This window comes from Mangifera indica, chromosome 11, assembly GCF_011075055.1.
Source record: "Mangifera indica cultivar Alphonso chromosome 11, CATAS_Mindica_2.1, whole genome shotgun sequence".
Classification (NCBI taxonomy): Eukaryota; Viridiplantae; Streptophyta; class Magnoliopsida; order Sapindales; family Anacardiaceae; genus Mangifera; species Mangifera indica.
In genome coordinates this window covers 12,994,614-13,066,702 of record NC_058147.1, presented here as the reverse complement: position 1 = coordinate 13,066,702, position 72,089 = coordinate 12,994,614, and the positions used below count along the sequence as shown (strand labels likewise).

At 31.7% G+C, this 72,089-nt stretch overlaps 1 protein-coding gene and 1 pseudogene across 1 annotated transcript; one reads left to right on the top strand and one right to left on the bottom strand.

The window, feature by feature from the left end:
• The first annotated feature begins 2,604 nt into the window (after positions 1–2,604).
• On the top strand, positions 2,605–6,569 carry LOC123230005 (putative 12-oxophytodienoate reductase 11). The gene is made up of 5 exons (XM_044656094.1): positions 2,605–2,798; positions 4,354–4,494; positions 4,586–4,716; positions 5,510–5,686; positions 5,820–6,569. Exons 1-5 carry the CDS (start codon positions 2,620–2,622, stop codon positions 6,410–6,412), a joined length of 1,221 nt encoding a protein of 406 aa, XP_044512029.1. The 5' UTR covers positions 2,605–2,619; the 3' UTR covers positions 6,413–6,569.
• Positions 6,570–43,277: 36,708 nt separating this feature from the next.
• On the bottom strand, positions 43,278–47,557 carry LOC123228757 (annotated as a pseudogene).
• Positions 47,558–72,089: the final 24,532 nt, after the last annotated feature.

Below are 72,089 nucleotides of genomic sequence, written 5' to 3'. Positions count from 1 at the left end.
ATGCTTAAGGCGGGGATACTCTTTTCTCAGATTTGGCATGCGGGAAGAGTTTCAAACAGATGTGTGTTCTAAGTCTTTTACTTTATTATATTGTAACTATTGAATCATTCTGGGTTAATACTATTGACTCTTTATGTTTTCCATTACATACATTCTTTGTGTTATATTGATCTACAAATTAGTTTGTTGTAAGTGGACGATATTATGGGTATACAGTCAGCTTGCAATAAGGTTACACAATTGAATTGTTGTAAGTTGTGTTATGTGAAACACAAGGCTTACAAGGGAGTTGAAATGACTATGTTCTTACCTTCTCATTTCAGTTCATAATGTTTTATTCCATATTTACACTCTTGATCTCGTAAAAAAGTAATACAGTTTTCATAACCTAACTACTTATCTATTAGAATATTTGGGTGTGTTATCTTTCTTTATCTTGAACCCTATCATTGGCATAAGTTCGCTTTTCACACAAAAAGTGTATGTTTGTTGACTATAATCTTTATCATAAAAGATTTATTCGGACCCAAGTTTTAGTTTATCAACAATGTTATATTTGTTAATTTTGAAAAATCTAAATACCTACCCAATAATTATTACTGTTAAAAAAATATAATAATTATAAAGGTATAAATGTTATTTAACAAAAAAAATTTATCTAATTTTTCCTAACTTACATTTAAGAATATATAATTTCTCTCAATTGAGTTATGAAAACTTATCTTTCCCTCCTACTAGGGGTTTATGTTTTTACTCATTACGACCACCTCTTTATCTTTCAAAAAATTACAATTACACCCTTGCTCAAACCCACGTGAGTTGCCTATGTAAGAGCAATCAAAACAGTGGATGGAGGCTTGTTTGGAGATTAAAAAGTGGAATCCATCTTCTTCCTCAACTTTGTCAACCCATTTGAAATGGGGGTGCCCACAAGCCCAGAAGCAAACAAAACCCTTTTGAACACAAACGTGCCAAATCTGTCCATCAACACATAATGACCAGGCTCAAACATGTGACCAGTTGGACAGCTCGCAAAGATCCTAGGCAAAGTATTAACGGTTGAACATTGTTGGAGCCGACATATACATAAAACTAAAATTCACAATGGACCCAACCACAATAGTTGAAAACACAAAATCTAAAAGTTATAATAGTAACTAATTAATTAAAAAACATGTTAAGTCCTTTTAATTATTTTTACCTTTATAACTTTTAATTAGAGACAAATAAGTAAACAATAAAAATGATATACATAAATTAACAAATATAATTTTGTATATAAATAATGATTTATTATTATATAATTAAATAATTTTAAATTAATTAAAAATATAATAATAATATAAAATTATTTATATATAAAATTGTGTTTACTATTTATATATTTAATGTTGCTAATAAGTAAAATCATGATTTTTTAAAATTAATTATAGTGAAAATGTTAACGCACGAATATTTCTATTTGATCGGATATGACATTTTAATTTCCGTTGTCAACCCCTTGCCTATTTCAATTTATATACAACCCACGAATTGCATCGAGAACATTCCAGAAAATTGAAAATTCAATAACGTTTCCAGGATTAATGATAGTTTGAATATTGGAGTTGAATTTTCATAAAGCTCCATCTTCTTCGTTTTCTGCTGGAAACATAAATCGTAACAGCTGACGTCAGACACTGCACAAAATTTCCTGCGTAGCCCCTGTACTTTAACTTTCCCCGATTTCTAGCCTGATTCATGATTCCGACCCCACATTATTATTTATGAAAACAACTCTTTATTACATAAATTTTATATTTATCACCACACTTTACTTTCGTGTGTCATTTTGGATTTACCAATTGTTACACAGCAACCAAAAAATTAATAAATTATAATAGTCTCTTTTGTATATACCATAAGCATGGCAATTTGTGACATCAAATTATATTTATATAATATTAATTTAGATTTTCTGTTAAGGAGTTTTAATTTTAATTTCAATTTGAATTAAAAGTGTATCTAAATTTTTAAATCTTAATCCATTTTTTAAATATTTGAATTGATTCAATTTGATCCAAAATTATTTATTATTTTTACTTTTTAAAATATTTTCATTATTTTAATTTTTTATCAAAATTTTTCAATCATTATTAATAAAACACACAATATAACATTTTAACTTAGTTACAAATAGTCTAAAAATTAATAATAAAACATCTACATTAATAATTTGACTAACCGAATCATATTCTGAAATCATATACAATCAGTAAAAATTTTAATTATTATTGACTTCTCTAAAATATTCAATTTGATTCAGATTATGTCAAGTTACATAAATTCTAATACTTTTTATATAAAATTGACTCAAAATAAATTTTATAAAAAAAAAATCTTTAACCCCATTTTTTATAGCGTACCATATTATCAGCTTAAATTGTACAGTAATTATAAAAATAATGTAAACTGATTAATCTATTTATATACCATCATTATTCATATAAATTTGAATAAGATTGTAGGCATTTTATTTTTTGAAATAATTTCGCCGTACTGAAGAAGTGCGTAATTCATTATGTCATCTTAATTCTGCAAAGCCCACCAGTTTCCGAAGCAAATTTCTCTTCTTATTTGATGGCTTTTCTTCGTGTCCCATCACTCTATAAATACTCTCCTCCGCATCACTTCTTTCCGCAAATTCAACAATTCCGAACTTGTTTTTGTGAAAAGCGAAGCTCAAACATGTCTGAAGAAACTCCACGAATTCCTCTTCTCACCCCCTACAACATGGGTCCTTTCGATCTTTCTCACAGGTAGGCATTTTCTGAGTTTGAAATCTTAGAGATTAGACCTTTTTTTATAGAGGTGTGTATAATTTAATTTAAACCATAAAATTGAATCAAACTGCTTAAAAACTATAATTTGATTTGATTTAATTTATAAAATGGTTTGATTTGGATTGAAATTTTTCAAACCGTTCTTTTAGTTTGGGTTACGGTTTAAACAATTTTCAAAACAAACCAAACCATAAGTTGTATTTTAAAATATATATATATATATATATATATATATATATATATATATATATAAAACTATGTTTAACAAAATTTTCTAACAAACAATTAGGTGTATAATTTGTTTTGTTATATTTATTTTGTTATTTTCTGTACATGTGTATTGTATATATTTTTATATTTATTTTACACACACATATATATAAATGATTTTAAAATATTCAAACTATAATAATCAAATTGTGTATCATATAATATATCAAAAACTCAGTTCATCATATTGTGTATCTATCATATTATATGATACACTTTTTAAAAATTAAAATAATAAATTACTAATAAAATATTATAATTGACATCATTACTTTGAAAAACATCATACATCTTCAATATTTTAACATTTTTCATTGACACTCCTAACACATTCATTTTTTCTAAAAAAGTATATTAATTTGAATAAAAAATATGTATTGTATTATAAGATAATATTGTATTATATGACAATGTTATTGTATCATATTAATTCGATATATCTTATGATACGTATCGTTTTTTATTTGTATCGTATCATATCATAGGATACAATATATATTGTATATCGTATAATAGTGATAATAATTGTTCAAACTGTAAACTAAACCGGACCAAACCGTATTTTTTTAGTTTAATTTGATTTGGTTTGAAAATTTTTCAAATTACTTTTTTCAATTTAGTTTGAAAAATCTCTCAAACTGTACCAAACCGGGCCGTGGATACCCCTACCTTTTTATTTGATTTCTGATGGTATTTCTTGATGGGTTGGAAGTAACTTGATCTTCTGAGAAATGGATAGGCTTCTATTTTTGTTTGGTATGGTGAAGAATTCTGATTTTGGAAAATCCCTGTTTTGTCTCTTCAATTAATTTGTATTTTAGGAGTGTTTGGTTGTTGAGGAGAAAGGCACGAAACTGAGAAAATATGATTAGGACTTTTGATTGCTTTGAAATATTTTTTTAAATAAATTATTTTACAAGTAAAATTCGTTTGTTTTCATTTAAGAAAAAAAAAAGTTCTTTTCGAAGTCTCAGTCCGCATGTGAACAGAAACTTTTGTTTATTATATAATTATATCCATTTCTACGGTCGCACAGGCTGATTCATCAGCTGAGGTGCCACTTTTCTATATGTATATATACATCTCCTGAAGAAATGATCTTTTATGAATGTTATATTTGGTTAGTTGTTTGCTAGATTGGTAAGGGAAGTGGTGTATTTGAGAGCTGTTAAGCAAATTTATGAATTTGTTTGGGTGAGAAACTGCAGTTTGTTTATTGTTCTAGTTGAAGTTTGTGGTTGATTTTGCATGTATATTCCAGAGTTGTTTTGGCCCCACTGACCAGACAGAGGTCTCACGGCAATGTTCCTCAGCCTCATGCCATCTTGTATTACTCCCAGAGAACAACCAAAGGTGGTCTTCTCATCGCTGAAGCCACTGGTGTTTCCGACACCGCTCAAGGGTAGTTTTGTCTTATACATGAATTACATTGAAAGGGTAACAGCATTTGAGGATGGAATTTGATAAGATCTATTGTTTCTTTGATTGTTTAGGTATCCAAATACACCTGGTATATGGACAAAGGAGCAAGTTGAAGCATGGAAACCGATTGTAGATGCTGTTCATGCTAAAGGCGGGATCTTCTTTTGTCAGATTTGGCACGTGGGGAGGGTTTCGAATAGAGGTGTGTTCTATGTCTTTGACTTTTTTATATTGTAACGATTGAATCGTTATGGGTTATTACTGCTGACTCTTCATTGTTTTCCGTTGCATACATTCATATTGGATGAATCAAGTTTTGCTAGAACCTTCTCTACAATCATGCATCCTGGTGTTGACTGTCTTTTGCAATGTATATGTATTGAACATTATGTACATTATGTTCAACTCCCTGAAGCATTTCATTCCTTGTAACTATAACACCCTGCCCTGTCACTTTTGCTTTTAAGCCTTTCCTTGTTAAGGCAGGGTTTATTTCAGTACTTACTCATGTAGTCGCTTTAGTCAGAAACTTGGGTATTACATAACCCCTTCTCTCTTATTATTTTTGTGAGCAGGACTAAAAGAACCTGTAATTAAGTGGCGAATTGTGATAAATAAATATAGGATTGTGCTTAAGCTTGATTTTTTTTTCATGTTTGATCACAGAAATCTTATATTTGAGTTACTGAAAATATGTGGAAGAGTGGAAGAAAAGATTAATGTTCTTTTTTGTGTTATATTAATCTACAATTTAGTTTGTTGTTAAGTCGAAGATGTTTGTGTGTATACAATCAGCTTGCAGTGAGGTTACATAATTGAGTTGCTGTAAGTTATGTGATGCAAAACACAAGGCCAGCAAGGGAGTTGGAAAGACGAAGTTCTTAGCATTTCAGTTTTTAATGTCTTGTTCCATGTTTACGCTCTTGATCTCATAGAAAAGTAATACTGGTTTTCATATGATCTTTATTAGTTCTCCCTTTCTCATGTCTATACAGGTTTTCAGCCAAATGGTCAAGCTCCAATCTCCAGTACAGACAGGCCTTTGTTGCCTCAAATTGGAGCATTCGGTGTTGATGTTCCACAGTTCACACCTCCAAGGCGGCTAAGGACAGATGAAATCCCACAAATTGTGAATGATTTCAGGGTTGCTGCAAGGAATGCTGTTGAAGCTGGTAAATACTTTGTCTAAAGTCAAAACTTAAATTGTGGGGGAGTGATTTTAATTTTTAGATTACTGCTTGTCTGCAACCAAATAAACAGAAATTCTATGAATCAGGTTGCTAATGTTGCGTATATGTTGTATAGGTTTTGATGGAGTTGAGATTCATGGTGCTCATGGTTACCTGATTGACCAGTTTTTGAAGGATCAAGTGAATGATCGGACAGACCACTATGGTGGATCCCTTGAGAACCGTTGTCGGTTTGCTCTAGAAATAGTTGAAGCTGTTGCTAATGAGATTGGACCAGAGAGAGTTGGTATTAGGCTATCTCCCTTTGCGGACTATGCCCAAGCAGGGGACTCAGATCCAGAAGCATTAGGTCTCTATATGGCAGAGTCCTTGAATAGGTATAATATTCTTTACTGTCACATGGTTGAACCCAGAATGAAGACAGTTGGAGAAAAACACGAAAGTCATCACAGCTTATTGCCCATGAGAAAGGCTTTCAACGGTACTTTCCTCGTTGCAGGTGGTTATGAAAGGGAAGATGGAATCAAGGCTATAGCAGAAGGTCGAGCAGATCTTGTTGTTTATGGTCGTTGGTTCTTATCAAATCCTGATTTACCAAAGAGATTTGAACTCAATGCCCCTCTAAACCCATACAATAGAGATACATTTTATATAGATGATCCTGTTATCGGTTACACAGATTATCCATTTCTAAAAACCACTCCTTAGACCTTCAAGTTAAAACTTGTTTTTACAATTTGTGTGGTTTCTATTTTATTTCTGTTGTATTTTCTTTTACTGGAATGATTTTTTCCCACTCTATGGTCTGTCTCTGCAGAAAACTACCCTCTTCTGGTAATATATAATAGTAATAATTCTGCTTTGATATCATAGAGTTATATAGAATTCAATTCAAAATTTTCGATTCTATCTTCAATCCAATTAAAATTTTCAGGCACTGGCATATTGAATTTCCTAGTAACGGGATCTCGCATTACCCTTTCGGCCCTGACTGGAGATGATTTATGTAGCTGAAAATGGGTAAACCGAGCTAGGTATTCAGAATGTCGTAAGACACTTGCAAAAAGCATCACTTTCTTTTTTCTCCTTTTACTCGGTAACACACACGTTCATCTCATTGTCACAACTTAAACAAAAGCAAAAACTTGTATTTTCTAAACTAGACACCAACTCAACCAGCTAAAAAAAAGTGTGGAGATCTTCTAACCACGTCCACAATGCGCAGTTTCAATTTATATCATCAGTACATATTCTAACTTTAATGTTTTGCATTTTACACCCTCTTTAGATTTCACTTAGTTTCCGATAGATTTGAATTTGCACGGTGTTCTGAGTAACTAAACTTTTGCTTGGTTTAGTGAAGAATGGTGTTTCAGAGAAGTCCTTGCTTCATCTTCCACTATTTTGTATCTTACGAGTGTTTGGTTGGTAAGAGAGTAAACTGAGTTTAAAATTAAAAAAAGAGACAAAGAGAGGGAATCTGAGATTGGTGGTATATATAATAAATATATATATATATATATAAATAGGTATATAGATAATGTATTACAATATGATTGAATAATTTTGAATTAAAAATATTATAATACTCAATTTTATAATAATAATATGTATACCTCGGGTAAAATAAAAAAAAAAAAGAAAAATGTTAGATATCGCCCTATGAAGTTCACACTAAGTATAAACCTTGGATAAAATCAAATTTACCCAATCCATTTACACAAAAAGGGCAAGACAGTACCTCCTTGACTATAACAAACAAGAGACAATGGATTACCTTGTCTTAGACTCCTATAACTCTCAAAGAAACCCGCTAGTTTTCCATTTATTCCATCAAATACTTAAGGATAGTCACTGCCACATAAACTTTAATCCAGTTCACCAAAGTATTATGGTACCCCTTCGTATCATAAATGTAAGACAGAGAATTCACTTACAGTATTTGACTCTACTAAACAAACGACATTGTATTCTTGAATTAGGCATTCTGTTTATCAGAAACTTTAATAATTTAATTGGACTAAATTATCTGATTGAAGTATATCAATTTAGTGGCAACTACACATGTACTCTCCTAGAACACCAATTATAGGGACTTTGTCCACTTTTGATATGCCCTTTAGATTACATCTTTTCCTTGCATCTAGTTTTGAATCTAATGAATAATAACTTTCAATGAATACTTCATTAAACATTTGAGCAAGTCTCTTATAAAAACCAAAAGGTGGTGTTGCTTAAACTTTATTGAAATTCCATGTTTATGAAATAGTATTCTTATATCCACGAAACTGCAGTTCACAAAGATATACTAACGACTCAAGATTAAGGTACATATGTCAATATTGATGTTTAGTAAAGATTATATTTTTGTTATCATAGTTACACAAAATCATAAATTTCACTTAATGCACAAATGTTTCAACCTTAATATCCTTTTTCTAGTGAATTAAAACTCAAGATACCCAATTTTATATTCCCATTCTTGTTAGGGATATCAATTCTCATCCCTGACTTGTCCATGATACAAAGATGATAAAGATTTTTTGTCCTCTCCTCGTCCCCTGCTCACGGGAAAATCCCTTCTCATTCTTGTACTTATAAGGAAAAATCTCTTCCTCGTACTCTCTAAATACAACATAAACATATTAAACAACAAAATTAATTAAAATTAAAACTAATTCGCTATTTCAAATATCACAAATAATATACGTTAATCACCTTAATATACATAACAAAAACATAAATAAATTTGAAAAATACAAATAATCTAAAATTATAAGGATATGTTAGTATTTTAAATAATAATGTTAACATAAAAGAGTAGGGACCGAGACAAGGGTGGGGAGGGGAGGGGACACGTGTATCCTTGTCCCTGATTACAGAGATATTTTTCATCTCCATATTCGTCCCCTTTGTATTGAGGTATCCCCTCCCTATTAAGTTTGGAGAGGGTCAGAGACCCTAACTTCAAGCAAAAATTGTCATCTTTAATTAAGACTCATCTTCCCACTAGGATAGAAAACATAACAATAATATCAAAATGGAGTACCGAACTCCTATTTCTTGGTTGTGAATATAATTTTGAGTTACCATAAAATTTCTTGTATCTCATATGATTATTGCTTATAAATGTGATTTTTTTTCATGTGTGTGTATATATATATATATATTTAAAAGCATTAACGGGTTTTATCTCAAAGTTATCAGCATTAACGATTGGTCTAACAACATTTGAGGTGGTATCCTTCGTGGATGGGATCGTATTGTCTTGAAGTGCTTGTGGTTATTTCATCATCTCCATCATGTTAGTATTAGGATTAATCTCTGGTTCCTTCAGCTTGATTTCTTGTTCTTGCTTGCTTTTTCTCATATTACAAATGGTTTTCTCAATCTTGAGATCAAAATCTAGTTTTTTTTGTCATCCTCGATTTGGTCATAAACTAGGTAAAGCCTACAAAAGAGAATAAGAGTGATCAACTCTCGAAGACAATAATATGCGAGTGAAAAGAAAGAAATTCCTTAAACTAGTAAGATCATGAATTATGTTAGTATCAATTTTAACACCAATCCCTAGCAACATTACCAAAAACTTGTTGCATCTTGCTCACAAGTGTGCAAGTCAACAAGTAGTATAATAGATATTGATCCTACAGGAATTAGGAAACTGACTGCTAATTCGTTCTAGATTTTTGTTAGCTAAAGAGACTGAGTAATGTAAAATTGTAATAAGAAAATATGACTACGACTACTTCTAATAACTAGACTACATAAAATACGACTAATTAATGCAACTATCACAACTATATCATTGTTATTGAACTTATATAATGAGAGCTCATAAGAAATAAGACTTCATTGACTACCTTCATAAACTCATAAATGATATGAAATTCCTATAGTGATGATGGCATATTGATGGTTGGATATCCTAAGTTATTTAAGTTCCCCTTGTAAGGTTGACCAAACGTGTAAGCATCAAACGAGCACCTACTTACATCATACTCAAATAACATACGTTTTATGACTTCAATGACTCTATAAGGATTTGACCTATTTCTAGTATCATGGTTCCAAGTTTAATGAATGCATGCACTAATTTTGTACCTACCTTTCGATAGTCTACATAAGCTTACTGGTATGTGTAAAATTGGACCCTAAATTGGACACAAGCATTAAGGTTCCATTCATTAAATCAAACATCAAGGTATTATTAAATATAAAAATAAAAGTACTATAAGTTCATGAGGACTATCAAATCTATCTTAGTCCTATAATAAAGAGAATTAGCCACTTATGTTTGAAATAGAAACACAAAACCAAATATATGAAAACCTTGTAAACTCAAGTTGAATATAAAAAATGTGTATTGATTATATGATTGTATGAATAATATGCCCTTAAGATGCTAGAACGGTGACAAAAGAATTAGATGACTGATTGTAGGAATTCTATGCACACATTAAGTGGCTATTCTAGAAATGTCCATAATCCCAACATTACCATAACTAAAGGCATTTGTAATGATGATGAGATTATCATAGGTTGAACAACTCTACTAAAAGGTGGCAATAGTTTTTATGTTTCAAAGCTGTTTGTCAATAGCTTAGTGTAACATATGAATACACGGTGTAGATGTGTTCTTCAAACTAACTTGACCAGAGAATATTCATATGGATAATTGTTCTAGTCTTTATGGAATAAATCTTTTGAATAGCACGAGTGCATTTAATCTTTTGACTTGAGGTCAACAAATCATCTCGTATAAGGATTGGTATAGTTTGATGCTATCTAACATGTTGTCGTGACTGGGGTAACAATAAAGGTAGTGATTAGGCACATCATGAGATGCACAAAGGCTATAGTTGACCAATAAAAGATTCGTCACTTTAGAGCATGGGAGAAGCTATCTCACATGAGAATACTAAAAACATCTATGACCACTTGAATTTGTGGCCACAGTGGGATTGCTTCACAGTTTTATTCGTGTTGGTCATTGATTTGTATCATTTCATATTGAGGAGCTATTGAGATAGACATACTTCTATGTCTTAACTTCAAGAGATATTGGTTGATAAAAAGATTGAATATCATATAATCAAGATGTTGTAAAGGCTTAAGAAATGTCTACTGACATTCTATTGACTGGGTGGGCACGATGCCTTACTAGAGGCCAAATTTGGTCTATACTTAGATTTGATATGAATCTAAATACTACTAGCTCAATAGAGAGCTTATGGGTCATATACAAATAGAAGTTTATTTGAATTCAAAGACAGAGGGTTATTTGATGATAATCTTGGTGTTTGGTAATGAAAGTGAGATTGTGAATGAACTAGACTTGTCAAATAAGATTAAAACAGTTTAGTTTGACTTTTTCCTTAACCAAGCATAATGTGCATAGTGATTTTGTACCACCACAAGAAAAGGAATGGTTGTTTTATTATAACACCCTCTCTAGAAGTACTACCCTCTAGAGGAAGAGGTCACTAAATAGACTATTTAAACATGTTTAACTTTTCAAAACATCTAAAACTAATAAATAAACTTTTATAAAGGCTTTGAATAAACATCATTTATTAATTTATGGAAAATGACCAAAATGCTCTTAATTGAAAACATAGTCGAAAGTGTGTAAAAGATGTCATAACCCAAAGCATAACTAAAAAGTAACAATATGTAGTCAACTACATAATTAAACTCATAATAATAATAAAACTCATGTAAGCAAGAATGACGAAAATGTCCTCACAACTTTCGCTAACCTTCGTTTGTCCTGAAACCATCACGATCATCTATACCTACATACATAAAAGTAGAAGAGTGAGTGATAAAACATTTAGTAAGTAGAAGACTCTATTGCCAACTTTTACTTACTCCTTAAAATGCGCTTGGTCTGGACCTTTATTATCTTTATTACCCAAAGCCAACACTAAACTCCTTTGTGGATGATGATGGTTTCTAAGCATCATTTATATGCTTATAATGTACTTTAAGGATTGTCCAGGCTAAATGTCATAATTGTTAGGTCAAATTGTGTCTCACTTGACCATTAAGGAACTACTCTCCATATTCCTATCTGTCGTGACCATACTAAACGCAATGGAAGTATCTGAATCTAGAAGTTATAACTAAAACTGTATACAAGACCAATCGATTTAAACCAAATACAAGGTTTTGGCACTTTGGTTGTACAAGTTATTTCTCTGTTCCATACACCAAAACTATATCTCAATTAAACTCTACTATGAGTAAGTACCCTATTATGGATATGCCCTACTAATGGCAATGTAGGGATTGTGTACTCACAGTGCCCATTTGTAATGATCCTATCATGTCTAGCATGTATGCATCTTTACCCTTAACTCAACTTGGCTTGCTCTCACTTCCACCTAAAAAAAAACATCTTATGTCATTCTATGACTTAACTCTTTGGCACGTAAGGTAGTACTATGTACTTGGGATCTCTTTTTTAGCTTTTGAGATGACTCATGTATCCTTAACCTACTTCCCTATCTTTTTATCTATAATTTACACTACACATATAAGGGTGTATATTTATAGACACATAGAGGTGTGTCTCTTTACTTCCATGCACATGGCTAACTCTTTGTGGCATCTCTCTATGTGTTAATTTTTCTATATACACAAGCATGTGCTTTTACTAACACTGCTGTATACACCTTTAGATATTTATTCCCCTTTCCTTTCTAAACTTATCTCAACTGTGCCACTTTGTAAAAGTATTTCGATCATTTCACCCTGTAAATGTGTAGTCTATATGGCCTCGTTGACTACTTATTGGTTAATGATGTCCAACAATTATTAGGCTATCAGAAAATGTAAGTGAATGCTAGATTATATACATACAGTTATGTGTCTGTTTTCACCCAGTTATGCGTCGAGTCTAGAATGTAGAAAATGTCAAGAATTGAACCCTAATTTGATCCTTACTTCATTTTTGCATGTTTATCCACTGTTTAGGCAATCTTTGCACAAAATAATGATCAACACAATATTCTAATCCAATTCTAGTTTATGTCTAAATACAAGTAAACACATGTTCATTCATCCATTACAAAATATATGACCATAATTCAATAGATCCTCAAAACCTATTCAATACAACATAATCCTCTCATATGTTCAACCCATCTCAAAGTGACTATCATTTTTGAATAGGTTTAAAAACAAATTAAACCCATATAACTCAAATGACTAAGCAATTAAACATCTATTCTTATCACACACATAGACACAAAAGCATACCATCTATTTTAAGATTCATTCAATATCATATACTTTATCATGTACATAATCATCACTTTATATGTATAATATATATACAATACAAATACTCGCAACAAGATCAACACATGAACAAAGATTCTCATCACAAATCAGTGGGGAATTATTCTTTAGAAAGTAAAACTCAGTATAAAAAAGTCTCACTTACCTTTTGCGAAGATTATCGTAACAAGGTTAACTATAAGGTCCTTTTCTCTCTTCTTTTCACTTCACCATAACATTGGAATTCGCTTATCAAAATTATCACCATGAAGCTAGATGATCAAAACTTGCAGTCTCTCTCTCTCACACTTTGAAAGTCTTGCACGTTTGATTAAAGATAAAAATCCTAAAACACAACAAATGCACCTTTTAAAAAACTAAAGCCATGTTCAACACACATAGGTGTATGTCATAGGCACGTGACTATATGTCACTTAAATTTAAAATTTACATGAAACCATCTTATTTAGCTAATATGACAATGACATACAGGCATGACCTTATTGTGCATGACCGTGTATCACTAAAAACTCATGCACAAAGACTAGTTTGCCTTTGAGACATACCTATAGGTGTTACATCCATGTTAAAGGGATGACCATTCTAGGTGCCTAAATTATATGCATAGATGCACATTCATGAGAAAAATAATAAAAGAATTTTTGCAAAACCCTAGCCACCTACTCTCTCTCTCAAACACACATATTCAATCATAGAGCCCTAATAACCTTTCGTGATTGAATAAACCTTTCATCAAGTTTGTTTTTTGTGTTGATATTAAGGTATCACCTATTAAAGGTTGGATAATGTCTTCTCTTGCCATATAAAGAGTTAAGGAGTCATCTAATACAGTTATAAATTCGATTAAACCCTATGAATGTTAATAGCATGTTCATGAATCATATGTTCAAAATGGGTATCCTGGTTAGGTTTGTAAGATTGTTTGTTTTTATAAGTTTTAAATTTCATTGTATTGTTAGTTACTGGTGCCCCGAGAACCGAATGTGGTGTTAGAGACGCCGCCATTGACATATTTTTCATTAAAATATATCTATTGCATGTTTTGATTAATTTTTGTATGTTGATTACATATAAAATTGGTTTAATAAAACTAGTTTTTTTTAATTTGTTAATTAGGATTTGCATTTGTGTTATTGAATGATTGTTGTGTCTCATGTGCAAAGTAAGTTGTGTCAATTTGTTGAGTTTTGGGTTCTTGGATTTTTGCTTGTGTTTATTAAATTTGTAGGTTTTTGTAATTCAGTTGATAAGTCATTGATTTTATGTAATTGCATGAAATCGCCTTCAAATTGTGTTATTGCTACTGATGTGAGGATGACTTACATGTCATATTGCCTCACGTTGGTAAAAGGCATGAATGGCTAGCACCATGACTTGCATGCTTAGATGAGCTCGGAATTTCGGTTTTGGCCTATTTTGATAAATAAGGACTAAATTACAAATTTTTAAACTTTTTATGTAATTAAATTATGCAAAAGTTCAAGGGACTAAAATGTAATTTGACACTTGGTGAATAATTATTAAATTTAATTAATTTTAATTTTAAATTGTACATCTATGGATGTATGTATTAATGATGCTTAGTACAGAACCAAAGGAACTATATGTTTGAATGTTTTATTTAGGGGGTTGTAATCTAATAAAATAGGGTATGCATGCCTTACCTTATCTTTTATTCATCTTTTAGATTAGGTTTAATTTTTGTTTTGTAGAATATTATAACTAGGAAATAAAGTTATGTAATATTGAAGATTGAAGATGAAAGATAAACGTAATAGGTTGACTAGTCAAACACCTCTTAGCTTGAGGGGCTTGACATTAGTTATGATTGTGTACTAGCATGCTTTATTTACATTGTAGAATATATGTGTAGATTTTATTTTGCATAAATATTACCTAACATGTGGATTAAAATTAATGAGACTGATTAATTAAAACCTTTAAAATGAATTTTAAGTTTATGATCACAGTTGGTACCTTTTACTATGACACCCTAATTAAGCCCCTATTCGTTCGAACCTCATTCGCCAAAGTGAAGATACACTTCTATCAAGTGAAAAATTAGGAGTTGATCATATTAGGTCCAACTTAAGCAATATGCTTTGTTTGTTTGCTAAAGTAAAGGTAAAGTAAATTAGAGGCATAAGTAGGGAATACATTTGTCAATGTAAGATTATATGTATATCTATCTTATTGATACCGAGAGTCATAATTGAGATCGCATGATTTGTTGGTGTAACACCTAACTTGAGATTATGGGCTTTTGTGATTAATTTGAAATTTACCTATTTGATTAATTCAAACTTGATTGCCAAAGCTAAAGAAAGAATTAATGTAATATGATCTCGATCCATTAGAAAATTCATCGAAACTTCTTAAGCACAATAGTGAGGGTTATTAGCTTCCTTAAAGGGTCACCACCCCTTGACCTTGGTCTCAATGCCACCCAAGTGTAACACCTCACTCCAAAAGTATTGCCTTTTAGAAGAAATAGTCATCAATTTGTCTGTTTTAGGCAATTAAATGATACCAAACAAGTAATAAATTCAAAAACACTTGAATAAAACTGTATTTATTAAACTTGTAAAATGATTGAAATACCTTCGATAAAAAATGTCTTGGGAGCATAACAAAAGATGGCAAATATAAAAGCACAAACTAAAATCATAATGTGAGTAGTCTAACATAGTCATAAAACGAAAAAATGAGAAATTTGGAAATAAATTAAAATGATAGAAATGCCTTTAGAGCTCTATGCTCCCTGACCAACACTCATCCTATAGCCATCACAATCATTTGTATCTACATACAAGAAAGTAAAAGAATGAGTGATAAGAACACTTAGTTAGTAGGAGACTCTACTAATAACTTTTGTCAGAATCCCCAAAATGCCATTGGTCTTAACCCTTGCTATCTTTGTCATCCAAAGTTGGCATCAAAATCCCTTATGGATGATGATAGGTCCTATATATTGTCTTTATGTTTATACTATACTCTAGAGATTGTCTATACTATATATGAAGACTCTTAGATCAAACTACTCCTACTCGATCACTAAGAAACCACTATTCTAGATTTTTATCTAATGTGACCCTATCTAACTTAATGGAAATATCTAAATTTGAAAATTATAACTGAAGTTGTATACTAGGTTAATCAATTTAGATCAAATACAAAGATATGACACCTTAGCCATATAAGCTATCTCTCTGTTTTACTATACCAAATTGTATCTTTCTTGGGTTTTACAACAAGCAAGTACCCTACTACAGATCTATTGTCTTACTACAGACATGCCCTACTATAGGCAGTGTAGCAAATGTGTACTCACAATGCCCTTTTGTAACAATCCTATGGTGTCTAACATGTATGCATCTCAGGCTATAACTCAACTTAGGTTGTTCTCACTTCCACCTAAAAATATATCTTGTGCCACTTTATGACTTAACTCTTAGGCACGTAAGGTACTATTGTATACCAGAGATCTTTGTACTATTGTTTAGGACGACCCTTAAATTTCTGGCCTAGTTACCCTACACTTTTTTTTCCTTTTGCTTTAAATACATAGACGTGTATACCTTGGCACAAAAGAGTGTGTCTATTTACTTCACTCATACATGACTACTTCCTCGTGACTTCTACCTATGTTTCACTATTTGTCCTAAACAAGATCATTAATTACGGGGCTAATGGTCATGCTTGAATATAATTAGACTATGTACCATCTCTTTTCCTATTAAGAGAGTATGACTGATTGTATATATATAGTCCTAACATGCACCATTAAATCATCAAATGATCATATCATATACTTAATATGATGACTTTTAATCAACAAACTAAAATGAATTAGAAACATGTGTTTTGAAACATCGATATGTGTTTTCAAAAGCACGAATAATGTATTACAACATCATAGGACCCATAGAACACATTCCATGCATAGATTCAAGCATCAAGGTTGTTATGCACCAAAAATAGGTTTCATGCAATCAAACATGTTAGAAACAATGTCTCACATGTTGTCTTGCACCAAAACATGGTCCTATGCACCTTCACACATCGAGTGGACATCGTACAAATCAAAGCAGTGCATGCATATGCATTCACATGCCAGGAGTGAGCTACACATGCTAGGAGAAGTCTTTCAAGTGCCTTCGCATGCTTACACACATCAAACAATTGCTATTGACCTTCGATCAATCTTAACCTATCGCTATCGATCGGTTAATAATGACAAGTCAAGCTTTGATTATTGACTGGTTAACTAACTCGAGTAGGCATTAACTGGTTTGAGTTCAATTCGATTGACCAAAAGTTGACCTATTGACCAAATGGGTTAGACAATCTGGTTTTCCCAACTCGATTACAACCTTTCTTAACAAAGAATCCTAGACTCTTAACCACTCAATTGGCCATTTTCCGATAATGATACCATCAGGCTTTTGAAGCTCATTTGACAATGAGTCTTCTCGTACCAACTTCTATCGCTATCATTGTCAAAATTCTACAAAATGGTGGCATGAAAGTCACATCATGGGTCTCAATCTTTAGCTCTAAATCTATTGATTTAGACATCATTTTCAGGTAATTTTTAATTCAATGCATGTAAAGGACATCTAGGCTTCATCCTAACATGTTTCTAACATTTTGTTGCATGCAATTTGGTTAAATTCAATTCGTACTCAAAATTCAAATTTAAACAAAATTTTGATCACAAACAAAAAACTTAGATCATATTATTCACATAATACATAATTTTATTCACAGATAACATGGCATATACATAATCTGGGCTCTGATACCAATGTAATTTATATGAATATTGTAAACATAAATTGGCATACCCTATTTGAATATGGTGTTAGGTGTTGATGTGAGTCATTTCCACGACCCCAATTCTTTTCGGAGACATGATCTCTATATTTTTTGTGCTATTTTGTTCTGGGAGAGGAAGAAGATTTTCTTCTTCTAGAAAATATAAATTATGTTCCTCTTATGTCGGGTGTAGTTTTGGACATATACATAATAGTCCAACTACCACTCAACCACCATATAACTGCCCTTTGACAGTTTTAATGAAACTGGGTTAGGTTAACTCGTCATTGGTGGACCCGAATCTAATATAAATTATAAGGTTAGTATTAAGTTATTTAATTATTTGTTTTAACGTTCATTGTTTTGTTTTTCATTTTTATTAGGATTTTCATTTTTTCATGACGAATATCACTTTTTTGAGTTTAATTTGAGTTTAAAATTAGTTATTTGTTAGACTAGGGTATAAATTTAGAGTAAAACTATACGTACTTATTTTTGGTATACAAATATGTACATAATTATATGTGTCATTACAAGATTAGATGTTATTTTATATTTAATTTAAGACCACCTAATCATATGATGACACATATAACTATGTACATATTTGTGTACTCAAAATGGGTATATATAGTTTTATTGATAAATTTAATCTTGAAATAGCAAATTTTATCAAAAAAATGGTAGATTTTCCATTAATAAAAAACAGGGGTGTGCATAATTTGATTCAAATAGTAACACTGAACTAAATTGTTTAAAAATTATAATTTGATTTAGTTTAGTTTGTAAAATGAATTAGTTTGGGCTAATAAATTTTAAAAAAACGGTTTTTAGTTTGAGTTATAGTTTGAACGATTTTTAAACCAAAACAGATTATAAATCATATTTTTTTAAAATATATATAACCATATTGACATAATTTTTGAAAAAGAAATTAGCTGTACAAGTTGTCTTTTTCATGTTTATTTTGTTATTTTCTTTACATGTATATTGCATATACATTTTGTATTTATTTTATATGTTTATATTATATTCTATAAAACTATGATTCAATTAATTTTATTAAATAATATATATTTAGAATTGAATTATTTTAATTGATTCAAATTGTAATCCAAATCAAACCAAGTTGTATTTATTCAGTTTGATTTGAAAAATTTTCAAACCGTTTTTTTCAGATTGGTTTGAAAAAACTCTCAAATCATACAAATTGGACAATGAACACCCCTACTAAAAAGTTTAAGGAGTACAATTAAATTTTTGAATTTTGCTTAAAAATGTAACATATTTTAAGTTAAAATTGGTTGTTAGCTAATGGGAAAATGTTTATGGTTATTTTATGATTCAATTTATGAAGTGAAATGATGAATTTAACCAAAAAATAAATTATATTCCCATCAACAATGTTGCACCTTCACAGACAAATGGATATTTGTCTAAGGACACCTATTAGGGGGTAAAATAGTATTTTCACTTAGGTGGTAAAATGACTTTTACATTTTTTTAAATTTTTGTAAGCTTTTGTATAAAGTATGGTTGTTAAATTGTATAACTTTTTATTTATAGTAAAATTTTCTAATATTTTATGAGGGTCATTATGAAGCGGCACATATAAAATTCTTTCTACACACACCGGCAAAAGGGCATAACAATTCACATAAGAACACAGTACCTACACTAGAGCTTATACAAGATATTGTGGTCTAATAGTGTGTACGGATAAAAGACTACATATAATATGTAACTCACATAGTCAAGGTGTCAAATCTTTGTTTCGACCTAGGCTAATTGACATAGAGGTACTAATAATGTTTTAAGCATTTTCACCTATGTTTCCGAATATTTTGAGAGTCATTCAAATTTAGGATCTCAAGCATAGCCTAGATGGCTGAGAGAAAGTCGTCAAAGTTACAGGACCTTAGAGTTTCTAGAGATGGCTAGAAGGGACCATAACTATTCTTGAGATAAGTTATGTGAAGTAACTTCCACGTCATCAAAGTAAGTATTCTAAGAGAGGTGCTTTCGATGACCTAGCTAGGGTGGATCCAAGTTAAGGAAAATATGAGATGAAGTTAAGTTGAATTTCCCTCCTTACTAAGTAACTTATCACTCACTCTCTCACTTTTCATGTTTTTGCAAGTAGCAAGTGAGCATGACATTGTAATGTGAAAGAGTCTAAAGTTGGACATAAGGGCACTTCAATCATTTTATTTATGTTATTCGATTTTATGTTATTTGAGTTTAGATATTTATATTGATATATGAGGATTTTTGATATATTATAGACATCCTTTGACGTTTCTACAATTATATTTAATTAAGGGTATTTTTGAAAATTTTCTTTTTGTCTTGAATAGGTGAAATTTTCAAGTTATATCATGCTTAAGTAATAAGGAATCACAACATTTCACTCCAGAGGGTAATACTTTGTATTTATAAAATATCAATCTTTTAACATGTTTGCAATATGGAGATTTTTTTTTTGGCTTATAATTACAGTCAACTATGATAAAAAAATTTTAAAATTTGTCCAAGTGCTCATTAACCAACTTGTCTATAATGGAGCATTATTTGATCTCAATAAAAAGTGTAGTTATTATCTAAGTGGCATGGTTGGAAATAGTAACAACCCTCAATCTTTATTACTTGTTCCCACCATCGACATTGCTCACACAAATATTCAATTTTCCACTAAGACTTGATTGACTCCATAACTTTGTGTTAAAACCCAATTCCAATGCATTTCTTCAAAACGCATCTTGTAGTGGATCCTTGTTGTTAGGTATATCATGTACTTTAAAACCATCTTACCTCATGTAGAACCATCACCAATACCCGTATAAGGAAGATCTAGATAAGGTGGAATCCAATGTATTAAGACAAGAACAATGTCATGCATGTTTATTGGAGTTGCACCATGACAAACTAGACTTTTAAGTCATCCATTAAACTTAACTTCCCTAGTCTGATCCATACATTAAGTGATAGCATGATGTTTTATTTCTAATATTTTGAGACACCAAATTTTGTGATTATTTTGAGTCTCGTCAAATAATTTGTTGATTAAATTTTCAAAATTCTTTATAATGTGGATATACTCTCACCTTAAATTGATTTTCAAATGAGATTTGAAATTTTCAACTAATTTTTTGTATATAATTTTTTATTCAATTATCAATATTCTCTAATTCTCAATTAATATCTCGTCGTAAGTCATATGCAAATATCTATTACCCTCTTTCTCCAACCTTAAATACTACTTTAGGTATTTTCAAAAAAAAAAATTTATATGATGAACAAAACAAATTAATAATAGCAATTGTTAGAATACATGCATATAGAGCGATATTCGACAAATAATAATGCATTCTACAAAGTTCTGCATGTTAAATATGTATTAGAACATAATTTATATAATATAAAAAGAGCAATACTACGTGTACCCACTTTGGATACACAAATGTATACACACTCATATGTGTCATCATATGATTGATTATTGTTTTATTTTTAATTCAAAATCATCCAATCACATGATGATATATATAAATATGTATATATTTGTGTACCCAAAATAGGTACACATAGTTTTATTGATATAAAAATGCTTATGTCTTCATAGCTTAAAAGTCACCCTAAAGGTTTAGAAAACTTGTAACTTAGCCCAATAGGCGTAACTGCCCCTACCACACCTACTTTACCAAGATTACTTCTATCCTCTAATTTTTCTAGTTCTGTAAAAATTTACACTCAAAATCATATCAATTTTTCTTATAAAAGTAGAAATAAAGTAAATAAATAGTTAAGAACCATACTTATAACTAAAATTCACTACAAAAATGTATAATTGACAAACAAAATTGGAATAATTACTTCTACCATACTCCCACTCAAGATTTCTTCAGATTTTGCACAAATGTTAAAACGAAATTATGTAAACAAGATTAACAATCATATTTATACCTCATATTCCTAATAACAATTGTGAAAGCGAAAAATAAGGTAGGCATTATCACTCTTACCATTGCTTATACCCACGATTTTTGAACAAATTTCGAGCAAAATTGAATAAATTAGACATGATATTATACTCTTGTCTCAGTTCACATATATGATGAAGAATTGATGAAAGGATATGATTAAAATTAATGTTATTCAAATTATAAGCAAATCATATCTACCCAAAATATAATCAATTTTTAAAAATACGTGAAACAACGTAATCAAATGCTTACTTACTTGAACTATGATTAATTTATTACTAGATTTTGTTGAATTTTAATTTTAATTTAATTTATTTTATTCCTGGGCTTTACATAAGGTTAGAATTGTGGGTAAAACGAGTATTATTTTATTCCTTTTGTTATTTTTGTAAAATCTTGTATAAATCCTTTTAAAAAATATAATTTTAATATAAAATAATAATATGTACACCTAATTTTAGGTAGTTAATTAGATATTCAGATGATATATTAATAAAATTGAGTTATATTTGATTAAGAATTACACAATTGCATGATGTCACACAATTAGATTCTCAATTTGGTTTAAAAATTGAATATAGATAATTTTAGAGCAATGATATGCATATACACTTTTAATACATAAATGATGTATTATTATATGACTGAATGTTATTTTATTTTTAATTCAAAATCATCAAATCTATATACTCAAATTATACATAGAATTTGTTGAAACCAAAACATAGAATTTTACACTGTTATCATCCGAGTAAGCAAAACAACTTCTAATAACAGCAATCATAACATAAAACTTCTAATAACTGATAAAAAAGGCTTTCTACCAGTAATCCAGAAAACAACTAAATTAACACGTATGCGCAGTTTCCTGAAATCAAAACATAAAAGTCCACAGTTTTTGTTTTAAAAAAAAAAATTATCACTCATTTTATTAAAAAAAAAAAGCACAGATTAATATAATAAAAAAGGTTAAAGCAATCAAGAATGAGTTTATACACACACATAACAACAAAAGCTATTAAAATACTCATATCAATATTCTAAAAGCAACTAAACTCACCAATAAAATTTAGGCACATTTACTTGAAAGTTGAAACCAAAATATAAACTTTTAAAGTCGTAATAAGCAAATATGCGTCAATTAAGAAAAAAATATTACTTATAAAAAGTTCGTATACATGAATTAAATCGAATCAAAAGGTTATACCAAATAAAAAATAATCAATTAAAAATCCAAGAGCAACTAAACTCGGCAACTGAAATCAACACACATGCAATTTTTCTTGAAACAGAAGCATATAATTTTAATATATAAAAAAAATACGGTTTATTGTTTAGTTTGATTTGAAAATCGCTCAAACCGCAACCCAAACTTAATAAAGCGGTTTGAAAAATTTCTTACCCAAACCAACCAATTTATGAACCAAATCAAACCAAACTATACTTTTTAATCTATTCGATTCAATCTTATGATTTCAACCCAATTATGCACACCCTTATCAAATTTTCACCCACAAAATTTTATAATCTCAAATACCTATCTGTTTGTTAAATTTTGTTGTTAATATCAAGGGTTAAAATGTCATTTAATAATTTCATTTAAAGAAAGTAAAATATATCATTTTTCCTACTTTAGTTTTAAAAATTAATAATTTCTCTCTGGTATAGTTTTAAAAAATTACCTTTTTACTCCATTATTTAGGGTTTTCATATTTTAGATTAATGATCATCCCTTCAAAGTTCATAACATTACATTTACACCTCAAAAAAATATATTTTCTCCTTTGGATGATTATTCTTTCTCACAATTTACTTTGATGCATTATTGACCCTATCACCTACCTTTATTTTAAAACTTAAAACTTGCCTTTAGAGTAGTTTAGGGCTATTTTTATTATTTCAAAAACAAGGATATTTTATTATTCAATCACATACCTCTTTGAAAAATGTTATTAACCTTGCTTCTGTTATAAACTTTATATAATCTGAAAAAGAATTGAAAGAAAGATAAAGGAAAGATGAAAGGCTTAAAAGTGAATCAATCTATGTATATCTTTTTTTTTTTTAAATGAAGAGAGGGAGTGTATTTATACAAATTATTGCCGCCCCTCTATTCAAGAAAATGGCCACTTTCTAAAGTTAATTTCCCAGGCATTTAATGTATTCACATTAACTTTTTGGCCAAAGTCTCTCACATGGTGAAAGAATTCACCATAAATAACACTCCTCTTTGAATTTCCACCTCTTACAAATAATTATATTAATCTTGCAAAAAAAAACTCAGTGAAATAAAAACCAAAACAAAAGAACATAATTATTTAATATCCTGTAAAGTGGAATTAGACGTAATTAAACTGTCTCATTAAAAACTTTACTAAACCTAGTGAAGGGAAAAAGAGTGCAATGCACATTTTGTTTAATATGTGATTAACTTCAAAAATTTGATCCCTTTGATAAATGCTCTCCCTGATGAATGCTCCCCTCCTTTATAGTGAGCTTAATTTAGTTACTTGTTGAGTCGTTGCATACCAATGTTATATACTAACTTTTCAAATATTGATGTTGGTAATATCTTAGTGAACAGATTTACAGGATTTTCACTAGATCATATTTGTTTGACATCAATCTTTCTGCTTTGTTAGAGCTTATGAGTGTAAGAGAATTTTAATGAGATATGTTTGGTTTTGTCTCATTTAGTGTATCCACCTCTAATTTAGGTAATACATACTGCATTGTCTTCATATAATATGGAAGGAGTGTGTGTTTTAAAAGGAACACCGCATATATTTTAGATATGATAGATGACAGACCATAACCATATACATTCTCGATTGGCTTCAGAGAGAGTTAGAATCTCTTAATAGATTTGAAGACGGTGCAACCAAAGTCTATTTGGTGGAGTGACAAAATATTGTTGTGTCATTATAAGTAATAACATATCTCATATGCGAGCAGACCTTATAAAGGTTAAAAAGATAACCAACATTTGCATATCTAATCAAACTAGGATTTTTATGGAATTTGACAAAATAGAATAATCTTAACTTTCTAATTCCACATAAGTAACAAAGTATTTATTTGATTCTGTTCCAGTGGCGACAGGTTAGTGCAGAGTTAAATCGGGCCAATAAATTGACTGCGAAGGATATATCCAGTTTAGTGCATTGGGTCAAATATAATAGGCTCCAATAACATTAAGATACGGTATTTCAAGACTGAGTAAATGAATCCTTTTTCAGATTGAGAAACTGAATAACCATTAGGGTGCTCAAAGTATAAGCTTTATGCATATTAAAGCGTTTTAAAAATTTTTCAATATACACTGATTGATAAATAAGTATTCCATTTGAATTGTGCTCGATCTACAGGCTAGGAAAATATTTTGTTTTTCCCAAATCTTTCATCTCAAATTCTTTTTTCAAATATTTAGTAGTTTTTGAGAGTTTTTTAAGAGTCTCAATTCAATGCATATCATCAACATAAATTGTTATAATGACAAATCTTGATTCTGACCTTTTAATAAAGACACATGGGCATATAAGATCATTCATATAACCTTCTTTTTTCATATATTCACTGAGGCAATTGTACCATATTTTTCCATATTGTTTTAATCCACATGATAATTTTTGTAATTTAATTGAGTATATACCTCTTGAATTGACTCCATTTCTTTTAGACAATTTATATCCTTTAGGGAATTCCATATAAATTTCAATATCCAAGTTTTCATACAAATAAACAATAACTATGTCCGTTAAACATATACGCAGTCCTTCAGAGACCATTAAACTGATTAAATAGCTGAATGTGGTTATATCCATCGCAGGTGCATATGTTTCATTTATATCTACACCTGACTTTTGGAAAAAGCCTTGGGCTACAAGTTTGGTTTTATATCTAACAGTCTCGTTTTTCTTATTTCTTTTTCTCACAAATACCCATTTATATCTAATAGATTGTGCATCTTTAGATGTTGGAACTACAAACCTAAAACTTGACGTTTTGCTAAAAAACTAATTTTTCTCAAATTGCTTTTTCCTATTTGGGTCAATCATGTCTTTACTTACACTCGGCTATAGTACATAGTTCAAAATCATCATCATTCATAATTTCAATAGATATTACAAATGATAATATATCATCAATGTTAACCGTTTGATGATTCTATATCTCTTATGTATAAGCATAATTTAAAGACATTTCAGTATTATTATTTTTCTATTCTTTAATATTCTATACCACTTTAGGGGTTTAAGTCTCTTCAAGGACCATAAGCTATTCTGGAAGAATATTAGAGAATATGAATTTTTCATTCATTTTAGGATAATCATGATTGATATCTGTTTAATTATGTCCTTCAATCTAACAGGTCAACCACACTTCTAGCGTGTAATAGATTGATCAGTCATAACTTGAATGAATTGTTCAGTAGTAACATTAATTCTTACTGGTGCATTAGTAGCTAGTATATGTGATTTTGTCACTTTTGTAGTATCTACCAATGCATCAAACATTTGGCTGACAATAATTTGTAAACACATTATCCTCTACACTTTAGTTTCACTTTAGGATATGAAAGGATCTAGATGAGGCATGATAGGTGCATACCAAGTAAGTTCATGCCTAACTTCAAGAGAGATTTTCTTTTCCCCTAAAGGTGGGAATGTTGTCTCATCAAAGTGACAATTTACAAATCGCATAGTAAAAAGATCACCTTGTTAATGCTTTCACATTAGGGGCCCATTTTTGTGTGTTGAGGAGATGCAATAAGGACATATACATCGCAACCAAATATTCTCAAATGAGATATATCACGTTGGTGACCAAGAACCAATTGTAGGAAAGAATATTGATGATAAGAAAAAAGTCACAAGCAAATTAACACTACAACATGTAATATGGCATGTCCCTACATAGAAGTTGGTAATTGAGTTTTTAGTAATAAAGTACATGCAATTACTTGGAGTTATTTGATAAAAGACTCATCTAATCTGTTCTGAGTATAGACATATGGGACTAGATGTTCAACATTAATCCCTATAGACATACAATAATTATTAAATATCTTAGGTGTAAATTCACCAGCACTATCAACCATATTGACTTGATCGAATAATTTACAAAATGTGTCTCTAATTTGATCATTTGTGTTAATAGTTTAGCCAAGGTAACATTTTGAGTTGGCAATAAACAAACATGAGACCATCATACACCAATTAAAACCATAAAATAATAAAATAACCCACTTGATAGATGAATGGGTTTGAAAATCCGCCCTTGAATCCTTTGTATGAATGATAGAGATTTGACTCTAATTTTGGAGTGAGATGGCCTAATTAGCAATTTGCCTTATGTATAGGCGGTGCAAAATTTTTTATTATACTATAAAATATTATCATTCTTTAATGTATGTCCATGCAAATTTTTAATAATATAGCTTGAATATTAAGTTAACATAGATTGATATGGATGGACAAAATGGATCCTTTAATTTCCCTTATTGTTGAAAATAAAATCAAGAAGAAAAAAATTTAATTTTTTGGAAAGCCTTATTTTGAAATTAGGAAATTAATTTCTATAAATAGGGGATAGTTACACTTTCCCTAATAAAGTTTGGGATAAGTTACTTAGGCACAAATATTTAATTAACAAAATAATTTTGTTATTATTTTATTATTTCATATTGTAATTATTATTTTTCTCTTGTTTCTTCTCTCCAAATTTATCCCTCTACTAATAGTAATTTTTTTCTGTATGTTGTGAGTAAGTTATCTAAACTAAATATTAAATCTATAATTAAGGAAGAAATTTATTTTACAAATAAGAACTCACTATGAAATTTATGTAGCTAATTTGAGTTCAACAAAGTTAGATGAAGTTCATCATAAATTCAGACTTTGATTTTTTTTTCCTATGCAATTTCATCACAACTCAGACAAGTACTAAGAGAATATGCAAGACTATATGAGTAAGAAAAAAAAGAAAAAGAAAAGGAGAAGTTTCTACTACAATCCATTAGGCCAAAAAACTTATTCCCACCTAAGGTTTAGCGCATTACCAAATTTCCATCTCCTAAGTTTAAAAAATTCAAATATTCACCTGTTCTCTATTAAAATTAATAACATTAGTTAGTTTAAAGGATATAATTGTCATTGAATATTTAATATTAAAAAAATAAAATTTCATCTCCTTTCCCCTCTAAAATTTTAAAACTAACAATTTTCCCCCAGCCCTAAATTTTGAAAACTTTCACTTTTCCTCATAGGGTTTATTTTTTTCCTCCCTTCTCCATCATTAGCCAACTTCGGTCTCCTACCCATCTTCTTATTTAGCGCTTTCTTCCCCTCCTAGTGCTCTCCTTGAAGAATAGCAGCCAAAGATTCGTCAAATCGAAGCATGGGTTGTGCACTTCATTTACCCATGCTTCATTCGACAATGGTCGCCATCATCTATCTTCATCAACTTCAAAGCCATGTGTAACACCCCTCTTCAGATACATACCTCTGATGAGAATGTGACCTAAAAAGACGTGTATGATTAAACTATTTAAAACCATTAATGCATGATCATGATCATAAAATGTGTAAAAGATGATGCACTAAAAATAATTATTTTATTAATCAAAACTCATTAAATAATAAATATATGAAAATCTTTAATATAAAATAACTGTATAAATTATAAGTATTCACTGTGTCTAAAAAATAATAATAATGATAGTTATATGTTTGATAAAAATGAAATGCCACAAGCACCCTTCTCCTTCACAAAGTTACTTGCTAGACTGTTAGATCCCCTGTCTGTCCCACTACTCACCTTTACTTACAAAACAAACGAAAGGAAAGATTTAAGTAAAACTCAGTAAGTGGTGACATTTCAACACCCAAAAGTAATAAGAACAAATTGATGTTAAAACTTGCATTCCATCTGTAAACTAAATGTTGTCATATTACAACACCTTAGTGCCTTAACATAGATTATTCACAAAAATTAAGAAGACCTAAGCTGGAATTAGCATATTTGATGCCTTGGTAAAAGCCACTATCATGTCTTGTGCACATGCCAAATGACTTATTAGACTAACCAACTAGAACACTTGATCACACAGAGAAATTTATGAAAGTAGCGTATTCCCTTACCACATAAGCTAATCAACACTACTGACTAACCATCCAAAGATGACCGTTACTTGGGGTACATATGCGGTGCATCCGGTTAATCATATTAGGAATATCTAAAAGTCACATCTTTATCATGCACACTTGAACTAAACTAGGTGGCTATGCACTTTAGCACCAAGCATATGATGCATCTCATGGGTATCTGACCCTGTTTGCTTTACGACTTTTGTCATTTATGCACATAGTTGGTGACTATCTAATGTGTGACAATAACCTTAAGGTTGTTAACTGTTGACCTGGATTTGACTCGGTCTAAACTTGTGTAATACCCTCAAGTATATTTCAGGGGTAATTATGTCTTTTGACCCTGTTTTGAGATTTTTCCCATTTTAAATATATATATGTATGGCTGTGTTTTATATATATAGTTATTTATATATAGATATAAAAATACAAAAAAAAAGTCAAAAAGAAAAGGAAAAAGACAAAGAGAAAAAGAGAAAGAGATAAGGCTTTAGATATAAAGAGAGAGAAGAATTTTCCATCATTTCCGTCCATATTCCAGCAGCCACCATTCTTCATGCCTTTTCTTTGCTTTCTTGAAGCCAAAGGAAGAAATTGAAGAGATATTGGAAGATAAAAAAAAAAGAAAAAAAAGAGAAGCACCTTGGAAGCTTTGGTAACCAAAGATCTCCTTCCTTCTCCTTTTATCTATGTTTATATGCATGTTATGTGAATATGTTAGTGTGTTTTGGTATTGATTTAAAGTGATCTTGGTGATAAAGGAAGCAAAACAAAGAGGAGGAAGCCAACTTGCAAAGATTTGGCTTGAAACAAGGTAAGGGGTATCATCCTTGATATGTGGCATGTTTTAGGCTTTTGGTTCCTTTGATCTATGTTATAAATGATGATTTTGATGTTGAGGAATGTTGTTTTGCCATTTGGGATTTCTATATATGTGATTTTGTTCATGGCAGAAAGTTACAGAATATTTACAGTTTTTGCCACTTATTTGATGAATTATGAGTGCTATTATATCCTGTTGGAAAGCTCTTTGAATGATCTTTTCAGTGATATATAGCTTGTATGAATTGGGGATCATTTGGATTGTTAAATATTACATGAACCACAAGGACTATTTTACCAAATAAACAAGGGAGGCAGTTTTGCCACTGATTTTATCTCACGTTTTGACTGCCTTATCTATTGAATTATGAGTGCTATTATAGCTTGTTGGAAAAATCTTTGAATCCTCTTTTCAAGGATATATAGCTTGTATGAATTAGAAACCGTTTGGGCTGTTAAATTGTATGAAAAGAAGGCTGCCCTGCTAAATGTCTGTTTTGTGAACAGTATTTCGTAATTTTATCACTGAGTTTAGCTCACGTTTTGACTGCCTTATCTATTGAATTATGAGTGCTATTATAGCTCGTTGGAAAGATCTTTGAATCCTCTTTTCAACGATATATAGCTTGTATGAATTAGAAACCGTTTGGGATGTTAAATTGTATGAAAAAGAAGGCTGCCCTGCTAAATGACTGTTTTGTGAACAGTGTTTCGTAATTCTAGGCAAGAAAGAAAGAAGGAAAGAAAGAAAGAAAGAAAGAAAAGGAAGAAGAAAGGAAAGGAAAGGAAAGGAAAGGAAAGAAAAGAAGAAAAGAAAAAGAAAGAAAAACAAGAAAAAGAATTTGGAGCTCAAGATTTAGGGATCGTCCCAAGAGTAATGTCTGGTGCGTTATGAATAAATTTAAATGGAAACAAAATTAGTAAGATATAAGACCCGCATGCATGCTATAAACTATGAGGGGGCACTTTACACTACACCGCCCGTAGTAGGGCACGTCCGCAGTAGGACACATCCGTAGTAGGATATAGACCCCTAGTAGGGTCTGCTCGCAGTAGAGCATGCTTACAGTAGAGCTCAACTCAAATTCAGAAATAGTGTAGTAAAAGAAAAAGAGCTTGAGCTTAGAAAAGTACCAAATCCCTATAGTTAGCTTCCAGAAAGTATCAAATAGACACCAGATGGGACAAAGTATAACCCAAATAGTAAAGAGTGAACTAAATTATCCCCTCAATCTCTTATAGAGGTTAAGATGTGAGGTTGAGTCCCAAAAGTGAGTTAGAACAGGAAAAAAAAAGATAGTTTACTTGATTGTTTCCCCTTATTGAGTGTTCTTATCACTCACTCCCTTTTCTTTCCTGATTGTAGGTATATGTGATCGAGGTAGCTGCGAGGCAGGGTCAGGTCAGTGTAGGTAGATCCGGTTGGAGCAGGTTATCTATGGTTTATATTACATGCATACAGTGGCATGTTCTTATCAACTTTTGACTTTTTGAGATTATGGTACAGTTGCATATGATTACTCCCTGTTTTTAGATGCTTTCAGATGAGTTTTCATATGAGTATATACATCTTTTGTTCGCTTCCAGATTTTCATTTTTCTTGGAATACTTCCTAAACACTTTTAATGATGCATTTATTTTAAAGTATTTTTAAAAAGAAAAAAAAAATAGATGCTCCAAATATTAATTCGTAACATTTCTCCTTCGATGGGTAGTACTTCTAGGGAGGGATGTTACAACTTGTGGCATTGACCACATAGTTTGGCACTTATATTAAGTCTTTCTTGAATTTTTCATTCTCTAGTTGCTCATTATTATTCTTGCTTAGTTCTTGTCTTCTATGCACTTAGTCTAGAGGTATAATTATCTTTTGTCTTTGTCTAGGGGTACACATTCATGTGTTTCTCCACCCAAACCTGTATGCCTCCTAACTTATATACATGGGATGTGTGTCACTCAACATATCATGGCGAGATGCTTTAGACACACTCTTGTGCACAATGATCCACGTGTCTTTAGCCGCAGACATTTCCTATTTGGGAAAGTTATACATAAGTGTGTGTCCTATACCATACAACCGTGCATGTCTTCCCTCAAAACGATGAGAATCTCAAACTTTCAAAATTTTTGGAATGAGACACCAGTGTGTATGGAGCCATACACGGTTGTGTATCACGATATAGAAATCATGTCCCAAGGGTTTCTATAGTACACAGACATAAAACAATCATTATAACCATACCAACTAGTTCTGATCATCTCTCTAGAGAGCCTTAAATAGGTATACGTATTGGAAAACATGCATTACAACTTATATACATTCACTTCTGGGCATTATTGCATTATCAAGCCAAAACACATAACATTCATACCATAATCATGCTGATATGATTCTTGGATGTATACATATAAATCAAATAGTCTCTTCCACACCTAATCCACTAAAATCCATCACGCACATGCAAGAACATGCATACACATTACTACTCAAATGTATGTAAACTCTAATTTCATCAAATCTATACAATCAAGAGGCTAGGTAAGCATATAACTCATTACAATTGCATATTAAATCAAACATATCATATAGATCATCATTGTTATACCTAAATAACCCTAAATCATGTGTATAATAGTAAAACTCTAAAATTTCATGATCAAACAAGGGAAGTTATGCCACTAACTTGGATTCTGGTGAAAACACTTCCCTTGTATGTCTATAGTGATTCTGATGATTGACGAGGACTTCTTCGATGACGAAATTACTCTTTCTCTCTCGCAGACTCTTTGCTTTTCTTGGTTATGAATGATAATGTGAGAGAATTAGGGTTATCACATTTTTATTTTCAATCCAACATGGAATACATGGGAGTGTATAGGTCATATACAACCATGTATCAAGTTGCATAACTAAAGCAACTTCCTATTTCACTGTGATTACAATCTAATCCAAAAGTTTGACTTTCTACTGACCATACATGGCTATGTGTGCTTTCATACATTGGCGTGTACCTTTGAAAATTATTAATCACCAAATTTCAAACTAGGGAAAAAGATTAAAATGCCCTTGAACTTACCTATGGGTGTTACATCATGGAAGTCCATTTGTCTTCATCTTCTCATGAATCATCTTCACCAATTTGTCTCTTTAAGAGAAAGAGAGAGCATCAAACCTTTAATTTAATTTTAATTGCTAAATACACTTTTGGAACACCTTTTGACATACTTATTCATACATATTAAATGAGTGTTTTTAATTTAAACATTTATTTACACATGACATGTCACTTCAAGATAATTACCGTTAGGGGTATGCTTCCGAAAAGAGGTGTTACATTTTGATTATTAGTAGTTGTGTAGATAAAAGGTAAGTATTTTCAACCAATTATCTTACAAGTGAGCCTAGTAGTGAAAATTGCTATCTCTAGTGAAATTTTTGTCTTAACACTCAATATTAGTAGTTATAAAGAAAGAAGAGAGAGAGAATTGGATGGAAGATGCAAGATTTTTTAAATTATAATCAATTGTTAAAATTTAATAAATAAAATGACTTAAATATTTACTATTAAAGTTGATGAAAAAAATTAGATAAAAAGCAAAAATTTATTGTTTTTCAACATTAAAGGTGAAAACTTGTCATTTTGATAAAGTTCGAATGGAATATAGTTATTTTCACTAATTAATTAGTATAGATCCATATTTTTCTTTTAAGTATTATATTGGAAATCCCTGCAATTTCTTTGTTTATGAACCCATCACTTAGAAAATAATATGGTGGACCCTTTTCATATCTTAATTAACGGATTTAACTGAGTAGAAAAAAAATATTTCTCCAGTTTCTTTTGCAAAAAATGGTTATATGATGCAAAAGAGAGGGAGCTGCTTCTTATATAAATAGAGTGAAAGTACAAGCTATCTTTCAAGTCTTAGTGAGCATAAGTATTATAAATCAAGTAAGATGGATTCAAAATGGTTATGGGTTTGCACAGTATTGATGTTAGTGTCATTAGAAGGGTGGTGTAGTGAGGGTTGTTGGGAGCAAAAGAGATTTGCTCTCTTGAAACTTAAACACTTGTTTCCTTTTGAGTTCAACAATCTGGAGAACTAGGTGGAGAATTCTTAGTGCTATGAATGGGAAAGGGTTGAGTGTAATAATAAAACAGGCAGAGTGATTAAACTTGATCTTGGTGATTTACGAAGTAGGGAATTAGAAAAGTGGTATCTAAACCTTTCTCTGTTCTCTCCTTTTGAACAAGTAGATGAAGGACTTTGGCAACAAAATTAAAATTTTTAATTTATGTTCACATCATATGTAACAATGGTATTGAAAAGTTTACATGGTTTTTCAAGAAATAAAACATAGAAACATGTAAACTACCTTGTAATTTGATTTGAAGTTTGGAAGCTTGAGTCACTAAAATAAGTGATCTCTTGACTTACACCATTCAAGGAAGAAAAATGGAAGAAAGGAGAAGCTTTTCCCGGCAAAGAAGAAGAAGAAAAGAAAAATGTATATTTTTCTTTATTTTCTCTCATATTTATTGCATTAAAACTTGATAATTATCAAGTTAAAACATATGTTTAATTCTCATTGGTGGATACATAAGAGAAATGAGAATTTGACACATGTTAATTCATTTGTGTCCAAAATTAATCATTTTAACTTTCTAAACAATTTAAAAGGTGTAAAATGACAATTTTGCCCTTTTTCCGAATCTTATTCGAAAAAACACAATTTTTATCCTCGGAAAGTGCTAGCCAACCATGGATAAATATTTTCAACTTCATAACACCATTTTCTTCTTTGAAATATAGGTGTGACCTTCAAGGTTCATAGTGACATAGCCGTGGGCCCTATATAGGACGATACGTTTCATTATATTATTATATAACCTAAAACTGTTGTTAACCGATATACTTCATTTTCCACTACAAAATGAAGCTCCCACTGATCATGTGGTATCATCTAGCAATGTCCCATGACCCCTACATCACAATGAAATACAAGCTTCACATAATATCAAATGAACCTTTCTTACTCATACTTACCATGTAGTCCAATCCCTCTGTCATTACATCCCTATTAAACTTGGATTCATGGAATGTCAAAATCCAATATTTAATCTTTTCGAATATTAAGTAACACATCAAAACGTGCCACATCGAAACTTTTTTCTTGTGGTCTTTTATCTACACTGACCAGTGTCTTAGATTTTCATGTTTCTCGATATTCGTATGGGAACTCGGGAGCAGTCGAGCTGATGGATCCTTGTATGATCATCACTTGTCCTCTCGCTCAAGTAACATATGATAAAAACAGCTTCTGAACGAGACATGATTAGCCTCGTGGTATATGTCGTATGAACCATACGTTCTGGAATGAAGCACAACTGTGATATCTCAAGTCAAAGGATCTCTACACTAGTATGATTCATGATGTATCATTGACTACATATTAATGCCCATGTGATCATCGTTCAACGGTCACGTTCGATAAACAATATAATAGAATAACCTTTGATCAGTTCTCTAACCATCAAATGGTTCCATTGTTTACCCATGTGTATATCTACCATGTCTAATATCATCCATTGATATACTGTGGTGATATAGCACACACCCACTATACAATACTATTGCCCAAACAGATTGCCTATGCAGGGAACGATTTGATGACGTTTATTAAAACTCATCGGGACCTTTCACATGTCGTATGCATGTAGTTAATATGGATGTAATATACAACTACAACATATATATATATAAGTGACGTTGAAAACATGTGAAGTATGACAAAACTTTTCTTTTATTAATAATGTATATGCAAGATATACAATCCTTAAAACCAATTAAAGCGATTGGTTTTTAGGGCATATTCTAACAGTAGAGTCCCTTGATTTGTTAAAAACGAAGGTAAGAATCATTCATGGCTGATAAATTTAATAAGTTATATATGTTGGTAGAAACAAAAAATAAAGAAGTCTACAAAAATGTTCAATAAGCTGCGATTTTCATAACAAAAATGAAAAAAATAAAATATTAATGGAAGAAGACACGTGATTGAACAATAAAATTCGTGAGAAAACCATTATAAAAGATTCAACTAGAACACAAGGGAGGGAGAGACAAAAATTGTTAAATTTATTAAGAGAATTAACATATGCTGCAAAGACTTCATAGCAAAATCATCCACATTCAGGTCAGTCTTGACTTAAGCCCATATGTTATGTGTTTTCTTTATGAACAATTGAAAATGAAATAAGTATGGTAGATTCATGTTCATAACTTCATGTAAAATTTAATTTTATTGTGATTTCATATTGTTAGATTGTTTATTGCTATTATTTCATGTTGTTTCTATTGTTTAAAGTTGTTATAATATTGTTTAATGTTGTAATGATGGTTATAAAATACCAAAATACAGGCTAGGAAAATTCTATTGAAAGCAGCTAGTGCTAACGCCAAGGGTTAGTCTTGGTGTTAACGCCAACCCCCCAAACCCTAATGAATTTATTTTTATTTTTTTGTTTTCTTCCATTGCACTCAATTCCTTTATTTCTTATGCTTGTTTATTCCAATTTAGTGCTCGTGTATGTATTGTTTTCCTTGTCTTAGTAGAAAGTTACATAAAAAATTACAAAATTTCTACTATCATTTTCTTATGTTTTTTATTGCCTTACCTTAATAAATTTTTGTACATCACTTGATGATATGATAGTTTAATGTGTTATAAATACATATGTATGAAACTTGGTTTCATTGGTATTGCATTTGGGGCTTAATTTGAAAAAATTGTAAAATAGTGTAATTTGGAGTTTTAATGTTTTTTAGGTTTATCTTTAGTCAGGATGGAAAAAGTTACATTTAAGATTCGCTATGGAGGTTAATGGGTTAGAGGTGATGATAATATGGGAAGATATGTTGGTGGGAATGAGAGAGGGATGTGTATTGACACAAATATTGATTTTGAAGGATTCATTGCAAGAATTAGCTATCGTCTAAGACTCGATCGAAGTCAGTCAAATGTGTACGTATTTACACTAGGTGATATTGGTCCGACAGAAGATTGTAGACAATGATGATATGGAGTTTTTGATGGTTATGGTAAGAAGTTCACAAGGATACACAAAACTGTTTATTATCGAGAGTTAAATTGATGGAAAGGACAATCAACAAGGCGAAGATGTTCATGAGGAAGAAAGGGAAAATCATCCAATAGATAAGTAGGCATATCCACAATTTTTTCAAGAGTTTGGTTGGAATTATGGTGTTGATGATGATAATGATGATAACATGGATGAGGATTATAAAGTAGAAGGTAATGAGGAGGAGAAGGATGATGATAATGACAACAAAGAATTCTCGGGGTTTAATGAGGACATGTATGGTGTTTCGAGCTAAGATGTTGGTAGAAATCAAAGTCATGCTTGTAACGGAGGGGCTGAATGTAACACAAGACGTCATGGCTTTATGAATATTGGAGCATATCAAAGTCATATCCATAATTCAAATCCATTTAAATGGGTTCCTGAGCTTGTTGTTGATGTTGAGAATGTAGGTATTAGTAATCAGGCAATATGAAGGGGTAACCATTTACAAGTATTGGGTTTTTATAACTCCAAGGCATAATTGAAAGCATTATTTCAAACATATGCCTTAGAGACAGGAATTCAATAGAAGGTTAGTCACTCCGATAACAAACAGTATGAGATTAAGTGTGTACACCCACAATGTAAATGGTGGGCATAAGCAACAAGAGAGCAAGATAGAGACTATTGAGTCTTACGATGTATGGATGAGACCCACACTTGTTTGCGGGATCAAATATTGTCGCACCATCGATAAGCTGGTACAAAATTGTTAGGGAACATGCTTAAGTCAATATTTGTGGTTGATAGCATTTATCGACCAAAGGAAATTATTTCAGACATGGTAGATAAGTACAAAATTGACATGTCCTACACGCAAGCATGACATGCCAAAACATATGCAATAAATGCATTACAAGGATCTTCGGAAGAGTCCTTTGGTATATTATGCGAGTATTGTCATAATTTGGAATTTAAGAACCCAAGAATTGTGACACGTATTGATATCAATCCAAAAAATAGGTTCAAGTTTTTTTCATGTGTATGAGGTGTTCTATAAGAGGGTTCCAATAATTCTACTGCCTAGTGATATGCATTGATGTTTCACACTTAAAAGGAAAGTATCTTGGGTCTCTTTTCATTGTTGTTGTGAAAGATGGTAATAATCAAATTTACCCACTCACATTAGGTATTGGGTACAAGGAGAAAATAGATACATAGATGCCTTTTTTGACATACTTTAGCATGTGCATTGGTGATTTGTTAGATTTGGCCATTATTTCTAATTTCCATTATTTAATAGTTACGTTGGTTGTGAATGTAATGCCTTATGCCCATCATGGGTTTTGTAATTACCACATAAAGGGTAACATGCGTTCGTAGTTCAAAAAAACAAAAATATTGAAGGACTATTTTGGAAAGCTGTTAAGGCATATCACTTTACTAACTTTCAAGCTAATATAAGTAGAATTGCCAAAGTAAATCCCGCTACAATAGCCTATTTGATCGACATTAGGTATGAAAGATAAGCGTGTGCCCACTTTGGAGGATAACAGTACAAAATTATAATAACCAATATTGTTGAGTCCTTCAATGCTTTGACATGGACTACTCGTATTTTGTCTATCATTATATTGGTTGAGTTTTTTTTAAACACAATGCAACATTGGTTTTTCAATAGGTGAAACATGGCTAGTTCATATGACTAAAATTTTGATGATGTTTCTATTTTTTCATCACATTTATTTTAGTTGTTTTTTGCAGGTGAGAGATCTCACCTGTTAACACCATAGGCTGAGGACAAGCTTGCTCGACATATGTTTAAATCTGTTAACATGGTTGTTAAACCAATCAAAATGCAACAATACGAAGTTCATGATTTACGACAACAAGTGTTCATTATGAATCTTCTATATCGAATGTGTGATTGTGGGAAATTTCAACATTCCCAGATTTTATGTGCACACGCTTCAGCTATAACAAGGTATAATAACCTGTTAGACTATGTCGGCTAGGTCAGTGCATCTTACTCTACTGAATATTTACGTAAGGTGTATGAAGAAGATATTAATCCACTAGGGGTTTAATCAACTTAGGCACTATCAAATATGTCTGTGATTTATCCTCCAATGAGAGAGCAATGAAGGTTTTGTCGTCTTTCCAATCATGCAAGAAGACCTTCGCAAAGAGAGGAAGTTTGACAATAATACTATAGTCGATGTCATCAACCTGGCTATACTCGCTTGAAATGTTAGAGTACAGTTCCAGTACCTGTGGTTAGCTCATTCTGCACACCAAGTAACACACAAAGCCGAGGTTGTCGTAGTCACGGTGCAACCCATATAGCTGAATAGGTTATCATTGTTAATGTTCTAATTGTGTTTGATATTATAATTTCAATTGTATATTGCACATTTAATTTTATGTAATTTATCTATTGGGTTTTGTACAAATTTTAATGTATTGATTTTTATGTTCAAACCCTTACATGTACGCGATGGCAATGGTTCAAAATAGTAGAATAGAATTACCACAACATTTATTTGTTAGCCTATCATTTTATGTATATATTTGATTTTTTGCCTATACCATACGTCAATAAAACAATAATAAAATGACATCATTTAAACAATAATAAAATGACATCCAATTCATTCAAACAGTAAATACTTGCTGAGGGCCCTTCCTTGGAATATGGTTATAGCCACGCGCTTTCTTAACCTTTTGGAATGTTTTGATGTGAAATTAAATGGCTGATCTCGGGCAAGGTATTCCATAAGCATAAGTAAAAAAAGGCCACAGTCTCTACTTCCTACATCTTATTTTAGCACATCACGAACACACTTATATTGTAATATCGGTGGAGTATCTGGCAGTTGAATTCCCTTTGATGTATAGAAATTACTCGCCTTCATTAGGTGGGTCAGTGTCTTATATGGCATCATTAACTTTTTCATCCTCTTTAAGCTAGTGGTATATTGGGTAGAGTCGTATACATACAACTTCCAATTGTTGATATCCAATATGCCACATACCAAATGTTGGTTGTCGATGTTGAGGGAAATGAATACCTGCCAACCAATAAAGAGAAATAAGTACCAATAATCAAATATATCGTAAATAACTTACAGTTGTACACCACCTTGTCAACACTACTCTATGGCCAAAAGAATTCATTAACTATTGATGTGAGATGCCATTGATTTGATCTAGAATCCATATTTGCACCTAACCGTTTAAATTTATCGTAGCACTATAGGAGAAGTCTAACGAACTATGTCGAAACAGTCAGCTAGTTACCATCTGGGAAAGATTTATGGAGTATTCCCATAAAAGCTTCAATGTGTTGTGTACACAGATAAATTACATCATAAGTTGAAAGTGATAACTAATATGAACAAATATAAAGGAAGGGTATATACTGTGTTTTCCAACCATTGCCCTGGGGTTACAATTTGGGTCCACAATGGTTTGTGCATATAAGTGGTCATTCTAGTTGGTCCCCTGAGGAAGACACATCGAGTGTCATTATCTGATGCATAACAATACCACAATAAGAACGCTGAGTAGGCATTAGCCAATTACGAGTCCAGATGACAATCCTCAGGTATCGGTTGTTTGTTATTTTTTGCCTTTGTTGAATCTATGAATGGACTTACCAACTGTTTCCCTTTTTATAGTACACATCCGAAAGCTGACACTTTTTTAGCTGTCATCAGCTTCTAAACAGTTGTTAGTTGGTCCTGCACTTGTTGTTGGACATTATCATCCAATGAGCCATCCAATTGGAAAAAGTTCAAAAATTTATGTTTATCATTATTTTATAACACAACTAACTGAAATAAAAATTAAGTATGGTGGATAATAACCTGTACTGATCTTGATGCCAGAGTATAAGAATCCTCAAGTCATGTAATTTGATTATTTAATGATGTCTGGAGTTCTTGCATCTCCCCCCAAAGCATCGATATTTGTTGTTGCCATCGGTCTTATATCTCCCTATGAAACATCGATGTTTGTTATTGCCAATGAGATTACATCTCCTCACAAAACACTGATACTTATCGCTCCTACTCTACACGTTGCACGTATAATTGCAGCGTGCTAGTCCAATTACTGCTGCATCTGAGAGCTGATTCCTCTTCTATGTTCTATTAAGATCTGTTGAAGACGGTCGTATGATACACCACTGTACGATGTCCCATGGATCAAGTGTCTTGTAGGCTTGTCCATCTAGTGCTCTTAAGGATGAGAGGCATAAGAAGTAGACATCCATGGAAGGGAAACATGTATATTATCAGAGGTCCTATGTGACTCTCGGGAGTATGCAGAGCAAGAGGATGACACCTGTAGAGGGGATGTCTGTCCAATATAAGATGTCTTAGGAACAACGGGTCTGGCATCAACGCCAAAAGTTGGCATCACGCCAACCCTTTTTAACCTTTTTTTTATTTTCCAGTAACTTTTTTTTTCTGGTAATAACTAGTAACTTTTTTCCGATTGAACGTCAACCTTTCATTTCTTTTAGTTAAACCCTACCAAATGATCTTCTTTGATCATCCTAGTAGCTGGCGTCTAATATAAGGTATGAAGTAGATGTGGTCAAGTTTTGGTGGGTTACTCTTTTTGTTTTATATCCTTACTTCGAAGCATTCTTAATCTGAAATCTGTTCCACTTTTCAGTTTTTTCCTTCTTTCTTTTGTTTTTGAAGCACTGGCTCCATTCTAGAGCACTTGTTCTATTTTTCACAGTACAGTTCTAAAATTGCAGAAAAAAAGAGAGAGAATCTCTTTGCATGGGTCCTCACTTGAAAGTTGAGGAAGAAGAGAGAAAAAGAGAGAATCTCTGCATGGGTCATTTCAAGAGGGGTATTTTGGAGAAGTAAATTGTTGTTATAGTATATTTGTTTAAGTTTTGAAACGAGTGACATATATGTATACACGGATTAAAATAAGGCTAAAAATTTCAATTTCCCTTTTTTTTTCCCCTCCTAGAAGACTAAATTTCAACTTATATATGTAGGTTTCGAAAGGCGATCAGGGTTAAGTAACTTAACGTATCTCAGTTTAGGCTACAACTTCTATAATAGCCAACCACAAGGATCTGTCAACTTTCAAGGTAATTAAGCTTACATCTCAATTATATTCAAGGTGACCAACTGCTGTAAGAAATGTTTCTTTTTTTTTCCTAATGAAATTGTTTGACTATTTTCAGATTTAAATAACTTGGAATTTCTGGATTTAAGTCTTAACATCCTCAATAATAACATCTTATCATCTGTTGCCATGCTGTCATCATTAAAACTCCTAAATTAGGAAGAAATATACTGAAAGGAGCCATTGATCTTCAAGGAAGAAATATACTGTTGCTAAGCTGTCAAAATGAGATTGACAAATTTGTGTTGTCCAATGGTAAGATCATATCAATATATTTCATCCGGAAATTATAATCATGAGTTTGTTTAATTACTAAACGAATTATATTTCATCAGGAAATTATTTTCTATTCTTCTTTTTTTCAATAAATTAGTTATGCGAGTATTGAATTAAGAGTTCATCTGATATTCATCTACAGAGTTAATGTTTTTTAAAACTAAATCAGTAATGTCAACTTTTCTGCTCTAGCAACTTTGTCATCCTTAAGACATCTATGTCAATCTGGTAATAGGTTAAGAGGAACAATTGATTTGCAAGGTAACTTCACTACTTCTCGTCTTTACATTCTGATAAATAAATTCATTGGATTTTTTTTATTTAAAAGGAATATATACTCCTGAGCCTGGGTCTTGTTTTAATGAGAGCCTTTTAGCGCCTGTCAAGGTTGTTCGAGACTCACCCTCCTTTTAGCGCACGGCTGGAAATGAGCCACGCGCATCAATTGCTTCACATGCGCTGTCACGCGCGCACAGTATTTGTACACGCACCAACGCGCTCAATGTGCGCCTGTCGGCCTTATCATGCGTGCATGAGTAACGCGCCCGTCGTTCAGGCGGATCAGAACTAGTCCAGCAGGATTTCGGGTTGATATCTGGGTTGGAATGACTAGTTGGATTTTTGACCGAGCCAATTTTAACTGTACTAAGCTAGGCAGGTTACCTTGTCTTCCTCGATCCGAGATTTTAAAAACCTACTCCCGATCTCCTTCATTCTGACGGTTCAAAGACAGGGATAGATTCGAGCCGAACTAAATCGAGCTCAAACTCAAATGAGCTCCAGCTCAGGTCGGTGAGTGTTCATGTGAGCCTAAGGCACAGCTCGAGCTCGATGAGCCTAGTGAAAAGATAGCTTGTACTTGAGCTCGTTAGCTCGCAAGTTGTTAACGAACTCAACTCGAATATGCTTAACAAGTCACACTACTCGTGAGCTCAGCTAGAATATGCTTAACGATCCGAGCCTAACGAGCTATTCACAAGCTTGACTCGAATATGCTGAACGAGCCGAGACAAAGGAGTTGTTCAGATAAAGCATATATATGTTTAACGACCCAAACGGAGAAAAAAGTCAAAAATATCAATCCCATGATAAGTTGAAACGGGAGGTGGAAATTAGCACTGAATCTTCGCCTTCCAATAGATACAACATGCAACAGGTGCAGTTGAAAAGGCATATCACATTTTTTCCAATGAATGAGTTTTGGCAATATGCAACAGTTGCATATCACAATATGCAACTGTGAAAAAGTATATCACAGTTGAAAAAAAGTTTAGAAATGTTGCACAATATGCAAGCTATTGGCAATCACTTACAAATATTTGTTCCAATGAATGAGTTCTATTCTGCCTGAACAGTAACAGTAGCACCTTTGTAACTTTCATGAACCAGCATTTTTTCCTAAAATTGGTATGCTTTTAGATATGAATCTGATACAACTACAAATGCATACAACTATATGAAGAATCTAGGTACTTACCTTCATCACAAACAATATTAGAAAGATCACCAGCCATAATATACTGTAGACCTGTGGTCAAGTAAAACACCAGCGCAAAATGTTGGTTATGGTATTTATATTTGTAAGATAAGGGGTAACTGAAAGAAGAAATAAACCAAACAATTTGGCATTAAGAATATACCGGGAAACTTCTTGTGTGCTTCGTAATTTTCAGATGATATACAAGCCCATACCGACAGATAAAGAATCTTAGAGATAACAGTATCTCGGCAACAATTCCGCACAATCCAGAATGACGAAGATGCTCTTGTTCTTCCTCCCACCATGATTCCCAACTCTTTTCTGGAGGCACACCAATACCTCCTTGGTTGCTTATCCACTTATTCCAATGAGTCCAATCATTAACAATTTTTTACCACTCAAAACCAAAAGGATTGAATAAGAATGGAGCGAAAAGTCAGGTGCCTACCGTAAACCACATAAAAATTGTGATCAAGATGTAAGCGACAGCAGCTCTATAAGATTGACCAAATATTTGGCACACGACAAGCAAGATCATCATCTCAATACCCTTGACAAAGTGACTACGTGAACAAAGCCTGTAATTGTCGGCAAATTTGGCATGGAAGACCACAAACCCACGACCTGTAGGCCTATATTTTGCACCTCCATGAAGTAATGTCCTTCCGTAATAGTGAGCCTTTGTTCCAAGAGAGAATGTGAAAAAGACTAATGCAAATCGCAATTGCATCAGAATAAATTCACTTAGTGCAGTCTGGAAGCCACAAAACAGAAAAGAAGTATATAAATGTTAGGTCAACAATATGAAATACGAAAAATAAACAGTTGCAAGAGAAAGTCCCTCCAATGCATATGGAAGTAAATGCTTCAATACAGATTCAGATGTCCGTACCCATGATCTAACCTAGTTGTAGAAAAAAGATTTCTCTATTGATAAAAGCCATTGCCAATTTGTGACATGGCTGTACACAGATAAATTTGAGCTTACCTCATCCAAACTTTGAATTGGATATGGAGAATCAATAGACTTTGGTTCAGCCTCCACCAAAACTGAGTAATAGATCTTCTGGTTGATCTTTTTTGATCTGTCTTCACTGGGTTTTTCAACCTCATCAATGTATGCTACACGAAGTGAGGGATACCTGTCAAGAATAATAAATCAATCAGTTAAATTAACTTAAATATTGATTCCAAAATAAATTAATCTCAGACATGTTATGATGAGCCCCATGGTCTGCTAATTCAAAATGTCCTGATCAGTACAAATTAACTACAATTAGCGATTCAACAAGAAATTAAATGCACACATACTTTGTCATCAGCCTCAGAATGTCCTGTACAGGATGATCACCACATCGCTTGTGAATACCGTATTGTTGGCATGAAACAAGATATGTGAATTTCATATCAGGAACAGCTTGACACTGTGTCACCAATGATCTTTCCCCTTGTTATCATCCATATTTAATTCAAATGCCTTATAGCCTTCCATCAAATCTACAAGGTACAATATCCAGACCCAGTAATGCAAGAATCAACCACATGATAATATACAATTATTTTATAGAGAAAGAGCATCTGTAGGTAAACAAATATGCACAGAATCAAGCATTACGGATGAGCAGCAAATAATCAAATGCACTGCTATTTCTATCATGCAATATTTACCTTCATGTTGGGCCATATCAAGAAATGCCTGCAGTTCCAAAACTTTCCGGTAGTACATGATACCTCTCACTTTAATTCATAACAAAGTATCAGTCAATTGATGTAAGACAGGGGACAATAATGTAGAGAATTATAACCTAGTGTAATACAGATCCACACTAACAGACCCACAACCCACAGAGAGGCTTATTAAATACCAGTTCTAGTTAAAGTTTGGCCTCTATATGATGCCCAGAGGCAGAGCTCTTCTTCTAGTTCATAAGATCCTTTTAAGTTCTTCACAAAGGCATCTCACTCGCTCAAGAAAGTTGTTCCATTCATCTATAACCAAAAAGCGATTAGAACAATGGGAGAAATTTTCTAAGGAAACCAATGTTGTAAAAAATAATAGGAGCAAAGTATAAACATGGAAAAATCTTTTGCAAATAAGAGAGGATTGAAACACTATCTTCATTTGGTGATTCTAACTCTTTCAAAGAGAAGAGGACCTCCTCTGTGTGGTATGGAGTTAAAACACTAGAAGAAAAGTGATGCTTGAGAAAAGCATGAACTAATAAATTCAACTGCAGCACATAACTAACTAGTGAAGATCTTTTCAGCTTATAATCAAGCTATTCAATGGATTTTTTCTCAATAAAATTTTGGTATTAACTATCTATTGAACTTGTCAAATCTTGCAGAGTGAGATAGTCAAAGGACGGAAATCAATTAATTACCTCGACACTTCTTGTGTAAAGTCCACCAGCAAACTTCTCTAGCTCACTCTTCTTGCCAATGACAACTTTTGCAACCCCCAATAGTTGTAAAGTCTATTGTATATGGCTTTCCAATGACAACTTTTGCAACCCAAAAAGCTCTAATGGATTGATCAAAAAACATCAACTAGATGGCATTTAAGGAAAACCTAATCAGATTCTATTAAGAAGAAAAAACAAAGTCAAATACACCCTCAAAGTTACTCAACTATTAAACATTATAAAGACAACAATAATTAAGAATCAAATGCTGTTAAATATTATGTTACCTTATATCTTTATTTTTCTGGCAAGATAAGCTCAGTAGTCTCATTTTCATCTTCCATCTTCATGAAATTAAAAATAAATGAAAGTTATTAATCATATTTCCAACAATTAAATGAAAAATTAATTTAAAGAGCATGCAGTTGTGGTAAGTAATTGACTACCTCATCTTGTTTCTTAATATTATAACGTATTCTCATCCAATCTGCTCCACACATAAGCATATTGACTGTTTTTGGCTATAGGGATGATCTGTTCATGTTAATCACTCTACTACCCACACTAAATGTGCTCTCGGAGGCCACTATTGTAATAGGATTCGCTAAGATATAGACTGCCATTTGTGAAAGTACTTTATACTTATATTGATTGTCCCTCCACCAGTGAAGTACATTAAAGTCGCTTGAGTTACATCATCAGGTATCTCAACACTATGTTCTTCAAGATACATTTCTAACTCAGACTTCATGGTTTCTTCTGAGTATGTTTTCTTTTTATGATCCTTCAAACACAGTCAACTACATCCAAGACCATAATTTATACTCTTAGAATATCGAGAGCTTGATGATTTACCTCTAAATTAAATATTAGAATTTATGATATGTTAAAAAGTTTCAATTAATGACAATGATCTAATGTACCTAATGTACTTGATGGTGCTTGTTAAGTCTTTGGCTGATTTTATGGATGTGCAAATGTAGTAGATGGATTTCCTGATGATAACATGTCAATGTATTCATTTTATATTTTTTTTAACATTCTTTTGATGTTTTCTATCTCTACAGGGGCATTTTCTTCACTAGATAAAATAGGAAATGCCAAAGTAATCATAAGAAACTTTATCCTGAAATCATCGCAAGCCAAACGAATCAGTTAGAAACATTTTCTTTATATACATATATATTACAATAAACACAATCAATTATAACTTCATTACCGTGGATCCATGATGCTAGCAATCACCATAAGAAAAGTCACCTTCTCCCAATATTTGTTAAATTTTTCTGACATTGCTTGCACCATCATTGATATAACATAATCTTCATCAAATTCTCGCTTTTTAAGGATCTCTTTTATCTTAAACATTTCCTGAAAATACTTATTTGCAGTTGTATACTACGACCCAGAAATTAATTTTGTTATGCCATCAAATATTTTTAAAAAATCACAGACAACCTCTAATCTCTCCCACTCTTCCCTTGTCGGGCTATACATATAGCTTGACTCAACAAACATAAAATGAAGAAAAACCTTTTTGAACTACAATGTTGCCATTAGCATTTTGTATGTACTATTCTATCATGTAGCACAATCCAAAACTAGCTTCCTCTCTTTTATTCCACACTATATAGCAATTTTTGCAAAATTTTTTGTCTTGCCTCACTAGCTTTTATAAACTTCACACTCTCCTATGATGGGTTTAATTACAGCCAGTCCATCCTAAACTAACAAATTTACAATATAGGCAGTGCACCTAACATGAAAAAGTTTTACATCACACAACAAAAGTCTCTTCATTTGAAAATCTTCCTTCAATCTTTTAATGCAACTATCATTTGCAGTAGCATTGTCTACTATGATAGTTTCCGAATGAATATTAATGAAATTAGATGTAATAAAATTATATGTGTATTCCTAAAAACAATTTGCAAAGTTTATTTTACCTTATTTTTAATCCCCCAACCTTTTAAACAGTAAAAAATTGTTGTTGCAATGTCTATTCCTCTCTTAGGCACGGTTAGGTACACAAAATTTATAATTCGTTTATTTAAGGACCACGATCGGTCCACCCAATATGCCATGATTATCATATACTTAATATTTTGATGATCTGACTTCCAAAGATCAATAGTAATACTAATTCTTCTGGTCTCTTTAAAAGTCTTCTTTAACTTCATACGCTCTACTTGATAAACCCTAATGCAATCAGCTTTTACTTGTTTCCTTCCAACTTTTTCATAAAGAGGTTGTACAATGTGGCAAAAATTAATGAAGTCAGGATGCTCAACTATATTAAATGACAATTCATATATCATAACCAGGTGAGCCAAGGCCTCTCGAGCCTAAAACACCAACACCATAATCATTGCATTAATGAATACAATTAATTTCATAACAGTTTCACAGTAACAATAAACGTTCTCAATTGAACTCAAACTAACCTTGGGATGCTCATAATTCATCTTTGTTTTCACCACAATTGGAGTAGGTAACCCTAAGTTTGAACACTCAAAGCCCAAGATAGTTTGTCCCCCTACCACCCCGGAGTAAATCCTTCCCTATTGTTTTCTTCTTATCAACACATTGACTTATATGTCGTGTCAAATAGGAAGTAGCCTTGGTTTTTTGTAATTTCAAATTTTTCTTACAATACTTGCATATCGCATATGCAATATCTCCAATATAACAAGCATATCTTCTAGAAAACACTCCTAAATAGCTGATGTTTTTCTCTTCTTATTAGATGGAATAACAAAAGGTGGTGCTTCTATTTGTCTTTCAGTACTTTCAATTGCTTCATCTTTTTTAGCTAAAGATGAGACATAAAAATCTTCTATTGCAGCCAAATCAATATCCACATCATCAATTTCAACCGTTTTAGTAGGTATAGGTGCTTCAATTTACACTGATTTTCTCTTAATATATGTACGTGTAGAAGGAACCATCGTGCTAGCTTTAGATGCTTACAATGAAGCCTAACTTGCTCTGGATGGTTTTACTCTTCTTGATGTGAGATTCTACATCACAATCAAAATTAGACAGTTAGTTGTAAATGTAATTAAAATAAATAAAATATATATAGAATATAAAAATTATAATAATGAAGGATAAATAGTAAAAGCATAACTTAGACAGTTAAATGAGTTGTACTAGCATTCTTATAAAAACTTGATTTGAAAGTTAGTAGTGTTGCATTACTTTTGTTTATTTTTTCTTCTAATTGTTATCTTTATTCAATTCAAAGGTATTGTCACAAGGAGGCATTAGTGTTGCAACTTGATAAGACAGAGTAAGGAGCTGAGTTTCTTCATGCACCAAATAAGAGGTTTACTGATTTTGGTATGTTATTTTTCTAGAATATGGTGAAGGCATCATACATGTGCTATTATGATTGAAGTGCACAAGTTTGAATTGGTTGAGATTTTTTATTTAGTGTTCTATCTTTTACCATTTTTATGCAATGGAAATTATCGATTACTTCGGTTTCATGATACAAGAAGTTATATTCTAAGTAGCTCAATATATTTATGATCATTTGAATTTTGCAATTTTTTTTCTTTGTTATGTTCTTTTGTATTAATATACATGGAATAATCATGTATATTCTCTTCACTACAAAGAACCATTTATTTTCATTAAAAACAATATGCATTTCATTTTTTTTATGTAGCTGCTCTTCATAAAGAAGTTACAAGATGAAATAGATCAAATAACTAGAAAGACTAAACGTATCTCCAACAAAAAAAGATTGAAACAAACCAATTTTAAAATTCCAAGGCATAAAATGACATCCACAATAGCAAGCCAACAACACAAAAAAGTAAGTATGATAAAACCCCCAATTCAAAAACCCTAATTCCAAAGTTAGGGTTCAATAAATTTAAGCCAAAAATTAACAAATTAGAAGTAAACAAATGGAAAAACATAAACCTAAAATGTCCTTGTGTCATCGTCATCAAATTCCCGCTCACTGGACAAATAGAAGACATAAGTGTTCCAATACCGAAATCTTCTATTAGCATGTGACTACACTTGAACTAACGAACTATTCCACTATGAGAAAATTTTGGTTGACAGAGAAAAGAGGCCAATACTGAAGATTGAGTGCACAACTATAGTCTGGAACTGAAACTAGATACTTGGAGAGAGACGCTACTAAAATAAGTGAAGAAAGCCACAAAATTTCATTTTCTTTTCATTTAATAAAAAATGACATCGTTTGAGTGTGAGAAAAACACAGCTCGCGAGCTACTCAACTTAAAGCTCAGGCTTGGGCTCGAGCTCGATTTTCCTGGCATATGAAGCTCAAGCTTGTTAATTCCTAGCTTATGCTCGAATAGGCTCGATTTGAATCCATTCCTACATGCATTTATTCACTTATTATTGTAATCGTTATAAAGGAAATTTTTAAAGTGACACAGTCCTTTAGGTATATATTTCAGGTAGGGTATGTATTTAAAAAGGGGTGTTACAATGATGAATTTATATTTGATGTACATGTTAGGGTTGGTGCCCTAGAGCCAATCTCTATAATGATACAACTTCATTAATAAAAGTCATATTTGTAATTTTTAATGACAATTTAGAGTTCGTAAAGCATATTAATATATATTTGGGCAAATACCTTAAGAATAGTTTAACCATGATGAAGAGATTAGTGTTGGACACTTGATTGTGAGAATCTTATGTGCACATTAGGTGGTTGTTCTTAAAACATTTGTAACTCGGATATTACCATGACTAAGGGTACGTGTAATAGTGATAGAGTTATTATAGTGTTAAATGACCTCATTAAAAGATGATGACAGTTTTCACGTATCAAAATTGTTTGTTAATGACTTGGTGCAACACATTGGTGCACATTATAGATGTGTCCACCAAACTGACTCGCCCAAAGGATTCCATATAAATTGTTACTCTAGTATCTATAGAAAATATCCTTTTAGTAAATGGAGGTATATGTGATCTTTAGACTTGAGGTCATCGGACCGTTTTATCCAAGGATTAGTATGGTTTGATACCAACCCAACATAGTCCGATCAGAGGATTACTAGAAAGGTAATGATTGACTATATCGAGATTTGTATAAAGACTATAGTGGATTAATAAAGAATTTGTCATTCTCGAGTATGAGAGTTGATATCTTAATTAAGGCCTTTTGGTTGATCTTAATGACCAATTAAATCTATGGCTATAATGGAATTAAGTTGTGCTCGAATATTATCCGGTTATTAACAGAAGTTAATCTATGTTATTCAAAAAGGCTTGAAGGAGACACTTAATCTGTACCTCAACCTCAAAGAGATATCGTATGACAAAAGGATTGAATTATATGAGTAACTATATCACTATCTGGTTAAAAGAAGTCATATGTTAACCTCTACTAATCGGGTAGCCATGATACCTTGTTAGAGGCTAATCTTGATCTATGTTCAGATCGATATCAGCTCAAGAGCTTAACATGAATCCAATCACTACTGACTTAATGAAGAGCCTATAGGTCACACACAAAAGGAGTTAGTGATCTTTAGATGCATGAGGATTATCCAAGTTGGATTCAATTCATATTCTAGATTGAGAATCTAAAGACTTACTTGGAAAGGTCCATAGACCTGAAACATATTTTAATTTATTTTAGGACCTTAGTGTAATAATGTTTTGTATGTATTTTGTATGCTTGTGAATTAATCATACTACAAGGATGATCTAGAAAGGGGTTTTGTAGATTGTTTGTTTGATTAAATTAAATTTTAATTTGCTATTCCATTGTCAAAGACCATAAAATTGTTGCAGTGATATCAAAGCCACCCTAAGGGATTAATTCACAAAAGATTGTACTTGTGAATTTATTTTATTCGATTGCATAAAATTTTGTTGATATTGAAAATCTATAATTTGTAAATTGTTGTTATAAAAATTGTTGAAGCAATTTTGTGATTGATGCAATGAGAACACAAATTTGTGTTGATTTTATTTAGTTTTTCTCCTTCAATTTTGTGTTGAATATTGTCGAATTTAATATGCAGGCTATTAAAATTTTGGTTGAAGGTTGAATCGGTTTCACGTTGTTACGTGAAATCATCTTCGATGTGTTTTATTACACGTTTCAAAGGTTGATACTAGCGTATGGCTTTATGTGTCCCAATGATGGCAAGGTCAAACACTCTTTTATGCCAACTATGCCATTCTAACTATGCCTATATTGTCCCAAGAATGGCATAGTTGTGCATGGTTAGTGTTGGTGGCACCAAGCTGTGCACGCTTCTAGCAACCTAAGGTGGGAGAAATTTTAATTTAGTCTTGTTTTGATGAACTAGGATTGAATTATAATTTTTCCTAACCTTTGGGGTTGAATTACAATAATGTAAAATTTGTAGGACTAAAAAAATTGACACTTGGGTTAAAAATAATTAAAATTAATAGTTTTTAATTTTGATTACATATATGCATGGTGTTTAGTATATAGTTGGACAACCTATGTTATGAATGTTTTTATTGGGTTTGTAATTTTAAAATAAGACTTGTGTGTCCTTCCTTCTCTCAATTTCTGATGTACTTTTCTTCTTACTTAATTCTTCTCAAATGTAAAATTAGAATAAAATTTATTTTTCTTTATTAAAAAATTATAACTTGGAATAAAGCAATGTACCCTTGAAAAATTGAAGATGAAAGACTATTAAAGATTCAAAGAGCAAGAACTAGGTTGACCAATCAATTCTTCATGGCTCGGGGAATTGACATTAGTTAAAATTGTATATTGGCATATTTAAATTTACATTGTAGCATGCATGTTAAGTTTTATTTTCAAAATAACCACTTTACATGCTAAACAATTAAAATTGGTGAGATCATAATGAATCCCTTAAATATATTAAGTTGAAAATAACCAATGTCTTTCAATATGATGCTTTTTTTTTTGCTAAAACAAAAGGTATACTTCTATCAAGCAGAAGACTGAATGATTGTTCATATTGGGTTTGACTTAACTAGTTCACTTAGCTTGTTCGCTAAAGCAAAGGTGAAAGTGTAATAGAGGCAGAGGTAAGGAACTACAATTATCATTACATAAGACGATATCTAGTATCCACCCTACTGTAAAATGAGAGTCACAATTGATATCTCACAGTTGATTCATGCTAACTACTGAATTAGATATCGTGAATTTTTGTGATTGGTTTGATTGACCTACTTATTGAATAATTCAAACTTGTTCACCAAAGCGAAGGGGAAAGTTAATGCAATAGGATCTCGATCCACTAAGAAATCTACCTAGACTTTCCGAGTTCAACAGAAAGGGCTATTGACTTGAATAAAATAGTGGGAGTATTTATTTGACAAAAAACCACATTAAATAAATATATAATGAAAATATGACTTTATTTTTGTCTTTTGTAGAATGGACTTAATAATCAACCCAACCTTTAAAAAGATATTTGAAAACAAGTTTGGGTTGAACGCTAAATATGTCCACTGGTATCGACATCTATAGACTATACTAGAAGAAAAAAAATCTCATATGTTGTATTATAAGACTTACCTAATGTGCCCAAACATGGCGCTAAAATAAGGGAATATGGTGCTTTCAAAAAACATGAAAAAATATGTAAGACTTGTATTGAACATCATATTATCTTTGTTGACCCTTGATATGCAAACTAATGATTTATGTGATAAAGACATAATTGGTTGTTTGCATAAGGTCATGTTTGTTTTGAGCAATATCAAGTGATGAAGCAAATCTTTTTAAGAAAATGGATAATGAAGTAGAGAATGGAATTCACGTGTTTAATATAGTTAAATTGATCGAGAAGGCTAAAACTCTTGGTGCACATATGACAAATAACATGGCCTTCAACCTTGTAATCTCGTCTCTACCTAAACCTTACACTAAGTTCATCATAGACTTTCTAAAGGATAACAAAGGAGAATCCATGCAAGGATTGTTAAGGATGGTAATGTAAGTTGACATACATATAAGAATGGCCAAATAGGTTGAAACTAGTTTGAAAAGGGAAAAAAAAAAGAAGTAAGGCTAAGACCAAACTGAATTCTAAATCTCAGCTAGTACCTAAGGAAAAAATAAACCCTTATAATAGTGTAGTTAGCAAGAGTAAGGTAATTTGCTTTTGATATAGTGAGCTTGGCTATTGGAACAAGCACTACAAAACCTTATCGAATAACAAAAGAAAGAAGACTGAGTCTTTAATGTTAGGTATGATTGAGAATCAAATCTTTTCTTGAAATCTCATGTTATTTAACATGGGATTTAGGATTCTTACATTTGATTGATGTGTAGGAACCAAGGCATAGTGGAATCTTGCCAAGAGAAGAGGTGGACCTAGAAGTTGGAAATGCAGCACGTGCAGTCCACAATAGCTATAAATCAATGTATTCACTTTTTTCTACATGCAAAATGAAAAGAAATAAAAACTAGTTATAATATTTTTCAAAAATAAAACTTCTACAAAGTTATAATTATGATTATTTCAACAATTCTTAATCATATAAATAAATTAGACCATTAATTTTACATATAAAGGACTTAGTCATGACTAGTTTTTAGAATTCTTTGGTTTTTGTCAAATAATGAATACTAGTTTTGTTTGTCAAGACAAAGATGACTTTTTCAATCTCTTACTAGCTTTAGTAAGAATATCATTCAACTGCTGAATATCATCTTAATGACGATTATTAAACAATATTATGTCAAATGACACGGAAAACTTAGCATGGCTAGAATTTTGATCCATTCAATTTTTGTTGAGTGATGGATATTGGTTATGTCTTTTAGACAAGCATGACTACGTCAACCTCTCACTGTTTTCAGTGGGAGCATTATTCAACTATTGAATTTCGTCCAAACAACGAGAATTAACAATTAATGTCGAACATGGTACATGCTGTCGTTGACACCTAAATTAAATCCTAAATTCCTATAACAAAAATGTAGTAAAGGAAAGTAGGGATCGTTCCCTCGAAGAGCTTTAATTAATATGTCATCACAAATAAATCAAAACAAGGAAATAAGGGGGGGGGGGGGGTTTGAATTGAATGCAAATTAAAAATAATAAATAAAAATTCAGCGAAGTAAATTAAAACAAATAATCAATTAAACAAACCTTGGTCTACGGTCACATCCACCATTGGAACTACGATTAATCATCAAAATCAAAAATATCAAATTAATTATTCAAATATTCGTTGTGGTATTAAATTTACCTATCCTTTCTTACGATTAGTTAACCAAAAATATGTATTCCAATTAACCCTTATTGAATAACAATTCGGATATGATCTCGAATTTAATTAAACAATAGCATTACGAATTAGAAAGACCAACGAAGCAAGACAACACAAACATACGATGTTGCATTTAATCCAATTGATTATTTTCTTAGGATTTACAATTTCTGACACAGCAAACTATAAACCTAGTTACCACTTCGATTGGATGGATTGAACAATTACGGATTCAGCACCTAAACTAGCTATAGATTATATTAATTGATAAACTAATTGCGCACCTTAGAAATCAATAATCATGAAAAATAATTCAGAAAGATAATCAATACTCAAATAATTAAAAAGATGCATTAAAGAAAAAAAATAAATCTCACAATCATTGTAGCTCCATGGTTTCAGATTCCTTCAACCAAGAGAAATTATTCAACCACTGTAGACCATGTTTTTCTCTCTAATTCTCTAATTACAATGGTGAATAATCCCAGCAGAATAAAAATAAAAATATATATATTATCTCCCTACTAAAAATCTGGAAATTGAAAGTCAATCCTAATCTCCTAATCCAACCAAGCAAAGTGATACATATCTACCCAAAAAGAAAGGAAAAGATATATATATCCTTCCTCCAAAAATATCCTTCCTTATCTATCTCAATTAATCCTCTTTTCCAGCTAGTAATTATCCCTTTTCTAGGAAGCAAATCTTGATATTTTGTGGACCTTTGTAGCTGATCTGGGCATTCAGATCTGTTTTTTGAATTTTGCTTTCGTCATTTCATGTGCCCATGCCTAGTTATCATCACGAAATTTCCAGATTAACAGGTCTGCTCCAATTTTTCATCTTTTTGGCCCAACTTGCTCCAAAAGTGCTCAAAGCTTCCTAAATGCAAAAAGATAAGTAATTCTATTAGATTGAATTAAATTTTCACACAACATAAGAGAATTATAAATCAAAATAATAACAATTAATGGCATTATCAAATTCCCCCACACTTATCTTTTGCTCGTCCTCGAGTAAAACAAAAATAAAAACAAAACAAACATAAAAAGGTTCCATCAATCTCTTTTCTCATGCTACCAAAAAGTGTGCATACCTTAAGATTCAAACCAACCAAGATTCAAGCATCAACACATATCATTATCAAATTTCACAAGGAAATGTGCACAAAGACAAATCAAGATAATCACATTCTAAAGCATGTATAATGTTTTGGTGTATCTCCTCACGGTTATCACTCATATCACTCATGTGTTTAATGGTTTAGTGTTTCGCTCAAATCTTCCAAAGCAAACATTCTACCATAGGCTTGCTTATGCACAAATCTCCATCACTTAGATTATATACATGCATAAATCAAAAGGACTTTATTTTAGGTTGTAATAGGGTTTTGGTTAAAGGTGAGGATTAATGGATACAAAAGGTTAAAACCATGAATATTAACAAAACATTTAAACACATAATGGGAACAAAAATTTAAAGCTAAACCCACCACATTCTCCATATCTTTTTTATTTTTTTTTCTTTTTCTGTCTTTTCCTTTTTTTTTTTCTCTTCTTTTTTCTTGAATAACTAAGAGAATTGGATAGTAAAGATAACAACATAAGGTAATCAATAACACTCTTAATGCCAACTTCTTTTCATCATCTCTTCCTATGCAATTAAGTCCCCTTTTCCCCTACACTTAAATTTCTCACGATAGCAACTTCATCAAACAACAAAATTTAGTTTAAATGCCTTGCTAATTTTCATGGTTAGGTGCGGATTTTTTTTTTTTTTTTTTACTGAAAGGCTTGGGTTTGTATTATGGTTTTAGCATAAAGAATCAAAGGCTTTGTAAGGCTTAAGGGGCTAACTAGGGATATTAAAATAGGTTGGGCTTTTAAGCTAAAGGGTTTAAACAAAAATGCCTTTGTCATTTTCATGCATGCATATTTCAATGTGGTCTCGAAATGGTTCAAAGCAAGTTCTAAAGATATATTCACATAGGAGAATATCACTCATCAAAGAAAAATATAGATTGAAATGTATGTTTTAATCTTCTTCGGCTCAAAACTCATGGGTTAAATAAATTCACCTCAACTTTAAACAAAACTCTAGCACTCAATTATCAAAATTTGTTTAAGTGCATACCCTTAGTTAATCTAACAAATCAGTGTACATTACTCTCTTACTTAATCATCTAAATCCCAAGGCATACATACAAATTAATTCATTCAAAGTGAGATTAATGGAATTGTTTGGCTGACTAAAAACAGGGAAGGATACACCAGCTGCCATATTAATAAAAACCAAACTTTATCCAGCAAGGAATAACAACATAAATAAAACAAAGCAAAAACAAGGCATACCAGAATAAGTATAACCAAAAGAAGATAGAAAAAAAAAACTGACAAAAAAACAAAACAGAATAAAAGCAGAACAAACGGACAAAATATAAGAACAGAGTAGAAAAAAATAGAACTGAAAGACAGAACAGTAAACAGCAGAAAAATAAAACACAAATAAACCCTCCCCCACACTTAAACCAAACATTGTCTTCAATGTTTAAACAAAACATATAATAATGAAACTGAGATTTAAAAGAAAAGGGAAAGAAAACTTCTCTGGATTTAGGGAAAATGAACACTATTTCAAATTATGGAGAGTTGCAATTGATGGAGGATTCTTTGGATTTCGATGACAGCTCTGCTGTAGGAAGGTCTCCGATGGGTAGATGATGCTACTCTTTGATGTTGTGAATGGGTTCTGACCATGGCGTTGTAGAATGAGGAAAGGGGCTGCTAGGTTTTTATTTTAGTTGGAGAGAAATTTTGAGGCGTAGGTTTGGTAGATATGGTTTCTAGAAGCATATAAACCCAGCCTTATAATCACACTAAATCATATGACCCCCTTGTATTTAAAAAATTAACAAAGTCAAAGCTGAACTTTTGACAGAAGCATATGACCTAGTTCCAGAACACTAAGATATAGATTCCTCCCCCCGTGCATATTTACAGAAGGCTAATTAGGACCTGTAGGAGGAAGAAGATGATTGAACAGTAACATAAAAATAAATTAAAATAAACCCAATAAAAAATCATAAAATAATTGCTAATTAAACATCCAAGAATCCTAAAACCGAAATTTAAAACTAAAATTAGAATACATAAACCGAAATTAAAAACAAATGTCTAAAAAATTAAAATTGAAGCATTGATCAAAATAAGATTGAAAGCTTGGGTTGCCTCCCAAGTAACGCCTTTGTTTACAGTTATCGGCTAGACTTAATGTCTTCATCTATTTATCCATGTAGGCAGGATCTCTCAGCTCCACTTCTTCGATGTTTTTAGCTAGCACTCCTTCGTAAAACGGCTTGAGTCTATGGCCATTAACTTTAAATACTTTCGATGTCACTAAGCTTTGAATCTTTACTGCACCATAAGGAAAAACGTTAGTAACAACAAACGGCCCAATCTAACAAGAACGTAATTTATCTGGAAACAATCGAAGTCTTGAATGATAAAGGAGAACTTTTTGGCCAAGTGAAAATTCTTTTCTGGAAATCATTTTGTCATGAAATGCTTTTGTTTTCTCCTTATAAATTCTAGAACTCTTGTATGCATCATTGATAATTTCTTCTAATTCTTGCAACTGTAATTTCCTATGTTCGCCACTCTCATCTAATTTCATATTGCATTGTTTGACAACCCAATATGCTTTATGCTCTAGTTCAACTGGAAGATGGCAGGCCTTATGCTTCTTCAGAATTTGCACTAGTTTCTCTTCTTGTTGCTCATTTAACTTGCTAGAAATGATCACTAGTAAGGTCTCTCCATCTCCAAGGTACACATATTTAAGGTGATTTGGAAGAGGTTTCAGCTCTAGCTCCGATGCTTACAAAACAGAAGGTACCAATTTTTTATTAGGCACTAGCAGCTCAATATAAGATACATTACCTGTGTTTTTCAGCTCTGCAAACTCATTCATCTCTGCCACTATATTCTGCACATCTGAAATTAATTTAAATTCAACTTTTTCTTTTAAAATATTTTCATGGTTAGCCACCTTCAACTCATCATCACTATCAAGTATATCCTGTGCTAGAGAATCAATTCAATCAACTGAATACACAAGAAAATCCACATCAGGATATTTCATAACATCATAAATATTAAATTGGACAGCTTCACTATCAAACTCCATGGTCAGTGTGCCTTTGTGAACATCAATTTTCATTTTAGCTGTTTTCAGAAAGGGTCTCTCTAGTAAAATAGGTGCAGATTGGTCATTATTTTCCATGTCAAGAACATAAAAATCAGTTAGAAAAATTAATTTATCATTAACCTGAACAAGAACATCTTCAATTAACCCCTTAGAATATACATTTGATCTATCGACCAACTTAATAACTACACTAGTTTTTTCTAAAGGTCTAAGATTAAGAGCAGAATAAATGGAATATGACATTATATTAATAGATGCTCCTAAATCTAACATGGCTTTTTCAATTTTTGTCCCTCTTATTGTGCAAGGGATGCAAAACATACCTGGATCTTTGCATTTTTCAGGAAAACTTTTTCTAATTATGGTTGAAACATTTTCTCCTACCCTTATTTTTTCATACCTTTTGAGTTTTTGCTTCCTTTTCAATGTACACAGCTCTTTCAAAAATTTAGCATAGCGAGGCACTTGTTTTATTGGATCAAACAATGGAATATTGACTTCACACTTTCGAAAGGTCTCATATAAATTCGCATTACGTTCGTACTTTAGTTTTAAAGCTTCAGGAAAAGGAGGAATAGGTTTATATTCATCGAAAGAAGGATATTTACCTATCGCTACCTTTTTGGAAGAATTATTTTCTGCTGTCAGTTCCTCTCTGTTTTTCGCTTGCTGTGTTGGTACAGATGGTTTTTTAATTGGCATCTCCAACTCTTTTCCACTTCTTAACACTATTGCACTAACATTCTCCTTTGGGTTCACCACAGTTTGTGATGGCAATTTACTTGAATTTTGTGCTTCCAGCCTACTGATTGCAGTAACTATCTGACTCATTTGATTTTCCAGATTTTGAATGCTAGTTCTAGTTTCCTACTAAAATTTCACAATGTTAGTAGCCAAAGTTTTAACAATATCTTCAAGAGATGTACCTGAATCAGAATTTTGAGTTAGTTGCTGCTGTCTAGGAATATAAGGCTGCTAGTATGGCTAAAAGTTATTCAAAGGTTGATTCGCATATGCATTCCCATAACGAAGATTAGGATGATCTCTCTAACCTAAGTTGTAAGTATTCGAATAAGGATTATAATTATGATTTCACTGCTATTGTCCGAAAAATTCACCTATTATATTAGCTTGTTTAGAGCAGTCCTCTTGAAGTGTTAGGCACATATCAGTTGGACGTCCTCCCATTGAACAAATCTCGCAAACTTTTGTCGCCTTTATTTTTCCTACAGCCATTTGACATACAAGAGTAGTTAGATCATCAAGCCCTCTTTCAATAGAAGATACATTTACCTCATTGACATGTCGAGACGAATGGTCTAATCTATTCCCAAATTATTGTGAATTCGACGCCATATTTGTAATTAAATTCTGGGCTCTCTTAAAGTCTGATTTTTAGCCATGTTTTCCTCTGTTTCGCAAGCAGATTTGTGTGCTTGCAATCTCCTTTTTGCTTCTTTTCTCAGCCCTTTTGTAGTCTTTTCAATTTTTGGATCAAATTATAAACTAGCTTGTTTCGAAGATCTCGTAACGAACATACAAATTAAAAACTCCCCGGTAATGGCACCAAAATTTGGTACGTGTTGTCATTCACACCTAAATTAAATCCTAAATTCCTATAACAAAAATATAGTAAAGGAAAGTAGGGATCGTTCTCTCGAAGAGCTTTGATTAATATGTCGTCACAAATAAATCGAAACAAGGAAATAAGGGGGGATTTTGAATTGAATGCAAATTAAGAATAATAAATAAAATTCAGCGAAGTAAATTAAAACAAATAATCAATTAAACAATCCTTGGTCTACGGTCACATCCACCATTGAAACTATAATTGATCATCGAAATCAAAAATATCAAATTAATTATTCAAATATTCGTTGTGGTATTAAATTTACCTATCCTTCCTTACGATTAGTTAACCAAAAACATGTATTCCAATTAACCCTTATTGATTAACAATTCGGATACGATCTTGAATTTAATTAAACAATAGCATTACGAATTAGAAAGACCAACAAAGCAAGACAACACAAACATACGATGTTGCATTTAATCCGGTTGATTATTTTCCTAGGATTTACAGTTTCTGATGCAGCAAACTATAAACTTAGTTGCCACTTCGATTAAATGGATTGAACAATTATGGATTCAACACCTAAACTAGTCGTAGATTATATTAATTGATAAACTAATTGCACACCTTAGAAATCAATCAACACAATCATGAAAAATAATTCAGAAAGATAATCAATACTCAAATAATTAAAAAGACGCATTAAAGAAAAAAAATAAATTTCACAATCATTGTAGTTCCATGGTTTCAGATCCCTTCAACCAAGAGAAATTATTCAGCCACTGTAGACCATGTTTTTCTCTCTAATTCTCTAATTACAATGGTGAATAATCCCAGTAGAATAAAAATAAAAATATATATATTATCTCCCTACTAAAAATCTAGAAATTGAAAGTCAATCCTAATCTCCTAACCCAACCAAGCAAAGTGATACATATCTTCCCAAAAAGAAAGGAAAAGATATGCATATCCTTCCTCCAAAAATATCCTTCCTTATCTATCTCAATTAATCCTCTTTTCCAGCTAGTAGTTATCCCTTTTGCAGGAAGCAAATCTTGATATTTTGTGGACCCTTGTAGCTGATCTAGGTGTTCAGATCTGTTTTCCAAATTTTGCTTTCGTCATTTCATGTGCCCACGCCTAGTTATCATCACGAAATTTCCAGATTAACAGGTCTGCTCCAATTTTTCATCTTTTTGGCCCAACTTACTCCAAAAGTGCTCAAAGCTTTCTAAATGCAAAGAGATAAGTAATTCCATTAGATTGAATTAAATTTTCACACAACATAAGGGAATTATAAATCAAAATAATAACAATTAATAGCGTTATCATAACACAACAAATTATAAATTTCAACTGATTTATTGAAAATATTAATGAATATGATTTGTTCATTTATGGAAATACAAATCTGAATAATTTGAAGAAATTCAAGGAATTCAAGAATAAAATAAAGAATTTTTAATGCATGAATTTGATTACTTTGGTTAAACTAAGAAGGTGAATACATAAATCAAAAGGTCCCATTTACTACCTAAGGTGTAGTGGGAGTTTTAATACCTGTTAAATGTTCAAAGAAAATACTTTAAATTGTAACCCACATTTATATCTATAGCATATTTTATATGTGTTGTACACAATGGATTGAAGTCCAATGATTTATTTAACAATGGTAGCGAAACTGATGTTAAATAATTAATTTGAGTCAGGAGAACTATATGTTAAATAAATTTTCTTGTGTAATATTCAAAAGCAACACTAATGCTAAACAATTAATTTGAGTTAAATGCTCATGTTTAGAGGTGATATGTTGTTTTATTGACATCCTTTGCATGCTTCTACATTATTAATTCAATAAAGGTGTTATGCAATTTTATCATATGTGTAAAGTGATGGATTTTAATATTAAGTGAATGCATGCTAACACAGTCAAAGTTGGTGATGTCTTCCTTTAAACGGTCGTACTTCTAAATGAGGCATTATACTAGCCCTTGATCCTTATGCTTCAACCTTGACATATGCACGACCATTCGCCCTTATGAGTGATAGGTGTGTATATGAACCTTTGACTAAAGGTAACCAAACATTTGACTATTGTCGTTAAGTCCCTATACTTGAAATCGTAGTAGTCTATCTCTCTATAACATTATTCATTCTAAACACCATGAATAAGTATGTCCTATATCATACGTCTGTTAAAACATATACACTAGGACAAATGCACATTTGACTGGCAAGGAGTCTTTTTCTTCTTAAGGGATGAACAAGTATCCATGCATGCATGAACGATTGTTCATGGGTGTCTAGAAATTTTGATCCTGTTGATTTTTATATATTTTTTTGGCCAAACCTTAACAATATAGTATATTCTAATCATGTAAAACTATAAGTTTATTTAGGGTTGGATTCAAGCCAAACTTGTTTGAGCTCGAGCTTAAGCCTGAAACAAGCTTAGCTGAAGTGATCTCAAGCTTGAAAGTTCAATATTTTCGAACTTCAACTTTAGGGTGTTCAACTTATCAAGCTTGCAAGCTTAAAAACTTTGATACAAAATGATGTCATTTTGACTAATATGTATTAAAACAAAGTTGTTTTGACTAATATGTATTAAAACAATATCGTTTTATAAAAGCTGGATTCAAGCTCAAGCTCGGCTCTTTTGAAACAATCCAAGCTCAAGCTCTTTTGAAGTGAGCTTGACGAGCCAATGCAAATGTTCAGTTCAGCTCGAATCTAGCCCTAAGTTCATCCCTAAACATGTTTCTACATAGAATAAATCATCAAGCAAGCCTTCAAATTCCATATCTATAAGATCTGTTGATACGTCTCAAGGGAAAAATAGTCTTTGTGCATGAGCTTGATTGATGTGTGAATGATTTAATATGGATTTAAAGTCAAAGTATAAATTTTGGGGGACACATGGTTGTGTATGTGAAGGTTACGCCTATGTATCATTATTATGTAAGTTAGATAAGGAGATTTCGTGTAAAAATTAAATTGCATGATACACTCCCATGTATGATGTTATGTAAATTCAACTTAAATAAAGCATGATGGCTATGTTTTAGGGATCTTAATCCATATCCAAATGCATGACTTTTGTCAGAGAAAGAGGAAGTGTTTAGCTCTAATATTCAGGCCTTACTTTAGCAGCTTTTGGTGACGATTTCTAGCAAAGGAATGGTAGAGATTGTAGTGAGAAGAAAAGTATAATAGTATCTCCATCCTTAGCAGTGAAAACTCTAGTTAAGTGAGGCTCTCATTCCTTTGTTATAGATTATTGACGTATGTGGAACAAGGCTTTTTGTTTGTCAAATTCATGGTTATTAATTGAGAAAACGATTTTAAGAGAAGTTATCATGAATATGGTAAAGTTTGTAGTGATCTATGTAAAGGAAAATTTGGTTGACTTCTATAAAAATATGGTTACTAGCTATGTATATATATGTGGTGTTATTGAGATGATGTTATAAAAAATACATGAACTAGAGAATGATTATTGCCATGATGATTCTTGTTGATTGATTTGTGTATGTGCTTAGCTGAATTTCTATTTAATGATTGTTTAGTCATGATACTTGTGATCATTGCTAAAATATGGTGTTAGTGTAAGCATGGTTTGTGTGTTAAATCTTATAGAACAATAATAGGATGCGTAGAAATTGGACTAGAGTGTGAAACAAAGTTTGAATTTTGGATTTGCCACACAGTAATGTGGTATTGGACACACTATGTTGCCATGATGATTCTTGGTGTTTTGACAATCGTTGGATGTTGTTGATAAATGAATCGTCAATTAGGACATCTGGGCATGCTTGTGTATGAGGTCAAATGACTATAATACCTTTATGAAGTGGTGCAATTGAGATAAGTGTTAAAAAGAAAAGTGCATTAGAGATCTTAAGGGCATACACCTATGCAACCAAAGCATACCCTTGTGGGTATAAGAAAAATCCCACACAGGGAAAGACCACAAGGAGGATAGTCATATGCAAGTAAATCAAGGGATACAACTCTATATATAAAATGCCACACGCCCATGTATATAAGGCAGAAGAAAGATAAGAGAAAAGGGAACTAGGCCAAAGATCTATAAGTCATCTCGAGATACAATATAGAAGTCTCAAGTCCGTAGTAATGCCCTGCGTGCCTATGAGATAAAACTTTGGTAAAACATAAGTTATACTTTAGGTGGAAGTGAGAACTAGCCTAGTCAAGTTAAGTCTCGAGATCATGCATACTAAACTTTATAGGATCGTTATGAAGGGGTATTGTGAGTACACATTCCTTACACTATCCACAATAGGACACCTTACCCACAATAGGGTACTTGCTTACAGTAAAGTCCAGTTAAGACATAGTTTTGGTGTAGTAGAATAGAGAGATAGTTCACACAACCAAGGTGCCAGATCCTTGTATTCGATTTGATCTAATCAACTTAGTATATAGTCTCAATTATAGCTTTCAGATGATAGTGTTTCCATCGAGTAGAGTTATAATCATGCTAGGTAGGAATCCAAGGAATGTTTCCTTAGTGATTGAGTGAAGCATAGTTTGATTCGAAAGTTAAGATTTATAGCCTAGATATTTCCTAGAGTTTTGTATAAGCATAGAGATGATAGATATGATCCACCATTATCCTAGTGGAAGTTTAATGTTAACTCTAGATGAGAAAATTGTATGGGTTAAGATCAAGTGTATTTTAGAGATTATGTAAAAGCTAGTAGTAAAGTCTTCTACTAACTAAGTGTTTTGTCACTCACTCCCTTACTTTCATATGTCTAGGATGCAAATGAACGTAACGACTACTCTCATAAGTTTAATGCAAATGAACCAATAAACATTTTTTTCATTTCTTTTTATTAAGTTTTTATAGTATCATTGATTTCTATTTATTTGGCTACACATATCTTGACTTTTCAGTTTATGTCCATAGTTTGAGACATCTTGTATACACTTTCGATACTTTTTTTAATAGGGGCATTTTAATAATTTGTTCAATGATTAATAAATGAGGTTTCTTTTAAAGATTTTGTGAGTTTTATTATATGTTTTTTAAATAAATGCATGCTCAAATAGTCAATTTAGTGATATCTTCTTCCGAAGAACAATACTTCTAGGGAGGGGTGTTACAATATCATAAATTTAACATCAAGTTCTCACAACATAGCATATCAATTTATATACAAACACATCATAATCCATTTCCCATTCTGCCAATTATGAAACACATAACATGTTATCCTCATTAACATCCTTATATGACACACTATTACAAAATGATGGTATTCTCCATAAATAATCGAACTATAGAAAAAAAAAAAAGTATGTCAACTACTTACATGACCTTCAAAATCTAGCTAAGTTTTCATGTGGCAAGGTATCTAGTGATTCAACTTCTTCTCTAATGTCCTTTGATCATGCCCTAAGCTCATAATTTCCCTTTGTGTGGCTCTATGAAAGTTATTCATAACTAAACATGTCAGGTTGTGTGCCTCTTTTTAGTTTACCAAAATAATGTCATGAACGATCATGCCTTCTTTATCCACAATTTTTCCTTTAGTTACATGACTGGAAACATGTTTTGAGATTATCAAGAATCAAATCCTTATTCGAATTTAAATTTGATAAATGGATACATGGATGTGCATTCCTAACAAACACAGTCATTAGTCCTGCTTTCCTTAGCCACTTTTCATGCCCAATGTGAAGTGACTATTTTGCCTTCCTTAAGGCATGCACAGGCATATGCCCTTGTGGTGCACAATCATTCACGCATACAAAACACATATAATCAAATTCAAACGCAAGGAAAAAGGCATATATTGCCTTATACATACCTTTGAGTGTTACATTTATGTCTTGATCTTATCCCACATTTCTTGTTCAAGAAAAGTTGTAAAAGGTCGTTTGTCCTATGGTGTTTGTTTAGAAGATTTATAAGAAGTTTCTTCTTTATAGATATATTGTTTTGTTTTTAGATGAGGTGATCCCAAATAGTGAGAGACATTGATGGAATTATGAGGGGCTATTAAATTATGTAATAGGGCTCTTTAGGATTCAATAATTAAAAAGAGTTTCCATGATTTTTTTCATTCTAAAAATTGCCCTATTGTAAAGAGTTTTATGTCTTTTCATTAAAGGTTGATTTATTAATTAATGGGGTTTTCAAATATACCACTTTAGGTTGGCCTAAACTAAACATGCCAAAGGTGTCAGGCTAAACCGAACCTTCTTTTTTTGGCACGGTCGGTGGGGACCCCCCACACACTATAGCATCCCTTGGGTCGACCCGACCCAACAAAACACGGCGCATATTTTTTTAATTTTATTAATAATTTATTATTACATAGGGAATTCAAATAATTTACATAAGGAATTCAAAAGTATTCATTAATGTCATGAGAAATTAAAAGTAATAATAAATTTATTTTTAATTTTATGACCGAAAGATGATGTGAGAAATTTAAATTTATTAATTATTTGTTATTATTTTGAGGAAGCTAAAAAATTAGTATGGAAAATGTAAAAGACATAACAAAAAATAATAAAAATTAGAAAAATATTAAAATAGACATAAAATTTTGCATCTAAATTTTTTTAGACAAACTTTTAATAAATTTACCTTTTAAAACAAATTCAATATTGATTCAAATAATACCCCTCTCTAATAATTACTTTTTTTTAATTATGTTTTTTATTCAACAACATACTTTAACATCATCACATTGATTGTAAGTATGGTAACTTATAAATTAAAATATTCATAAAATTGTTCGAGAACAGGTTAATTTTTTATTTGATTATTCATATATTAATATCGAGATGAAAAACAGAACAAATGAAAATAAGAGTGTAGAATTTTAGTATTTCAAAAATTGTCTAAATTATAAATTAAAAAATTGAGTGAAAACAATTGTTTGTCATTAATATAAAAAAATTGTATATAAAAATAATCTAAAACATATCTATATAAAAATATTTATATCCATGAGTGGTAGAAGTACAAGAGCATTCTCGTACTTATTTATATAAATATTTTTATTTATATAATTTTTTTTATAAAAATAAAAATATTTTTATTTATATAAATAAAAAATTTATCTCGCACTCATGTACATAAATATTTTTATATACATATTTTTTATATTAATGATAAACAACTTATTCCATTCAATTTTTTAATTCATAATTCAGACAATTTTTGAAATACTGAAATCTCGCACTGGCACTTGCATCTATTCTATTTTTCATTCCGATTTGGATATATCAACAATCAAACCAAAAATCAACCTATTTTCAAACAAGTTTATGAATGGTTCGATTCATAAATTACTCAATTTACAATCAATGTGATGTTGTTGGAGTATACTGTCAAAGAAAACATTACCGAGAAAAACCACGATTGAAGAAAGATAATTACTAGAGAGGGGTATTATTGAAATAAATATTGAGTTTACTTTAAAAAATAAATTCATTAAAAGTTTGTCTAAAAAGGTTTAGGCACAAAATTTTATACCTATTTTAATTAATATCCTTAAAAATATATATATAATTAACAGGTCTATCTACCAAAAGCTCAGAGTTCACCCGTTAAGACCCAACACAATATGACTTGTTGTAGCACAGGTTATGTCGTGGACACATATTTTTGTAGGCTGGCCAGTACAAAGTCCCCTGATTGTGGAACTCAAAGTCGACCCGACATGATTTGTAAGCATGGTGGGTTGCACTGACATGACCCACCAAATATGTGTGTTTTCTTTCTTGTGAGTTTGCTCCCTATTTTTTGTAGATTCGAGTGTTGCATCTTAACAAAATCATTTACACTCCTAAATAGTTAATGTAATTGATGAGCAATGTTATATATACATATGTTTGGGTGTGTGCATAGATGATGTATTATTATATGATTAAATTTATTTTATCATTAATTCGAAATCATTGAATCGCATAATATCAAATCATCAATGTACCAAATTGTATATTAAAAAATATATGTACATAGTTTTTTTATTGTAATTAATTTCCCATAATATATTTTTCTTAATAATAAAACTATATGTATCTATTTTGAGTATATAAATGGACATATATTGATTGAATAATTTTGAATTAAAAATAAAGTAACATCTAATTTTATAATAACATATATAAATATATATTTATTTATATATTTAAAATAGATACATGCAATATTACCTTTTTTTTAATGAGCTTTGTTCTATTGTTCAATTACAAGTCTACCTAGTTTAATTTACTTTGAAGCATCCCATATAATTAGTATCTAAATTATATAAACGTATATAAACCATTAGTAAAAATATTACATTGGCGCAAATGTGTGTAAAAAAATATGTTCTTAACAAATTCGTATGATGTAATTTTGCGCTTCTTTTTGTGCATTACTGGTGGTGGGTGGGGGGCGGTGGCTAGTCAAGATTGACAAACAAATTTACGTAATTTCTCACGTCAGAATTTTTTTTGTAGCCCCACCACTGTCGGATGCAGGTTTCGTCTTCGCATTCTCGGTTTCTTTTTTTTTTTTATCATACTCGTTGCTGCTCTTCTTGTCTCCCACCACACTATAAATACTCACTCATTTTACAGTTTCAGCAACTTGACACTTTTATTACTAAAACGGCAAGCTCAAAGCCTCAAACATGTCCGAAGAAACTCCTCGTATTCCTCTTCTCACCCCCTACCGGATGGGCCCGTTTAATCTTTTTCACAGGTGGGTATTATAACTTTGAAAAATTACATTTTGCACCCCTTGTACTCCATTTCTATTGGTTTTTGTTGATGGGTTTGGATCAATTAATATGATTCTCTGACTTCCGGGTAATTGAACTTTTGCTTCGTTGGGAAGGAGCCACCAAGGACCCAGTGGCTGCTCATGTCCCCATTGACTCCTAATGTTTTTGTTTGATAGGTTTGGATTAATATGATGTTCTAGTCTACAAAGTAAATATCCTTGTCTCCCGCCAAGATATGCAAACTTTGTAGCTCAGGAGTCCCAAGGAGATTGGGAAAAAGCTAAAAATTTATAATTAAAGGCGATAAAAGAAGAATACTTTGTTTCAAAAGAAGAAGCCAAAAGGGAGGTTGATCTTCCTGAAATCTCTCTTTCGGATGTTGAAAAAATCAGCAAATATTACGAAGAAGAGCTTAAGAGACAAAGGAGAACTTCTGATAAGGGAAAAGCTAAAAAGATTATTCTAGAACCAAAAATAGAGGAACTAGAAAACCTGATCACTAATCTAAGGGAAGCTGAAATAAAATATGACCCTTTAGAAGGAATGAAGAATCCTTTACATTCATTCGAAGGATTCCTTCATGAAATTTCTAAGCCTGAATACACTCCCACGACATATTCTACTCGGATTGAGTCGGAATATACTCCAAGACCCACACAAAAGATGGTAGAAATACCTTCTAGTGGAAGTTTCCCAAATATATATTGTGTAAACAACATGGCCGAAGCAATTGAAATTTGGGACACTGTTAACTGGGTCCATGTGCAAAATAAAGCCTTTGACCTAGGACAAACGTACCGTTTTCTAAGATCTACCCTACAGGGTATTGTAGGAAGCTTCTTGTTAGGATTAGAAACGAGCAATGGAATATTAGAGACAGTAAACGACTTAAAAACTCGCGAGGGGATATTCGCACTTTTTAAGGACATGCTCTTAAGAGAATTTACTGGATTAACTGTCACAAGTAGAAATCTTGCAAAGGTAGTTGCTCTAGAAGCTATAACAAAGCTTAGGCTTTGTGACATGTGTCAACTTGAAATTTTCGTTTGTGAATACAAGCGATATTTTTATCAGTTATATGTTGGAATGCAAGAAGTTATGGAAAATACCTTCTTTGCAAAGTTATCACATGGATGGGACAAAGCTTCTAGCGAAGCCTTTAAACTACTCCTGGAAAAGAATCAGATAGTAGATTCTTTGGGAGGAAGAATAGAGGCTACAAGGCAATTGATTCGAACAAGGTGTTTAAATGCTAAGCTTAATAAAGATACCAAAAGGCTACACTTTAATAATGCCTATTGTTACAATCTTGATGGAGTCCTAGGACAGTATGGATGCGAAAAATCATTCTTTAAAACTCCAAAACATCACAATTGGAAAACTCATAAAAAGTGGAATACTTCTCTATGGAAAAGGAAATTTCCTAAACGCTTTAAAAACATGAGGAAAAGACCTATTTCTAATAAAACTAAACTTCCTAACCATAGAAGGTTTATTAGAAAAATAACCACAAAGGAACGAAGAGCAAGGAAATACTATGCCATTTGCCCTTTGGGAAAAAAACATAAAAGATTGTAATTACTATTGGATCTGTGGCAGCAAAGATCACTATGCAGATAGATGTCCAAATAAAAGCAAAAAGAAGGCGAGTCTTAAATTCTTAAATGTGAATTTAGAATCTAATACTTCTAAATATGAGCCTATATTTGGATACGAAATTAACTCAGATGACGAATCAGTCTATGAACTGATTTCAAAATACTTTGATACCTCAGATTCAGAAAATTACTCAAAAGATTACTTTTCAGATGAGGACTCTGAACACGATGAGGGAAAAATAAACTTGTCTAAAATAGATAAGGATGTTAATTCTCATCGGATTTTTATGAATAGAATAGAAAGTTTACAAGTACCTTTTAATATATTCACAGACGATGAGGAACTCATATCATTAGAACCCGAAACTAATCCGTAGTCAGTGATTAGCTTGTCTACTAATTATGAGGATACATCGGTAAGCCTAAATGGATGGGTGATCCCAAAACTCTCACCTAGAGAAGTATTTGGAAAAACTTCACGATGGATATTTCAGGCTCGAGGTTTAGAAGATGTACATGAAAAA

Bases quoted from the DNA above. Each gene is read 5' to 3' on its own strand.
- LOC123230005 (XM_044656094.1), top strand. From the start codon at position 2,620: ATGGCTTTTCTTCGTGTCCCATCACTCTATAAATACTCTCCTCCGCAT. The intron at 2,799-4,353 runs GTAGGCATTTTC...TGTATATTCCAG, and splicing joins CCTTTCGATCTTTCTCACAG to AGTTGTTTTGGCCCCACTGA. The intron at 5,687-5,819 runs GTAAATACTTTG...TATGTTGTATAG, and splicing joins AAGGAATGCTGTTGAAGCTG to GTTTTGATGGAGTTGAGATT.